At 35.9% G+C, this 72,089-nt stretch overlaps 1 protein-coding gene across 1 annotated transcript; it reads right to left on the bottom strand.

Annotated features, from left to right (window-relative positions):
• Positions 1–1,753: 1,753 nt before the first annotated feature.
• Positions 1,754–29,785, bottom strand: VGLL3 (vestigial like family member 3). The gene is made up of 3 exons (XM_044669252.1): positions 29,660–29,785; positions 17,219–17,519; positions 1,754–2,493 (listed from the first exon to the last, which is right to left on the bottom strand). Exons 1-3 carry the CDS (start codon positions 29,783–29,785, stop codon positions 1,754–1,756), a joined length of 1,167 nt encoding a protein of 388 aa, XP_044525187.1.
• Between the last annotated feature and the right edge of the window lie 42,304 nt (positions 29,786–72,089).

A 72,089-nucleotide genomic window follows, 5' to 3' on the forward strand; every position in this document is an offset into this window, starting at 1 on the left:
TTTATTTTTTTCTTGTATCATGCAACACAGGGAAAAGGGAATTTTTCATGTTTAATTTTACTTGAGATTTTACCTAAACCTAGATGTACTGAGAGATTTCTTTCTTTGATTCAAGTCAAACAACCACTGGGAAAGGATATCTCAGCAAACTGATAAGAAAGAGGGATGTTTGTGATGTTTACAGGCACAATTCAGAGAATTCAGCCAGATCTGAGCCTTATGATTCTGACCATAAGGATCAATAAAAGTGGCAGTCACTTCACAAACTCATGCTAATCATTTTTAACCCTCCTCCAGTCCTACTCTTATTCTCCTCAGCATTGATAATCTCTCCAAGTCATATTTGTCTTGGAAAAGCTTTGTGAAAGTCACAAAGTAGATAGGAACTGAAACCTGCACAGCGTGGTACAGAGCAATACATTATAGACTAGAGTGATGAGATTAACGAATGCACATTTAATGATGAAAACAATTTGTCAGGGAACATACAATCGGAGAACAAGTGCTGGGTTTGATGAACTGTCTGTCCAAGTTACAGAAAATTTAAGAGGAGTAGAGGGATAATTTAAAAATAGGAAAGCTTCCTTATATTCTGAAAATTAATTTCTAATGCATCAGAAACTATTATGTCTAGTATCAAATATAAAAATGTAATTTTATTTTTAAGCACTTTACAAACTGGTCCATGCCTACCTTTCTAGTCTTCTTTAATCTTTAATCTTCTTTAATCCCCATTTCCACATACTCTAGTATCAAGTAGGACCATGAACCTCTTTGCTATCTCTTGTACAAAACATTCCATTTCCTGATTCCAAACATTTTCATTAGCTATCTTTCATACTTGGAATGTTTTCCCATTTTACCTCTGCCTCATGATTTCTTCAAGTCTCAGTGAAAATCTGATCTTCTGCTAAAAACTTTTCCTGTGTGAGTATATGTTTGTGCGTACACATATGTCCACATCTTTTAATTGTGTATGTTCACAGTTATTTGCATATTGTCCTCTTTATTATAATGTGAGACCCTAGAGAAGGGACCGCTTTTGATATTTTGTTTTAATTCTCAGGGCTTAGAACAGTACTTGGCATATAGTAGGCATTTAATAAATGCTTGCTGACTGTGGACTTACAGAAAAAGTAACCTTAAAAAAACACTAGAATGTAGACTCAGAGGAAAGCCTGATATGTCTTTTCAGTCTCTGCAAGCTATAATTTCAAGGACACAAAATTAAGTATTAATATTAGGTGAAGAAGTATTTGTTCCTTTTAGTTTTTTTCTAAATGTTGATTACAAAGTACCCTTGTAGGGTTAGAAAAGAGAGGGGAAAGAAAGGGAAAGTGGAGAAGATAAAAAGAAAAAGATGGGAAGAAACTGCGAGGTGAAGAATTGCAGAGAAAATGGGAGAAAATAAATTCATCCCTTCTCAAATACCTCTTTTAAGAAAAGTAGACTGTCACCCAAACATTGTGATTATTTCTAACGATTAAGGTCTTCACATACTAAAATGATTGCAGAACTCACAAGAAAAGAAGAATCACTGGCATCTAACAATTTTTGAATGTTCAACATTTTGTCCATTATTACCTCTAAATAACTTATGCAATTATAAAAAGTATCAAGTACAGAATCATGTGAAAATAGAAAGGTTTTCAATACTCTATAAATGTAATGTATCTAGAAATTCCAGCACAGCACTAGAGATCAGAAAAGTCAAAAGAATGGCAGCAAAGTTATATTACTTTTTTATTATTATTCATATCACCACAAGCTCAATCGCCATGCAAATTCCTTGAGGAATATAAGAGTTCTTTGTGGGAGGGTGGGTGGGGTAGATATTTAAAATGACATGGGTATAATTCAATACATACATATGGCGCATATGACGAGAGAGAAGTACTTCAGAGTATTCTTTTAAGTTGTTGTTTTTTTTTTCCCTTACAGATTTCCTGGCAAGAAGGAAGAAAACTGTCTTACCTGAATCAAACCCAAAACTTGGCACAATGTCCACTGTTCCATGAAAGGCTCCAGCCCATGCTGAGGTAGCAGTGGTGACAGTAGTAGGATCTGTCTTTGTGATGTCACACTGGGGAGCAGGAATCCTGGCCGTACGAACTGAAGGCATGAGCAAAGAGCCATACCTTGGATCCAAGTGGGAGCTGGCAGAAGGGTGATGGTGATGGCGGTGGTGCACATGTGGATGGGGGTGGTGGTGATGCATGTACACATCATGCATGTGTGTGTATGACGACGGGCTCACCTGAGATGTCAGTGGATAGTGCCAGGACTCTGACACCTGTGGGGGTGGGGGAGGGGCAGTCTGATGTAGGTTGTGTCCTGGCCAGGGACCAGGATCAGCTGCTGCAAAGGTGCCTGGTGTAGTGACTGAGAAATCAGGATGAACTCCACTTAAACAGGCCCGAGGTGGGGGCTGGTAAGAGCTGGTCCAAAATGAAGTTGGGAAACTGCTCCTCTGGCTTGAAAGAGTTGAGCTATCTGAGAAGGAAGAAAAAAAAGTTTACATTAAGTTTCAGTTCTTGGATAAACCTGCCTTTTCTTGTCAATAATATTTTTTTAAATATGTTATTTATTTAATTTAAAATGTTAACACTCTTCCAATAATATTTTATAAGTATATATTATAATGCACAGGAGTGTGTACTCAAGGGTGGAATCACATTAAACACATTTCAAAGGTCCAAAGTCATTTCTATTTACAGGTCGGAGACCTGTGCTGATTTTTCCTTCTCTGGACTATTTGCTGTTATATTATACAATAATATGTATAAGACTTGCACTTGATATATTATTTATAACCTCTCAGATACTCTCTGCTGTCACCAGGTGAGCTATGGTTCCTGAAACATTGCTTGGGCTTTGAATAGTCTTTAATTTAAAAAACCGAAAACAAAAGATAAATATTCAAATAGCTAAACATTTTTCTTTAAACTGGGACAACGCATAGAAAGAGAAATTGAACAAACCCTCAAAGAATTCCCTAAGAAAAGAGACACCAGGGAAAGATGCCTAACTCTAATATTACATAAATTGTAGCAACAGAAAGTGGTAATTTAAAAATTCCATTAAAAATAACTGTAGAAAATATAAATTAGCCTGGGGTATACCTATTAAAACAAATCCACCAACTATGTAAATACAATTACAAAACACTTTTCGTGCAAATAAAGTCAAATCAAAACAACTGGAAAAAGATTAATTGCTCATGGATAAATTGAGCCACTAAAATTCTGATTGCAGATCAAAGCATTCCATCTTCTACTTTTAATTCCTTCATGAATTTTTTGTTGAATGTGGGATAATGTCTTTTCTTTCAAGGCATGAGGAACATGGAAGTATGCATTGCATGCATATCAGCCTCAGGGAGGCGGGAAAGAAGGGATAAAATTTGAATCACAAAATGTCAGAAAATAATTGTCAAAAATTGTTTCTATATGTAATTGAAAAAAACAAAAAAAACAAAAAATAAAGGGGACTGTGATTTTAACAATGCATGAAGTTTCCAGTTGGGGCTAGATTTCTCAAAGAAGATAAGGACCTTTTTAGCCTTAGAACAGTGGTTTTCAGTTTTGTCTATAGTAATAGAATCCATTCAAATAACAATTTGATAGGATTCTTGTAATAAAATTCTCTAAAATACTTATTTTAATTCCTATGTATAAACAACATGGTTCACTAAAAAATAAAATTAGAATTTGGAGCACTTAAGTTTGTTTGAGGAAACCCTCATCTTAAGAATGTTGTCTGAGGATACTAAGAAGTTTAAGACTTACCTAGAGTCACAGAGCCAGTATGTTTCAGAGGAAGAACTTGAACCCCAAGATTCCTAATCCATAGCCCAGTTCTATCCACTACACCATGCTATCTCTCAAACTTTAATGTGGTAGGTTGAATGATTATGTAAAATTGATGGATTATACTAATTTTTAAACAATAAGATTATAGTAGATACAAGGATTAATTTGCAAGAGTAATATTTTTCTCCATCAGGAAGATTTTTTTTTTAAATAGAGAAAAGAGAACTGGACTGTAGTCCAGGAAAGGGTTATCTTGACTTCCCTGAGTCATTTCCTTCATCTGTAAAATAAGAAGGTAGGATTGAACTAGACATTCTTTAAGAACCTCTCTAGTTTTAATATATTTTTGTAATCTAAATGAATTAGTGGCTAAGGTATTTCTATGTGTGGATAATAACAATTTTCAAGATAATCATCTTCAATAGAACAGTAAAAAAATGTTCTCACACTTTAGTGTCCCCACCAAAAGTACTGAACTACATCTTCATATTGGGCAAGAAAGAACTATCTGAAATAGAATCATTTGAACCTCTACTATTTCCACATTCTCAGACCTTGAATTTCTAGTGGATGTAAGTTTTTGGCCTCAAGGAAATTTATGCAACTGAGACCATTAATCACACACATCAGATATGTTATTTTGCTAAAAGATTTAGGCTGGGACAATAGTTCTCAAATTTTTTGTGTCCTAACTTCCCTAAGGGTTTCTGTGCTTTTCTACCCAATTCTCCCAAATTTAGACCTACACCTTAAAAAGAAAAAAAAAAACGTTCTTGCCATTCATCACATAGAAAGACAAATGTGCATCACTCCACAGGTCTAGTTTCCTCTCTCAAAATTACTATACATAGGGGCAGCTGGGTAGCTCAGTGGAGTGAGAGTCAGGCCTAGAGACAGGAGGTCCTAGGTTCAAACCCGGCCTCAGCCACTACCCAGCTGTGTGACCCTGGGCAAGTCACTTGACCCCCATTGCCCACCCTTACCAATCTTCCACCTATGAGACAATACACCGAAGTACAAGGGTTTAAAAAAATTTAAAAAAAATTACTATACATATTTTAATATGTACTTAGATTTGAAAGGTTTCATGAAACAGAAGAAATTACTTCTGTTTATGTGTAGAATCTTCAGAATCAATAGACAACATTAAATTACTACTACCAATTCATTAATTAATGTCTTTATTTACCAGACATTATGCTAGGTGATGGACATACAAATAAAATTCATAAGGTGCTCATATTCTAATGGGAGACACTAAGGATATATAAATAGATGTGTTAAAGGGATTTTCTAAATCTCTCCCTCTATCTCTTTAAGAGGCAAGAAAGAGAGCAGAAGGATTTCTAAGTAGAAGAGTATTGACAGGCTTCTTTGAGAGTTAGCCAGAGCTAAAGATTCTGTTACCTAGGAGACGAGATATAGAAGAAAGGATTCAGTTGGCAGTTGAGGGGCTTTTACCTCTAGACCTGGAGGTAGCAGGAGTTTGGTCTGGGTCTCTCAGTCAAGAGCCACTACTGGCAGTTTTTACACTGACCATAGGAATAGAGAAACGGATTTAAGGAGTTCATAGGTGAAGAATGTTTATTTATTAGTATAGGTAGGTAGTTAGTGAATCAAATTTAGATAGAGAAGATAGTTTAGGCCTGTTCTGCCCAGGTAGAAGAACCTGTCCTCGAAGACATTTAGAGTAGGGTTTTTTAGAAATTTTACTTAGGATTAGGAATTTAGGTATAGTCATAAGATATTAGAATATCTCTTTACTCCTTTCTATTTTCTATCTGTACTTCTCAAATTAAACTAAGTGTTTTATCAAACTTCTCTCCTCATTTCTGTCAAACTCCTACCAATTAACCCTTACAGATGATATAGATATGAGTATGTACAAAATAAATATAAAGAGAATAAATTATTGGAAAAGTTAAGTTCAAGGTATTTTGAAAGCGAGGATAGTAGTAGGAAAGACTTGAGGAACTTCATGTTAAAATAGGGGAGATATTCCCTGGATCAGAGGTGAGAAGGTAGTAGAATTCCAGATATGAGGTATAGGCAATGTAAAAGGCCAGGAATTGATTACAAAGATAGTAGAACTGCATTCAATAAAATCTAAGTTCAAATTCTCTCTCTGACATTTACTAGCTATATGACCATAAATGCAGGTTAATTTAATTTTTGTGCCTCAGCTTATTCATCTGTAAATTGGAATAATTCTGGTTTTTGTGCCTATTCAGAGTTGTTGAGAGATCATATTTATGCCAAGTCTTTTGCAAAGATTCAAATGCTACATCAATGCTCATTTTATAACCATTATGTGTAAAATACTATTCTAGGAACTGGGGGAAAGATAAACATAAATCAAACATGCCCTCCAAGAGCTGGTGGATTGTGGGTAAGAATTTTTCCTGAATGCTTTGAGCTAGTTACCCAACAGTTTTTGGATCACTCTTGGCTTCAATCCTGTCATGAGAGTCTATCTCTGAAATTTCGTTTAAAAAAGCCTTAACTTACATCTTACCTATGTATTTATCCATAATTTATGCTATATAACTATTTCTTAATATCCTCTTACTTAATTACCTAATTACCAAATATCTTACTACATTGTCTAGTCTTTGTATTCCATATTTAGCACAGAGCCTGGAAAATAGTAAGATATTAATAAATGCTAGTTGACTTGACTTGAAGAGCCTACTCTGTGACCTGAATAGGAAGATGAAAGTTATTCTAGCTATAGAATTCTCCTTAATGCTTGTGTCTTCTCTTTGTTAATTATCTCTAATTTATCACATATATATATAGATATAGATACATAGATGATAGATGTTCATACATAGTTGTTTGTATATTATCTCTTAAGAAGTGAGCACTTTGAGAGTAGGGACTATTTGGGGCAGCTTTTGTATGTCTAGCACTTAGTACAATGCTTGGCATAGAGTAGGCACTTAATACACCTCTGTTGACTGAAACTTGCTTCTAAATGCTATTTACAGATTGCTTCTGGTATACCACTAGGATGCTATAAAGTATCTAATCTATCTATCTATCTGTCTGTCTGTCTATCTATCTATCTACCTACATACCTACCTAACAGATGGAGTACTTTGTTTCTTGCCTGGGAATCAGTGTGCTTATTTCATATGTATGTAAATATTTTTATTACATGCATTTTACTTATATGCTCTTAATTACAGCCATATTTTTGGATGAAAAATCTTACCGCAAAAGGGCATAAAATATGTTATTTCTGTACAAAATTACTTTCCATTTTAGAGATGGCAAGGCCTGCTAATATGGTCACTCCACAAAGGCGTTGGTCTTAATGTTACTCAAATATTTAGAAACCTTTAAAAATCCGTAATCTCATATTGAATGTCATATTTTTGTTTGGTTTGCATTTGGACAAAAGACCATTGTTGGTTCTTCATGACTATCTGTATAACCTTACGTAAGTTACTTAAGCTTTCTGGAGCTTTCAGTTTTCTAATCTTCCAAATGAAAGAGTGGTGCAGATAATAACTTGGTCCACTATGGTCCTTAATAAATTTTAAAATGTTGTTTGATACCAACCACCATCATTACAAAATCCATCTAGTCATTACAGTGTCATATTTATTATAGAAATCCATCTGAGCTAAGACAGGCAGCTGACAAGGACACAATTTCTTAGCTGCTGAGAGACTTCTTAGCTTAACTCTTAATACCTCATTTTTAAAAAAGGCCAAATTTACTACATGTAGTAATGGCAATTTTTGAAAGCAGATGTTTTAATAGAAGAAACAGCTCTAAAAACATAAAGTTCCCATTAGTTACGAAATCTGCCCCAAAGAATAGATTGGATCCTGAACACTCCTTATCCAAAGTTCCTACTATAAATATAATTCTTAAGAACCTCAGAAATATTGTCCATTATTTTGAAGGGTCTATATTCTCATTGCTATGCTTTTCACTGATGCATATTTCAACAACTCCCAGCATTTATAGCCTAGCTGATTCTTATCTAAGTATGTCTCAGTATCTACTACAAAGGACCTGCCCAATACCCTGAAGGCATTCCTCAAGTTCTTTTAGTATTTTATGGGAACCAGTGAATAGAATTTTGGTGGTTTTTGTACCTTACTTAATCTGACAAAGACTGATGTACCCTAATTTCCTATCTAGAATATATTTAATAATGTTTTTGTTTTTGGCTATTCCTGGCAAGACATTAATTTTAATATGCTGTAAGCTTCTGGTGCACCATGAATTTATCTGCATTTGCAATTCCAGTTCTTCAGAGATCATGGCATTCCACAATTTAAAGTCACACTGCATCAGTGTGAAAATACTTGTGTTTGTCAGAAAAGTTTTTGCTGTACTTAGTAGCTTCGAATTACTGGAAACACTGGGTAGTTCCTCAGATGAGATGGAACCTGGTTTCCTCCTTCCAGTAAGTCCTAGACCCTAATTGGGCTGCCTATTCAACTACTTACCAAAATCTAGGCAGTATGCATTGTTTAATCCAACTTGTTTTCTAAAGTGTATTTTTAGGCTGATTTCAGGACTCATCCATACTTTTATTTGGAAACTGTAAGACATGTTCCATGATACTGATGAAAATCTTATGTTTTTTGCTTTCCTTCATATTAATATTGAGTGAATCTATTGACCAAAGAATCTTGTATGATTTTAACATGTACATTTTAAACACCTTGCCGGAGGAGAGCTTTTTACCTCATTCAAATCTTTTAGTAAAGTTCTTTCTAATGTCCAAAGTAAGTTTGTCAACAATGCAATTTAATCCTATGACTTCATGGTTGGTCTCCAGCAAAATTATTTTCTAGACTAGAGACAAAATCATTTGTACTTTAGCCTTCTCTGGCATTCAGACTTCTTTAGAATTATTACACATTAAGGTCTCTTTTCCATTACTGCATATTAAGGGTTTTAAACATTCAAAAGGTAACCCCTAAAAGAGGATTGCAAGTAAGGGGGTGATAATTGATGCCTTTACTCCTTAGATTCACTAAAAGGAGAGTCAGGTCTAACCTGTATTCAAATGTTCCTGGGTAAATCTTTTCTTGCTGTGAACATCTCCAGCTCCTCCCTCAGAGAAAAAAGCTTCAGGGTAACTGCCTCTTTTCACATATACTCAGCAATTTGTATCACTTTTTCTGCAACCTGCTGAATCTCAGCAACTTTCTTTTCCTCCTTTATTAGAATTAAGATATGCATTTATTTTCAAAGGAAAGGACTTCGAATGAACACCAGTGAATAGGAGGGAATAAAATGCTTTCTGAAGAGAATTTGAATTGCCCCAACTAAGACACATAGTGAATCATTTAACAAATATTTATTAAATGCTTATTATGAGCTACATGTAAGAATTAACACAAATATTCAATTCAATTCAGAATCTTCTAAGAGGACACCATATTATGTAGCAGAGAGAGGCAAGGGGGATAGGAAGACAAAAAAGAAAAAAGGAAATAGCTCCTCTCCTCTTAGTATTTACTTTCAAATAGGGATGAATCTTGGAATCCAACATGTGCATAGGCATATAAATACAAAAAATGTTTTTGGTGAAGTTCATCAGTTTAGGGAACTCTTAGAGTCAAAAGTATTTCCACAGATGGAGACTGGCAACTTGTTTAGAACTTAAAGAGTCTTAGATAATTTCATGGGTTTATTGAGAAGTCAACTTACTGTTGTCAGAAGGCTACTATATATTAGAGGCAGGCCATAAGCAAATCTTGATTTCAAAGTCAGCAAAATCAAAGTGATGTTAGGGAAAGCACTAGCCATTGTGGAGCTGTGATGGATCAGGAAAGGCCTGGTGTAGAAGTTTCCACCTATGCTGAACCTTGAAAGATATTAAGAGATTCTAGAAGGTAGAGGTGAGCAGAGGGCATTCTGGGCATGAGAAAGACCCTAGGAAAAGCCACAAAGGCAGGAGATGGAATGTTATGCTTGTAGAATAGCAAATATGCTGATTCACTTGAACAGCCTAGGACCTCTGATTTTATTGTTACAGGGAACTTCCTGTGAGAAAACTGTCTCTCAGTACCAACTGGTAGTTTCTCTGCTATTTGTAATCCTAGAAAGTAGTCTAGAGCCCTGAGAAATCAAGCAATTTGCATGGATCTGAGTACCTTTCTGATATATACAGGTAAGAAATGTGAAACATCTAGAAAAGCAGGCTGAAGCTGGTATGGGCATTTTGCCCCCAAACTTAGAAGTGTTTCAGGCATACTGTAAGCAGGGAAATGCTTTGCTCCCTTACATTCTTGTGACTACTAACCCGAAACATCTGATAACTCCTATAAGACCCTGAAAGAATTATCCTCCTTGGATCGTCCTTTAGATTAACAGAAAGATACACCTCCTTGATATCAAGTTGTATCTCAGACATCCATCTGTCCTCTAAACTATGAGGGTTACCCCCTATTTTTTCAGGTAAACCTCCCCCCTGCACATGCCTCAGTGCATACCACTCTAGAGTCATGTCTCCACTGTTGTAAAGAATATAAAGACCCCAGAACTGATGTTATTGGGGTACAGCTTTCAATCTATGCTGTTTCCCCTAGGAGGCAGTCTTCCTGGCCAGATTTAACATTACCTTGTAAATGAATAGATTTCTCTTTTTATTTTTAAGCTAAATTCCGGAGTCTTGCATCCTTGAAAAAAGTACCCTTCCTGAACCTTGGGGGTTCACTTCAAGCCCCTCACAACAAAACTAGATTGTGTGGGGCATCAAATGCCCAATTCAGTAATTTTAAATTTTATTCTTGTGGAAAGTTAAAATTAATCTGTACTCTTTTTTGGCTCTCAAGTTAACCTTTTGATTTTAAAGCAAAATAATTTCAAGGCTGAAGCTCTGAACTGTATCTCCCTGAGGCCATGGATAGAGTTCTCCCTCCTTTTGTCTACCATGCTTGGAGATGATGTACATACAATGTGCAGTCATTCTAAACTTCCAAAAAGCCTGTCTCCTGCCCAGACTTGGGTCTGGGTCCAGCAATCAGAGACACTCAGGAAAAGAACATCATGAAGAGCATAAATTGTCAGAGGGAACAGGAAATTGCTCTCTTCCATTGGAACCAGTCTTAGAAGGGTGCATGATCTGGCTCAGTGCTGGATCAGCTGAATCACAGAGAAGTAGATAAGAGAGCTAGACAGCTATAAGTGGCTCATGTTTCTTTCTTTCTATCTTTCTTTCTTCCTTCCTTCCTTCCTTCCTTTCATTCTTTCTTTCTTTTTTTCTTTTTTTCTTTCTCTGGCCTGTTTTTTGCTATTTAATACATAATTATAAAATTAGTATGTAGTTTAATTGTAGCATCCTAGAGGTTAGAGAATGCCATCAAAGAGAAAAAAGCAATGCATGGTCAAATATATGCTTCAGGAATATTATTTTGGCAAATGAATGAATGAATGATAAAAGAAAGTTGAAATTACAACTAAGGAGTCCATTCAGAAGGCTATCACATTACTGTTTTTATAATAAATCAGCATACTTCTCATATTATCTCCATTTAATTCAGCAACTACTCTCAGCAATGTCTTTGGGTTTCAAAATCAATTGATTATTCACAACAATTTATCTGGTACCCTCCCTATTGCTGACCTATTTTTTCCTTCATCTCAGAGGACTAGCTGACTGAGTATAAACAAGAGCTGAGGTTGTAGATAGGAACAAGAAGAAAAAATTTTGGTAAAATAAAAATAAGCCTAAGATTACTATTCCATGGCTACATTGATGTGATTATTTTTTAAAAAATAATTAATTCATTAAGAGAGTGGTCATTAGTTTCCTAAGAATATGGTTCAACTCAAAGTATTTAAAAAACTATTAGTATTAGAGATAAGAAAATTCCAAAAGATTCAAAACTTTTCTATTATAAATTAATGAAATATATGACTGCAACCCAAAGAGGCCAACAAATCTTGACTGGTATTAAGGTAGATCAGCTCTCAGAATATCCTCATTATAGAAGACTCTATCCCATATTTGAAAATTCTACAACCCAACTCAACAGTTGGTCAGTATCTTCTTTATAGTATATTATAGACTTCATTATTATCAACAGACATCTATTAAGCATTTTGAATTGTAATTCATTTTACAATTTGACAAATGTGTATTAAGGGACTACTAGGTGCTAGGCCCTGTGCTAAGAGTTTTGAAGAATACAAAGATGATTAAGACATCACAACCCTGGCCCTCAAGGAACCTACTACTTTAAAATAGGGACAACAAAGAACTATGCTGGTTGTGCTACATAAGGCAGCACATTTACTTGTTAAGAGGCTGCAGAAAAGAATTCACGAAGATGATGTCATATGGTATAGTGGGAGGAGCCCAGAGTCCAGATTAAGCAAACCTGAGTGAAAACTCTGCACTTGCAAAGTTCATTGGCTGCAAGACATTGGGCAAGTCTCTTACTTTTTGAGTGTCAGTTTCCTCACTTGTAAAATAAAGAAGTTGGTCTAGATAATCTTAAGGGAACCTTCCAGCTCTAAATATGTACATTTATGTAAGAGTACATGTACCCCTATGAGATGGGGTGACAGTGGAAGGAGAGAAGATGGAAAGAAAGAACAAAAATTTATTAAGTTCATACTATGTGCCAGGTACTTTACAAATTATTGTCTCATTTAAGCCTTATAACAACCTTGTGAAATAGGTGCTACTATTATCCCTATTTTGTTGTTGAGGATACTGAGGAAGATAAAGATCAAATGATTTGTACAGAGCTAATAAGTATCCAAGGCAGGATTTGAACTCTGGTCTTCTTGATTCCAGGTCTAATATTCTTATCTACCTTGCCTAGTAAGACTAGAAATTTAGATAGGATTTCAAGAGACAGAGCTGTAAAGAGCAAAGGAAATTGAAGGAAGTATTAAGTCACAGTAAGAAGTTTCATATCTGCTCAAATTTAGCACAGAGAGAAGAAAGATAAATCTTAAAGAATAGGCTAAATAAATTGCAACCTAACAATGTAATGGAATAGTACTGCACTGCAAAAACTAGGACTATGAAGATTAAGAAAGGCATAAAAAAGATTTAAATAAACTGACACAAAATGAAATAAAGAGAACCAGGGAATTAATATGTGCAGTAATGACAACAATCTAAATGGAAAGAACAACTCAAAGAGCCACAACTGAATACAACCTGGTTATAAAGATCATGTTTCCTTAAAGAGAAAATATACTTCTTTTTTTTCTTTGCTCACATTGAGTACTCACTTTGCTGAACTTTTTAAAACTTTTTTTTATTCTTTTTTTAATCAATCAGTCAAAAAATGGTTATTAAGTGCCTACTAGGTGTCAGGCACTATGCTAAGCACTGGGGATACCAAAAAAATGGCAAAAGACTGTCCTTGCCCTCAAGGGAAAGAAAGGAAAGGAAAGGATGTATTTCAGAATAATGGTGATAAGAAAAGAAACGTTATCAATAAATTTTTTGTTCTTTTCTAAATACTCAAAATACTTGTTAACAAGGTATTTTTAAATTTTCAATAAGGCAGGCTGGTTTCTTATTAAGGAGAGCCTTAAATATCAAATGAGGAATCTGGAATTTCAGTAGGCAATAGGGAATTTCTGGAGGTTCTTTAAGCAAAGAAGTAATATAATCATAACTGTTTTAGAAAGATGAATGTAGCAATGTTGTGTAGAAGGAGAGAGTAATGATGGAATATCAGAATCAGAATGCCACTGCAAAAATATAGGCAAGAAGTAAGGCTTAGGACTTTGGCAGAAGGAGTGAAAGGATCAAGGGCACCCTGGACTAAAAATTGAAAGGATTTTACACTGTACTGTGTGGTCATTTTGGAAAACAGAGGGATTAAAGGTGATGACTAGAGTAATTTAATTTTGTGAAATAGAGGCCTTAGCAAGAATATAAGAAGGTAGGGGAAGGAAAGTTGAGGAGCTTGTTTATGGAGGTAGGGGAGGGGAGAATAAGCATTTCTAAAGTGCCTGCTCTATGCTAAGCCCTTTACAACCTTATGAAGTAGGTGCTATTATATTCTCCATTTTATAATTAGGAAAATTAAGGCAAATAAAGTAAATAAAGGGTCACAAAACTCGTATTTGACTCCAGGTCCAGTGTTCTTTCCACTGTGTCACCTAACTGACTTAAGATGAGTGATGATTTAATTTTATGTACTGATTAGAGGGACAACAGAAAGGTTTCTAACAAACTGGACCTAGATTTGAATCCTGGTTCCTTGTTACCTCTTTGCTTAGGCAAATCATTTTAAATCTTTGGGCCTTAGTTTCCTCATTTGTAAAATTAAGATGTTGGCTAAAATGGGCATTATCTAACAGGTTCTAAATCTTATGATTTGTCAATTCTATTATTGGTCATCTTTAAGAATACTATTTCAAGAGTACAGGAGTTTTTGGCATGAAAACTCTGAGTGTCAATGATGCCTGTCAGTTTCCCCTTCTTTCTTTCCCCCTGGGAAAACTACTCTTCCAGGAGGCAGTAATCCCCCCCTTTCATAGAAAGGCACTTATCTCTTTATTGGCTACCAGTGAAAGTAACCAGATGTGTAGAAATTTGAATGTCTTACTTATTGCTTTCACTTGCAATTTTAAAATATACCTGTCATAAAATGTGGTGATCTGTGATTTTGACACTTTTCAATTACTTATAAGCCCAGAAAGGTGGTGATAATTACTTAGGTGCTATCAACTCAATTCAGAGTTTGACTGGAGATTCAGAATGACATACTTAATAGAAATAAGAGTTCATTAGGTTGTTTTAATGACAGAGAGGGAGGAAGAGATGGAAGGAAGCAAGGAAAGAAGGAAGGAAGGAAGGAATCTATTTCTGGGAAATTTCACTTAATAAATGTGATCTGGTACAGCAGCATAGTCAGAAAGGGAAAGTGAAGTGATCAGTCATTGTTCTGCCCTTGAAAGGTAGTGCATGTCTGAGTGTATAAGGAAAGGCAGAACTCTAGATGGGGAGTAAGTTTCCATGAAGGATTTCAGGGACTGAAGAGTATGGGAAAATGTCAACAGAATAGACAAATGATATTTAAGTTGACCATTCACTAGTACACCCCACAAAATTATCTTTATGCTCCAAGATCTTGTTTTGCATTACTTTAATTATCTTTGGGCTCTTCTGAAAATTGTATGAAGATTTTTTAAAGTCTCTTAAGCAGGAAAATGTATCCCTGAGTACAATGCTTTAATAAGAATCAAAATACTGAAAAAAGAAAAAAAGAAAAGATTGATTTTTGTTTCATGTTATACTCTTATTCACACACCCCTGTAGGGTGCTTGCTATTTAAGAACACTATAGAGTGATGTGTGTTCTGTTTGTTATTGACTGCATCTTACCCCAAGATCTTTCATTGCCCCTTCTTATCATGGATCTTATCAAGGAACACACACACACACACACACACACACACACACACACACACACACACACACACATTCACATCCCTCTTGGCAGAAATGTGATGGGACTTGAAATACATAATAAAACTATACATTTTTCAAAGTTGGTCATGTTGATTTGTTTTGCTGGGCTACACTTAAGTGTTACAAGAGGTGGCTTGTCTTTCAGGGGAGAAAGAGTTAATGGGCAGTGATAGTGATTTAAAGAAAAAGGGAAAAAAAAGACAAAATGCATCAATGAAGCACCAAAACTGCCCAGAAGAAAGCAAAAGGAAATTCAGAAGAGGACATAGGTAAGAATGGTGGTAATGTTACTATTTTAAATTGAATATAATTTTAAGAAAGTCTCTGTAATAGAAGTTAACACCAACATATACATTCTTCTGTTTTGTTCTTATTCACAAATTAAGATGTTCATTAATGTTTCTTTATTTCATAATTTAAAAAAGAATTTTATCTTAAAGCACTGGGTGTCAGAAGACCTGGGATCCAGGCCCAGTTATTATCCTAATTAGCTGCTTAATTTTTGGGCAAGCCACTTCAACCTTCTGAGTTTTAGATATTCCTTATCTATTTGACAAGAGAACTAACATTAGATTCTGATTTCTAACATTCAATAATTTGATGAGTCAGGCACTCACTTTGTAGTCTATTTTGCCTTGCCTTTTCTTCTTTTCACATTTCACTTCCTTTCTTCCACTTCTAACCTGTCCTTGATGGTTGCTGATATCCCCACTCTACAAGATTACTTTGAATTCTGATCCTATTCTAAATGGTACTAGGGTTATCAACTTTTTAGTTTGGTTTGGTGTATCAGTTCATCCAACAAATAGTTATTTAGTGCCGGCTATGTGGATATCATTATCCTAAGTATCAAGAGATGGTGAGAGTCAAGTAGGAGAGAGAAATTTAGAAAGAACGACTAGTGAAATAGGGGATGGATGATTTGTGTTGAGAAGGGCTCAAGGAGCCACAGATCTCCTTATGCTAGTTGTTGAAAAGAAATTATTCTCCCCACCCTAATACCCAATTGTTAAAATCTATACTAGTGTGTCTTTAAAATTATTGTAAGCCCTTTTTAAATGACAACTAGTATGCTTTCTGTCCCCAGAATATAAAAGTCCACATTTCTGAATGTTAGTAGAAATTCCATACTTAAAAAAACCTAACATACAAATGCAAAGGATTTCACATCCTTTGTACTATCCTATCTTCTTCTATTCTAAATAGATTTTCTCTCTTGTTCTCTTTTTAGTAAATCAACAAGCAATAGTTTGTTCTGGTGTCCTATATACTCAGTTTTTATGAAGAGGAAAATGAACATTCCAGACATAGCTTTGGACTGCTGTAAGAGGAATCAATGTGGTAACTTGCCTTCCCCTCAATGGCTTAATACTTTGCTCACATCGTGAGTAGGATTTCTTATCATGTACAAATTTTTGCTGTTAGTACCTAAGAAATATCTGTGTGATGGGCTCTGAAATCAAATTAAAAATGAATGCCAGGTCCACCAATTCACAAGCAGATAAAGCATGGACAAGAGACAGAAAGCCATTTTGAGAAGACAAAAATTTTTTAAATGTCTGCCCTGAGAAGCCCAGACGTAGATCTCAGTTATGTCACCACAGTAACACCTAGTAGAATGAGCAATAGCTAATTTCTTAAAAGCTGATTTAGGCACGCCTATTATTAAGAGATCCAAATTGGGCCATCGGGGCTTCAGGAATGGTGCTTTGCAGCCCTATCCTGCCACTATAAACTCACACCAGTTGCATCATTACTTTCCATAAAGAATTTAAGGGGTGTGACTGCATCCTTTCCAACCCTGCATTCCACATGTGACAAAACTGATCCAGCTGTTTGTCTGAAAGAAATTCCTTGCTGTCCTTAAAAATTAAAAAGCAAGTGGATATTTGTCCTCCAAAGGCACGTTTCCAGCTGGATTCTGGTCAGGGCTATTGCGAAACAAATACAGTGAGCTGGAGAGCATATGATTTTTTAATTCTTACCTCTCCATAGGGGGGTTAGCCCCATCTTGCTTTTTGAAATGGCAGATTCTGTATGGAAGCTGCTAGCTTGGCCCAAAGCTCTCGAGAAGTGTTCATCCACTACTGAACCAATGTCTCCCTGGAAATAAGTGAAAAGGACACATCGAGAGTTAAGGTACTCCATCTCGGCAGGCTGGTCTTTCTCCTCCTCCTCCTCCTCCTCATCCTCCTCCTCCTCCTCCTCCTCCTCCTCCTCCTCTTGTTTGCTGGGAAGGGTCATTTCCAGAGACTCCTGCATCTTGCTGTATACCGCTAACTTCTTCTGGTATGGAATAAACAAAACACAGTATCAAAGGCAGTTTATAAAAAAGCATTAACTAGAGTAAAAATAAATAAATAAAAGTAGCTTCACAGCATGGAATGAATGTTCTTCTCTTGCCTTGCTTCTTGCTCATCCACCCCCCAAAATTTCTATTTTTATTCATCTTTAAATGCTAAAATTCATCTTTAAATGTTAAAATAATTAGGATTAAATGATCATTTAATTTATATATGTCACAGTATAACAAGAAGAAATAAGAGAACACAATTTTCCTTTTGTTCACCTTAAAATCAGCCCTTCCCCTTCTCTTTTTTTTCTGTATTTTTTAAAGATGGAATAATGCAACCTTACAATTATGAGTTGCAGAACCCAGGAGAGTCGGTGTGGATGGGAGAAGAAAAGGAATGTATTGTTAAAACACAAGGAATCTAACATCTTATAAAAAGATTTGGCAGATTACTTGGACTCCTTTCTTTAAAATCAAATTAAAATGTCGGAATGTATATGTGTGAAGATCTATTTTATAAGGAACATATTTTTCAGATGTTCCTCATACCACTGTTATCATAAATAAAAAAGTTACCACTAAGGGTAGATCAAAATGATGCTTACTGCCAGTGGGGTCAGGGTGGGGTGTGCATATGTCTATGTGTAATTCTTTTGCCAATAAAGGCAGGAAAATTTGGATCATTTAAAATATCATGAAACTTGTATGTCTAATGAACAATTGTATTTTTAATTAATTCATAATAAATGAAATGATCCTACCAATTGTTTTCTTTATTTCAGTATTTAAAAAATCAGTATTTTGTATATAGTTAATATATATAAAACATATAATATATATACATGTAGACATTTATGTGAACATATATATACATGCAGATTTTGCCAAAATAAACTGAAAACTAAGATTTTAATGGTCATGAGCAACAGAACTTATAACTTTAAAAACTATTGCAACAATAACATGAATAGTTTCATTTTTGCATAGACAGTAAATATGGCCTGTACTCATGCTTTACTTGAATCATTACAAATTAAAGAAAGATGACTTATTTGTAGTCAGAGGGCCTACATTCAAATCCTTACTCAGCTAGTTACTACCACTGTAACCTTGGACAAGTCATTTCAAAGAAATGTATCATTGATTTAAAGCTGTAAAAGGGAACATAAAAGATCTTTCATCCTAAAGCAGGTTATCCTAGGGAAAACCTGTTGGCTGTTCTGACTAACTTCACCCACCTTAATTTACAGATGAGAAAAATGGGAACAAGAGGTACTAGCAGTAGAGGTGGGCTCCATATCCAGATCATTCATCCCTCCCCCATGGACTCCTGAAATCCAGTCACTTCCCACTCTACCACATTCTTTGGGTGTCATTTTCCTCATCTATGAAGTGAAAGAATTAAACTACATTATTTCTAAGATACTTCTAATTTTTAAAATTCTAGAATTCTAAATAATATAACATATTACTATTGTAGTATCTAGTCAAACATACTACAATAAATACATTTTGATGCTGCTTTTCCCTTTGAAATAAGTTTCTTATTGCTGACATTAATTCCTATAGCATTCTACATTTAAATAAGCACACAAAGTATATAAAGAATCCTGCACACACATACACTAGCATATTAGATAGTATTGAATTGACCAGGAGAGACAGAGGAGAGAAAGGAAAGAGAGGGAAGAGAGAGAGAGAGAGAGAGAGAGAGAGAGAGAGAGAGAGAGAGAGAGAGAGAGGATCAGAATACAGGAAATTAAAACTGATCTCCAGAATTGTTTCTCTGTACAGGAATGTTCCTTCCAGTATATGAAATTGATTCCTTTCTTAATTTTATTTTTTTCTTAGTATTAATTTGAGAAAATGGTCACTTATCACTATAGGTTTTTTTTTTCTTTTCTTTTAATTTTAAGCTGTTATCCTATATTGGCATCCTTTATTAAAATAATGTATGCAGTATTAATTACTAAAATGCATTTTCTAGTATATATCTCTTTTTTTAGCTTAAATGGAAGGTATCTCAAAAAAGATAGAGGCTTCACATATATGTTGTCAGAGTTCTTATAATTTTGTGGTAGCTGATTTTTAAAAATTAGTCATAACTAAGTAAAAAGAAATGTATCTTAAATGGTTGAAGATTTTCAATATGTAATAAAGAACTTATGTCTGAATGCAAAAAGATTTCTGCTCTTTACAATTCTTATAGATCACTTTCCTGACAATTTAAAGTAATGATCTGTTGCATTTTTAATGTAATTTGTTACTTGTGGTGTCACACCCTCATTCTGACTATAAAAAGACATATGTCTTAACTCTAATATTTAAGGATTTAAAAAATGTTAAAAACAGTTTCTTTTCCCTCCATTGCTAGTCAAGATCTACTTCAACTAACCTTTTACTGACTCCTCCAACAAAAGGTGCTTGTAATATAAATCAGCTCTTTGGAAGAGAAAATACACACACATACACATACACACATACAAATACACACACAAACTCAGTATTCACTTTTAAGTTTAATTTGTATTATTTACATTTTCTCTATCACTTTCTCAAATCTAGACAGTCACTAATACAACATAAATCAAGATCCAATTCCAGTTTATGCTCTTTCACAGATGTAATGCTCACACAAAAAATTTAATTCTTGATGCCCTTGAGCTGGGCTCCAGTACACCCCTGACTCCAACGTAGAGAAGTGTCTAAAGTTTGCCAAGATTCCAAGAGAAACAAAGAATAATCAGTAGAAATAACTGTCCCAGGGCAATAGGAAAAACATGATAGCTGAACTGATAGTGATAACTGATGAGATAGGTTTTGTTATTTAAAATGTGAGGTGTGTGTATTTGTCTACTTGACAGAAAGGGTAGACAGTTTGGATCCATTGAGATAAATTAAATGATATTATGAAAGAACAACTTAAACAGCTATAGACTATATACTATTATTTGTCTGATTTATTGTTGCTACACAACTTCTTTGACTACATAATTTCACCTTAAAGTGTTAAAATCAAAACCAAAATGAAATGCTAGGCCTTGATCCTGATTCTTCCACTTAAATGTTCCTTATTGAAATTAGATTATTTGACTTAAATTCTAATGCACTCATATCAACCATATTTCTTATACTTTCTTCCCAACTTACCATGAGCCCCAACTATTTCCTGAATTCTGTGCTTTAAGATTATAGTCCAATTTCTTGCTTAATTTTTTTGATGTAAGTTTAGTTTCTGTTTACTTTTGACATTCCACATACTTGATTTTTCTTTAAAAAGACAAAAGCAAATAAAGGTAACGTGAAGCTTGAAATATTGAGGTCAAAGCTTAAATTGTCTTATCTAAATCTTTTTGCCCTTAATAAGGTTTAATGTTTTATCAAATTAGCAATTTTATCAAGTTATCGCTACAACATGTTTTCAAATGGAAGCTTTAAATGGACCTTATGCTCAGAAGTGTCTCTTAGTTTTCTTATTAGAAATACAATTGTAAGCACAGAAATCAAGAAGTCAACAACCCAAAAAACTTAACAAACATTTTCTAGTTCTTATAATAGTGCCGAATTATCTTCCAGTAAAATGATTTAGTTATGTGAAAAGAATTACTGATTAATGGCTACAAGGTTGGCTCACATGCTTCTCCCTCCTCCCTTCTCCCCCTGCCCTATGCCCTCCACCAGGTTGTGCAATTACAATCATCAGAACCAGAATATGGTCTGTACTGAGTATTCACATTTAGGAAAAGTCATCATTTCAGACAACTGGAAACAAAGCTTACAACATTTCTATAAACAAGAGAATGTCTTCTCAGTTAGAAGCCAAATACCCTTGCCTCCCCAAAGACCAGGGTGACAAATACCAAATGATTATCATACATATGTTGAAACTTTTCCCTGAAGTTAAAAATATATCTTAAATGAATCATTTGATACTGTTGCCTAAATTGTCATCTTTAGTGAATATTCTTTATTTTTCAATATAACAATGCTTTTATTTTAAGAAACAAGACTGGACTATTGTGAGTCCTGAGAAGGAAAAGACTTTAAGAATATATATTTCCTAAACTATTGCCAGAATTCTGCTGCTATGTCACATTATTCTTCATTTATCTGCTTCTCGGGTTTGCCAAAAGTGAAAAAACACAAAAGCATCGACATTGTATAGTACTGTTGTTTAATAAGGGAGGATTAAATTTATTTGTTTTTGAAAAACTGAACCCTCCTTGAGACCATGCAAAATGTTTTATTCTAGGTCAAGGTCTGTTTAGCAAATGTTTATTAACTAGATAAACCTAGATCATCATGACCATTTCATAATTCACTTTAAAAAATTGAGACTTTTTTTGAGAAAGTCAGAAAATAAGAGTATAAATAGGTGAATATGACTATAAGATACTACAGTTGGAATCATTGTTAAACCCATAAAAATATAGCTACAAATAACTTTTGTCATTGGTAGTAGTCATTTATGAAAACTATATTTATTCCAGTGAAGCTAGTAATAAACAATATTCTGCTTTGGGAATTATCTTCAGAACTACTTTTTCAGATCATACAACTGAATATCTCTTCTTCATATTTATTATGTACACTAAGGGTTTTTTAATTCAATAAACAGTACAAACTAGTTTGATTGCCCATATTATTCAACCTACTTGTCTCAGAAGGACTTTTTTCTGCTTCCAGAAAACAGATTCTCCCTCAGAGGACAATGATTTGCCATCACTGTGAATATTTTAAACAATATAGATATCTCAAGCTTTGAAAGCAATTCTTTTTTTTTTTTAACCCTTGTACTTCGGTATATTGACTCATAGGTGGAAGATTGGTAAGGGTGGGCAATGGGGGTCAAGTGACTTGTCCAGGGTCACACAGCTGGGAAGTGGCTGAGGCCAGGTTTGAACCTAGGACCTCCTGTCTCTAGGCCTGACTCTCACTCCACTGAGCTGCCCAGCTGCCCCCGTAGGCAATTCTTAAAGAATTCTAAACATCATCCTTGGAATTTGTTTACCCCCTCCCCCAAGCTGATCAAATGGTTTGAAAAGAACTTATATATCCAAATGGTTTGGATATATAAGTTCTGTTCTTCTTAAATTAGTCACATTGATATAAAATATGCTCTTCTATTTAAAGCAATGAAACAATAAAAATATGACTTTGAAGAGTAAGTTATAAAAGTTGGGAAAGTAAGTATTTGATTAACTTTGCTACTTTCTCTACATAGCCAATATTCATACCAACTGGGTGGTGTTAAGGATAGATACTAGTAAGGAAGATATGAGTGTGAATGCTGCCTCAGGCACTTTAGTCATTTAACTGCTATTTGATCCAGTTATCTGTTAAATAGAGATAGTAGTGGAAGCTACATTCTAGAGTTGTCATGAAGATCAAATGACTTAAAAGTTATAAAGTACTTTGCAAACTTTAAAGCAAAGCACCATGTCAATGTTTATTATTATTATGCAGAATGAGAAGGAAATTTGTGATAAATAGTATAATTATAGGTGTGATTTCTTGTTTCTAAGGGTGCCAGAATTAAAAGAAGAGAACATTTTCTGATTCTGGGAAAAAAAATACGAACAATCTTTAGAGACTTATCAGGGTCCTTATTTCCATCTTGAATTCATAGGATGGGATAAATTATCTCCTAAAGTTATGTAGCCTTACTCTGTGTTTCAATTTACTGATCTGTTAAATGATGAGTTAGACTAGACCTGAGGAACATAAAATTTTGAAAAAGTCTTCACTGATGGAAGAAGTTAGTTCCTTCATTTGGCAGATGAGGAACAGAAGTCTTTTCCAGAATTAAAATTCTATGATCCTAAATTACAGATTTTTGGCAGAAACAGGACACAACATGTTTTTAAAGAAGTTATCTGCTTAGCTTAGTTATTCATTTTCATTTTTTTCCCTTTTAGACAAAGGAACAGTTCAACAAAAGTTTTACTCATCTAATACTTGCTAGGATCATCAAGAATTTGTGTATCATGGTATGTAGCTAGATGGCACAATGAATAGAATGCAAGATCTGAAGTCAGGAAGACTCCTCTTATTTAGTTCAAATTTGGCCTCAGACACTGACTAGCTATGTGACTGAGCAAATCACCTAACACTCTTGGCCTCAGTTCCTCATCTATAAAATGAGCTAGAGAAGAAAATGGCAAACCACTCCAGTATCTTGGCCAAAGAAAACTCCAAATGGGGTCACAACGAGTTGTACATAAAAGTCAGGAAAAGTGAGTTCAATCAACTCTGCTCCTAATCAGCTATGTTACCTTGAAAATTCACTTGATTCTCTGATATTTAGATTTCTCACCTCTCAAATAAGAGGTATGGGTAAAATGATCTCTAAATTCTCATCTAGGCTTAAAATTCAATAATTTATTCTTTCAAATTATTTTTAAGTGAATATACTGCCAAATAGATAGGAGAATGAAAAGGGTTAATTATAAGCAGGCAAAGTAGAAAACAACTTTAATGGGATATTCTGAGGCAGCCCCCATTATCTCTCCCATTCCTATCACTGTGCCTGGAATTCTGTTACAGATTTATTCCTTTCAGTCTTGGTGACCATCCATCTTCAAAAGCCTCCTAACAATAGGCAAAAACTTCTGGCACAGTTAACACCTTGAGCTATAATCAGATAACTATAAGAATTAGTGAAAAGCTAGTAAAGGAAACAAATATATTTCCTGTCATCGACTGGTAAGATTAGTTGTATTCCCAGTTTTTCTCAAACTTTTATAAGTTGTATAACCTTTGAAAATGTTCAAACTACTCAGGAACTGATTTGTATTTCTTTCTCATACCACCTCTTATAAAAAATATAAATAATATAAATAAATAAATAATAGATAATAAATTTAGTAGTGCAATAGTAGTGTAGTTTACAAGGTTGCTGGACCTGAAGTCAGAAGATAAGGGTTCAAATTCCACTTATCTACTAACTTAATCTAATATGAACCTGTGTAAGTCTTTTTAAAGTTTATATTCCTCATTTGCAAAATAGGAAAATTTGTCCTAATTGTAAAGAAAGTCAAGGCTCTTTTCAATCTCATAAGTCTATGCATATGTAAATTTATTGAGTTCCATAAGTTGATAAGGCATTTATTTGATGAAAAACTACTTTGGGTACTTGTCATAAACTCATCTCATTCAAGTTTCATAAGGTGCACCCTTGTTAAAGGGTTTTCAGAATCTGGTGAACACATTTCAGTTTATCCATACTGTGTATAGGATTTTATAGAATTTGATCGTGTCCCCGTCATTTTATGGTATAGGTCATTCTGGTTTGCTGCCAGAAACAATTTCATTTGGTTACTTCAAGGTTTAATTTTTGTTCAGGTTTGGATTCTCTGGCTGGAAAGTTATTGGGTGCACAAAACTATGAAAATTCTTTAAGCTCCTAAGTCTCTGTCTCAACTTAATTTGTGCAGAACAGAATTACAGGGGCTGCTCTTTCTCAAAGTGGGCCTGCTTGAATTCCTACAAATCTACTTAAGTCCTTGCTTACAGTTGCAAGAAGATTAGATCCTCTGGTTGGGCTCAGTCTACTTAGTATATAATTCTATTCTTCCCACCCACCCCAATGATTTAAAAAAGTATGCTCGACTCAGTGATATAGGGGAGACTTAATAGGTTTTGTTAATATTGCTTCCCAGATCTTCAGGAAAATATAAATGACTGTTCCTCTGCTAAGTGGATTTAGTGTGTTGCCTCCCCCCAAAATAAAACCAGATGAAATATTGATAGGAAAAGTCAGAGAAGTTTTTTCCTTGCAAAAGTTTTTTAAAAGAATACTACCAAGGACTTCTGAAGAATCGTAAACTTTGTCAAAGAGCATACTACAATATTAGTTTTTTTATCAAAAGATCTATTTGAGGTGCTCCACATTCACATATGTACACAATTCTTGTACAATGTCAATGGAAAGTTTAAATTTGAATTCTTTCAGATTTATTGCTGAGCTTCTATCAGCAAAAGAATCAGTTATCTTAAATGAATGTTTGAAGACACATTAAATCAGTCATCTCCAATAAAGGGCAGTCAGAATCAATATCTATAGACTTTTATCAAGATCACAGTATGACCATATTACAAATACTTATTCTAGAAATTACAAAACCCCAGTGGCACAACTTTAGAAAATTTCCTGTATAATTCTATCATTTCAAATAAAGAGGAATTTTGAAAATGAGCCAGCTTCCTTTAGAAGGGAAGTTCATTAAATGAAAATGGAGTTCCTGATCCCATGATTTAAGTTTTGAAGTTCTTCTCTCTGCCTATTTAAAATGTTATATTGATTCTTGAAGTTATTGCAGTAACTTGTTGTCTTGTCTTTCCTTTTCTTTCTTTTTTTGAGGTCGTGGTGAGAGGGTGGTTAGGTGGTAGTGAGAGAAAGGTGGTGAGAAATGAGTCTTACAGTAGGTAAATGGGTATGGTAGTGGAAAATGAAAGCAATAAGAAAAGTGGTAGGAAATCTATCAGGAAAGTCCCAGACCTTCCTACAGGGAAGAGAAAAACTTCCATGCAGTTATGGAGATTTTCTGAGGACTTGCACGAAAGCGTAACAATTATTATTCACATACATTTACAGAACTAATGAATTCTTTCCAGATTATAACCTTGGTTGTGCTTGAGAAGCACAGCAGATCTAACATGAATAGTCTCCCTCATTGTACGTTTGAGACACCTTTGTGACATTTACAGCTTAGAGTAATGTTTATAGACTGAACATTTTAACTCAAGCATCCTTTAAGAGAGGATACATTTAGTTGTGGGAGGGGGGGTTAAGAAGCTGACTGTGGACAGGAACAATTGCTTTAGAATTTTATTAAAGCACTCCAATTTTTTTAATGCATTTTTTGCTATAAGGCACTATGGAGACAGTGCAAGGAGTCACTATTTGTGGTATATTCTACTACAAATGTGAATGGAAATATGTCTCTTAGTCTCAGTTTTTTCATCTATAAAATGTGGAAGTTGTACTAAATATAAGGTCCCTTCCAGTTTTATGACTATTTTGCCATATGTCTGAAGACACATCTAAAATAGAATCTATTTATCCACCCACCCATCTACTGTCTTTAATGTATTACCATAATAAAGAAAAGGAAAACTTCATTTTTAAACTTAGACTTTACTTCTTTGAGGAATAGAAGAAGGTAAAGTAATCTGCTATATTTTAATCATTTTTAAAAGTTACCTGAATTCCCACTAAAAGAAAAAGTAAATATTTAAACAGAAAATACAGAATAGTATTCAATGTTAGTCTGCTGGTTTTTAAAGATAGTTCAGTATAGGTGTTAGGGGGAAAATCAATTTAGGGGATCATATTACTGCCTCTAAAAAACATGGCAATCATACCAAACTTGGTTCCTCTTTTCTATCATTGCATCATATGGATTAATATTAATGAATGGTCTCTCTGCCTCTAGTAGTCTGTCACTTTCTCTGCTTTCTTTCCTCTCTGGTTCTTCCACAAATGACCTTTTGAAATATAGTAGGAATTTGAGAGTTGCAGCTCTCTTTTTTTGTCTCCCTGTCGTCAAGATGCTACTAGGGGTCACTTCCCATGTACAGAGAAAACAATCTTCATGGATAATAATGATAAAACCTTATGGAATGCAACAACAACAAAAAATGTATTCTCAGATGACTACATTAGGGCCAAGTCAATATTAGTCCCACTTCACCCACGCACCACATAGTCTAAAAATGTTGTAAGTCTGATAAGAATTTCCTGATTTGCCTTCTTTTTGCATTAAAAAATATAGGTCATCAAACTAAAGTATAAAACTCTTACTAGCTGATATTGCAAAGGAACATCAGTCATTGTATTTAAAGAATTTCTTCATTTCAACTAGATAGTGATGAATAATTACTATACTTGAAAACATGGTCATCCTACAACATTTGGGGAAACAAAATTAGAATTTCAAAGCTCAGTTATACACAAAAAATCTCTAGCAAATCAATCAGCTAAGCACTAACAAGATTACATGAGCACAAAGTAAAAGAGGAAGTAGTTAATTGAGCTGCTTTTGTAAGTAACTTTAAGACATGGAAAATACAGAGGCCAAATACAGGAATTCAGCTTGATTTTTTTGTTTTTGTTGCAGTAGCCATTATTTGGGTAGTTTAGGCACAAACTAATATTTTTGGTATGTTTTTCTGGGCATAAAGATACAATAATGTAGACCCAGCTTTCAGGTCATTTCTGATTATATTTTAAATCTGATAATTTACAATTCTAGTTCTAAACTTCATCTTCTAAATATAAAATTATTAGTTAAAATTACTAGTTAATATTACAAAAATGTATTTTCAACATACCAAAGATAATTCCCTTAATTCCTAAAAGGAAATTATCGATAGTTTTACAATACTAAGAAAAGGAAAAGATGCCAACTTTTTGTACTATTCTATATTTATTTTTGAGGGGGAGAGGATGAGAATACCTAAGTATTTACTCATTTCTGATGTTGTTCTTTGTTTTCACTATAAACAATTTATTGCAAATGCAGTGTCTAGTCTGGTAGGGGGGAAAAATCTGTCTATCTCTTGATAAAGGGTCCTGATGTGAAACATAGAACTCATGGTAAACATCCCTTTCCCATGCTTCCTCTACCCTGCTTCAGGGGTACCTACAAATACTCCTGAAATCTCTTATGATCTGAAAGCAAGAAACAAACAAACAAACAAATAAAAGAATCAAAATCCCTTAGCCTTTGTCCAAAAATCAAGATCCCCCCCTTTTAATAGGTAAGTAATTTAGCCTTAACAGATTCAGAAATGATGGTAAGAAGCAACAGAATATAAGTGGAGATCCTTCCTTTTTCACCCTAACAAGGCTTTGGCCAGCCTCATACTAGTCATTAGATGAAATACAAATCTTAATCCTCTCCTGCCAATCAGTTAAATTCAGCAATTCCTACCAAATCCCTAAACAGGCTTTAGCCTTCCTTTCCAAAGATTAGGACTCACATATGTCTACCAAAGAAATAGTACAGAAAAGCATAAAAGTTTAAAAAAAAAAAAAGCTTGATAAAAAGTAGAGGTACAACTTACTCTTGATCACTGAAGTATAAGTATTTTGGGGATGAGAATTCCTTAAGCCCTTCTCATCTTGGTAGAGTTCACTGCATAAAATATGCTTATTCGGGCCCTCCAAATAACCACCCTGACCCCCCAAAGCTAAATATATAATCACTGTTTTGTTGTAACCTCTTGCAACATATTCCTTTTCTATGTGATACCTAGGTTATGAAATATACACACCCAGTGGTTGCATAGGAGGAGGGTAGCCAATGCCATTTAAGCAGAGTGCATTCCCTCAAAATGTACTCCATTCCATTCCCTTAATCTTGCAGTTCTTTCTGCTGGCTCTGTACTCTTTGATCTATGCTCTGCTATACCTGTGATCTGGGATTCTATGAACATTCTCTGGAGCTGAATGAACATCTTAGTCTACACTATGTGGCCATTCCTTGAAATAACTTGCCCACTATTCACCCTGGACCTCTTCTGCCCAGCTTTAATATCCCATATCAAAGGGATGTGGAGACCAGGCCCTGAAACCCAGATAAAGCCCAGGGGCCCATTTTTACTTTCACCTCACTGTTTTACTAATCCTTAGATTTCCTGACAACCGAATTTGACAATATATCCTTATAATAACTAGATGCTTGAACCCCCTTTCCCTTCTGAAGGAAACGAAGTATAAGGTTTAAAAGAAGTTCTTTTTATTCGTCTTTTTAAAAAATTGACTCTAAAAAGATTCAACACCTGCTGAGCTTCAAAAATATGCAAGATAAGATCTAAAGGATATTTCTGAAGTGGTCTGCAGTTCCCGGGACAATTTAAAGCAGATTCCAGGCAGATAATCTCCAACAATATACCTGAGGTGCTTTTCCATTCTCTCAAAATGTCTCAGCTCTCTTCTTCCTCCCACCTGTTCCCTTTCTCCCTGAACTGGTTGCTACCATGAAGCCCACAGTATCCTGGGCAGTCTCCACCATCTCCCCTATCTCCGGGCTAACTGTCCCGAGAGTGCGACCAGTACTCCCCTAGATCAGAGAAGATCGCAGACTCCAGACTCCCTACTCCAGTTACCCCCGGGACAATGACTCACCTGCTGGCCAGATTGGGGAGCGGTATGGCAATAAACTGTGGGGCAGGATGCTGCTGCCACCGAGTTGGGCAAATACTGGGTTGCTCCATATGGCTGAGGGTGATACATCACCTCCGCACAACTCATGGCAACTGTGGCAGCAGCGGCCACAGAGCTAGTGCTACTGTTACTGTTGGCGCCGCCGCTGCAGCTGCTGCTGCCGCAGCCACAGCTGCTTCCTCTGTGGCTGCTACCGGGGCTACTAAAACGGGCGCTTCACAGCTTCTGGCTCCGCACTGGACTTCGGCTTGCACTGGTTTGGCAATCAGTGGTGGGCCATGCATGGACACCTTCATCTTCAACCCCCTTCCGGGTCTTCCTCTCTCATACTTATATAGCACTCTCGAGGGTCAGCTGCCACCGCATGACAGCACCAAGCTCCCCAGCAACTGCAGGAGCAGAGGCAGCAGTGGTGGCAGAGGCAGCAGAGGCGGCAACAGCAGCCCGGGTCCAGGCTGCGCCCGGAAAGAAGCTCTCATTTGCATATACACAATGAGTGCCCAGCGCTCGGCCTATCACTAGTTCCTGGGGCTGGGCAAGAACTGGGGAATGCCTAGGGGCGGGGAGAGAAAGACGGTGTGGAGTGGGGACGCATTGGAGTGGGGTATGTTCTCCTCCAGTTAGGGAGGGGAGTAGTCGAAAAGTTTCTCTAGCTGCCTCCAGGATGGCTGCATATCATCCAGCAGGGGGACCCCAGAGGAGGGGCTACTGCTCTGATTGGAGCAAAGTTGGAAAGCTCCATCCTCTTTTTCCCTGGGGGAAAAGTCCGAGTGGGAGGAGGGGAGGGAAAAAATTGGGTGAGAGGTAGGATGAATGAGAGTCTGTGTACCTTCTTGCGTTCTCTGGTTTTCTCTGCCTAGCGGAAGCTTCACCTGGCGGTCAGGTTTGGGGATCGCCTTCTTTCACCTGATTGAGTTCACAGTGAATTAACCCAGAGGAGAGGGCCAAACAGACGAAAAGATTTCCAGAGGTAAGTTAGAGGAGGTTCGCTATAAACAAGGATTAAGTCCCACACTCAATACCCCAAAGTGAAAGTTAACATGATTTCAAGTATGAACAAGTCCAGAATGCTATGTACTATTCTGTGCGCAATTTCCATTTTAATTTTACAACCTCACGGTCTGGCATGCTTGTGGGAAATCAACTTTTCTGGCTTTTCAAGCAATGCACTATAGACCAATAGAGCAGGAACAGTTGATTAAAACCACTTTACAAGTTAATATGCTCCCTATTTCCAAGGAGCTCAAAACCCTTTAAATGACGTTGGAAGGTGAGGAGAATCTCATTCGGGCAGCATTATTGTGTTATGCTCGAATACTAAAGTGGATCTGTGATCTCATTTATTTGGTAGTTCACTCCAACGGTACAGACTGCAATCCTTCCATGCCTTCCCAGCCTGCTCTTTTCCTCCTCAAAGCTGGCCACATACGGTCCATTCAACTTCCTAGAACTTTCCTCACCTTCACTCCAATTGTCCACCTGCTATATCTTTTTCTTGCCAAGTGACCAGTCCATCTTATTTCTTATTGTGACCCTTAGCTCAAGGGACCAATTGCATGGAACTCATCATATCTTGTACTCCTGTTCTTTGGAGTTCCTTACTGGCTAAATGATGCTGTTTGCTCTCTTTCACTGGCTGTTCTCATATTGCCCTGTGGTGATATTCATTTTTGGTTCTTCAGAAGTGATTGTATTCCATGTCTCACTTCCAGGATAGCAAAACTAGTAGAATGTTAATATCGAAAAGATAGGCCTCTGCTTTAATGGGAAACTTGGGGGTCAGAAAAGGAGCTTAGCCATACCCAACCCATTTTCCTTCTAGCTCAACTCAGTGTCCAACTCATTGTTCGGCTATAACTGACTGTCCTGGTATACATATTATTGGACAAACTGTATAAATTATCCATCTAAATTCATGCTGAAATCTGGATAACACACTTTCGTTATTCACTTAGTCTTTCTTGCATAGGTGGGCAAGACAAACTATTTCCAGTAATTACAGAGCTCTTTCAGGGGCTCGGAAAGTTCTAGGACTTAATGAAGTCAGCACAATGCCATTCACTAACAGGAGTGTCTGGAAGTTGACACCATCTACAGGGAATCTCTGTTAGAAATCGTACTGATTTTCTGCATCACAGTGGTAAATACTTTTGGTAAGAATATATCTCCCCTTTTTTTTTAATATCTCATTTTGTGTTTAACATGAAGGTCATCAAATAGGATTATTTCTATTATTGTCCTGAGACTCTTAAATCATTTTGATATATGAACCAGAAACACTTTGTTTTAAAAGAAACTAAAGTAAAATTTTGTTCTGGAGAATCAAGTTGTTTTTCATAGTCGACAAATGTTACTTAACAAATAACAAGAATTCTTTCTTATTTTATAAATGAGCTAGCTCTGACTTTTGCCAAATTTCCCCATATGAAATTTCAAGAGAAATAGGATTTGACTCTTATATCTGCTATTGCCATGTATTGCATGATTTCATTTTTAATGTTTTCCTCAATGTCTTTTCACCCCATTATCTTTCCCTTTTACCCACAAAGGGCTATCCCATATAACTTTAGTATATTTGAGAGAAAAAAATGTAAAAGAGGAAAAGTCAGCATGACTAATAAATACCTTGAAAGTCTGAAATGTGTACAATGTGTAAAATTTGTAGGGTTGAATATCATCTTTTGAGTCATGATTGTTCTTTATGATTTTGCAGCAACATTCATTCTTTGTGCCTATGTGATTGTTCTTTCCACTTATGTTACTGTAGTCATTGTGTATAGGGTTTTCGTGAGCTTGCTTATTTCATTCTTGATCAGTTCATGAGATCTTGAACATGGAGAAATAGGTAGATGCTTCTTTGGATTGATCATCATGACAGATCATCATGCACCATAATTTGCTTAACCATTTTCCAGTTGACAGGCATTTACTTTTTTTCTGATTCTTTACTAGCACAAAAAATGCTACTACAAATATTTTCTTGTATAAGGGTACTGTCTTCCCATCAATCACCACTTTAAAGTATAAGTCCAGTAATGGAATCTCTGAGTAAAAGAGTATGGATTTTTTAGTCACTTTATAACCATAATTGCAAATGCTTTCTAAAATGTTAAAACTAATTCACAGCTTACTGTCAATGCATTTATAATCTTATCTTCCCACAATCCATCCAGTCTTGCCTAGTACTATCTTTTGTCACCTTTATGAATTTTCAAGGTATAAGGTATTCTTAATAATTTGGAGCATGTTTTCAAATGGTTACATAGTTTATAGTTTTTCTTTTGAGAAATGTTTGTTCATATTCTATGACCACTTTTCTATTGAGAAAATTTTATTATATATTTACATATACACATATGTTATATTTTGCATACATGAATAAATTGTTTCTATCTTGCATACCAAATCCTTAAAAAAATTGATATATAATTTTTACTGAACAGAAAATATTGATGATTTAATGGACTTTTTGAAAAATAGTTATTATACCCCTGATATCTCTGTCCTTCACTTTCTAAGTGGCATTATGAAATTCTGGGACTTTCCATTAGGGATAGAGAATAGTTTACCCTTTCCTCCACGCCAGCCACTATGAGGCATTGAAAATATTGCAGCATTAACATGTTCTCCTTAGGCAAGTATAAAACTGTATCTAAAAGCCCTTACTGCTTCTTTTATGTTTTTTACTCTCTCTTCTCCCTCCCTCAACCCCCCTACTGAGTACAGATGCTAGAACATTGACCTTGATTTTTATATGCCCAGGCTTGAAGTTAACCTTGTAAGTTGGAGAGCTGTTAGAGCTCACTGGTGGGCAGGAGAGTTTATGCATTAGAGAACCATCACAAAGAGAAGGATCTCAAGCCCTTGCCTACTTAGCCAGAAAACTCTTGTCATCTGTTTACATTAAAAGGACAGGGAAAAGCTGAGAAAGGTTGTAAATCCTATTCATTACTTCTCTTCTAGAGATCCCCCCAACTCCAGCTTTCTTATATTTCTCTTTGGGGGGAATTTATTTTTTTCAAAAATTAAAGATAGCTTTTAGTCAAAAATATTCATTCTCTGCTATAGTGGAGTAGAATTGTCAAAATAATAGAAACTTCTTTTGTACAAACCTAATCCATATGTGATTGGTATATTCATATAGGAAAATGTGGAGCTAAGGAGAATAATGATCATGGGGAGTTTGTGGTTCTTGTGAAGCTGGCTTTTTGGAGAGTTTCCTTTTCAAAGAAGAAAGACATCCCTTCTGAAAGGTGTCCAGGGAACTCTTTTGTTATGTGCATTGAGAGGCTGGCAAAGAGAATACCCCTCTATACTCTTCATTGATTTGCTTTATGGGTCAATTTTATAAAAACATCCTATTTAGTTTTCCTGGCATTAGAAGGATGTGGAGAGACACAATCTGGGGTACCTGGAATTTTTCCAAATTGAATGTCTTCATTTAAAAGTTGACAGTTAGGATCCAGCTGATCTTTCCAGTATGAGGACACTTTAATACTCTCATGCATGTGTACATATCCACCCCACCCTCCCACCCTTACACACACACATACACACACAACCCACATAGTATAACATAGCACCATTCAAATATCAATCTAAGTGCCAGTTCCTTCAAGTTTCTATGGTTTACATCAAATATAAATTTTTTCATTTTACTTTTAAAGCCTTTCACAACTTACCTTTTCTTATCTTTCTAGTCTTCTTATATTTTACTCTCCTCTATAATATAGTGACCTTGGAATACATACCACTCCTCTAACAAAACTCCTCTTCCAACTCAATACCTTTGTATTATCTGTGGTCTCATAAGGTAAAAATAAAAATATTTTACTAAAGTATTCTGTGAACGTATATATTTTAAAAAGTATGTGGCAATCTTTTTCTTCCTTTTTTGTTTTTTGTTTTTCTTTGGTAGGGTAGAGTTGAGATTATCTGGACTTAGCATTTCCTCAGTTGAGGCAACTCCTATTATAGAAACTCTTTCTGCCAGTGCAAGTCAGCAACTGAACTATCTGTAATTTATAGTCTTGGAAAGTTGCCTGAGATTCTAAGAGGTTATGTGATTGGCTTATAGTCATACTATGTCAGACATCAGTCTATATCAAAGGCAGAACCTGAACCCACATCTTCCTTACTTCAAAGATGGCCCTCTATTGACTACATTAAAGCTGCTTCTCATTTCCTTTCTCATAACTTTTAAAATATTTTTACTATTTCACTAAGCTTATATAGGAATATTGATTTTAACTAAAGCTTAGGGGTAGAAAGATGAATGAGGAAATGAATCTGGGTGATGAAGGGAGAAAAGATGGATTAGAGGGTATAGAGATGGGTCCTGTTGACAATGATGTCAAGCTGCTAGCAATAGCAAGGGGGAGGGGAGTGAGTGGTTAGACTTCTTTCTCCTCCCCCTCCTGAGGCAGTTGTTTGCCCAGAATAATAGTTATAACTGAAACCCTTGTAGACCAAGAATGGAGGTTATATAACTTGGGTATCTCAGGGCTAAATTGGCTGACAAATAGGGAATTATCCCACAGAAATTAGCAGCTTCCACTGTAGGAAGATTATTCCCAAAGCCTCTGGTAGCTAAAGTGCTCAGGATGACTTCAAACAGCTGCCTTGCTCTCAGGATCACAGCTATGCTCAGATCTTGCCTGTCTAAAGATTTGCTTTGGTAATGTATGGATGGAGTTGGTAAAGCCTATAAATATTAACTTCATACAACCCACAAACTTAAAAAGGGAAGGGATTTATTAATTCAGGAAAACATGGAAGGAGGAATAATTTCTAGGATGGAGGGTAAGGTAAAACTATCCAGTATCTTCATGATTTTGACAGAAATAGCAATCCCCCAGAGGGGGATGCCTGGAGTAAACTTATTCCCCTAACTACCTCACAAACTAAATTTTCTCTTGAATCTAATGTTAACTAGTTAAGATGGTAAAGGTAAACTTGATTGTAAATCTATATTGTTCAGAGATTAGCTGCAATACTGCATAGGGGTATTTTCACAGTGCTCACAGCCTGGTTTTGTTTGTATGGAGTAAAATAGCAAAGAATCACCCTGCCCCATGAGGTCAGAGTTAAGCTAGCAGAGAATTAAAATCCTACCCTTCTTAAACCACCCAGCTCCCCAAAGAGTATCCTTGCTAAGCTGGGTGTCCTGCTTTTATACCCACATTCTGAACTGCCCCAACTGCCCCTCTCCTGGAGTTCTGGAGGGTACTGTGGAATTCTGTGAAGCAATACACCCCACTTAAGGTCATGCATGTTACAAGGGCCAACTGAGATGTTATTTATTGCAGATTTTTCCTGGTAAAAATATAGAAGTGAGGGTGGGAGGATGGAGAGGAAGGGAATTAGTTGCAAGCAAAATAATTAACCTGATCCTTAAGAGGTGATTAGAAGGGATAAAAACAGAAAAGAACTAGAATCTAACAGGAAAAGAACTAGAATCTAAAAGGATGTCCATAAGTTAGGAAAGGGCTAAGCAAACTGTGGTATAGAATGTAAAATGGAGAGGGATATACTGTGGATCAATCAAATGTAATGAACTTCTCTACTAGCAGCAATGCAAAGATCCAGGACAATTCTGAGGGACCTATGAGAAAGAACACTATCAACATCCAGAGAAAGAACTGTGGGAGTAGAAACACAGAAGAAAAACAATGCTTGATCACATGGGTTGATGGGGATATGATTTGGTATGTAGACTCTAAACACTCAACCTAGTACAAATATTAATAATATAGAAATGGGTCTTGATCAATGACACATGTAAAACCCAGTGGAATTGCTCGTTGGCTATAGGAGAAGGGTGGGAGGAGGAGAGGGAAAGAACATGATCTATGTAACCATTAAAAAGTATTCTAAATTAATTAATTAAATAAACTTAAATTCTTAGAATGTAAAATGGGAGTTTAGGAAATGTGCAGAGTATTTCTAATGATATTCCCAAGTGGAAGATGCTACCTGGGAATTGGCTATAAGAAACCTGGAGTTATGATCCAGGACATGTTTCATGACAAGCACTGCATGGATGATCTGAGAAACAATCTTTGATAGTGACATGTAGAGAGACTCTAGCTCTGCAAAAGAATTGTCTATCAGTTTTTGGCACATCTAGAAATAAACTTGGGGACAATGTCATGTAGGAACCAAGCTAAGTTTTGAACTTATTCCCTTAAGAGATAGCAGTGGTATAGAGAAGTCTGGGCCCTTTGGGAAAGTGTATTTTTTTTCCTTGTTATATGTATGAAGTAAATTTCTCTTGGTAAAAGCTACTTGGTATTAAATGTTTAAATGGAACTGGATTATAATCATTGGGCTCCTTAAAATGGGAGGACCACAGCTATTGAGGGCTCAAACCAATGGCAAAGAATACAACACTCTCTCTTAATCTCTCTCTCTCTCTCTCTCTCTCTCTCTCCCCCCTAAAAGTGTTCTACAATACTGAACTGAGGAATAATAGTCCTGGCACTTAGAGTGAAAACCAGAATATGCATTTTACAAAGGTAATGGACTGTTATTGAACTGTCAGAAATAACAAAAAAAAATTTTTTTCAGAGTATCCTAGGTATGCAGAATAAAGTGAGCATAATCCAAACAATATGTACAAAGAAAACAAAATTATAAAGAAAAATAACTTTGAAAAATTTAAGAACTCAAATCAAACCATGTCTTCAGTGATATGTGGTGAAACAGATTGACCACATTCTGAGAGAGATTTGTACTCAAGGTGCATAAAAATAGATATGTTTGTGAACATTAGTACTGTATGTATTAATTTTACTTGATTGTGCTTATTTCTTACATATATACTATATATATATATATATTATAAAAGGAATTAGAAATAATGACAAAGAAAAAGGGACATTGAAACAGTTTTTTAAAGGCACCAAAGGGAACAGAAATTCAGAAGGAAGCACCATAAAGCAATTCGGTTTTGAAGGAAATATAAGAGATTTATTTCCTGTTACACACACACACACACACACACACACACACACACACAGAACACATAGATATTTTAAGGCAAGTAATGTGAAATGCAGACTCATAATTTTCTATATAATCCTCTGGTATGTTGCTGCATGTATGAAAAAGCTTTTCTTGATATTTGATTTCAGAATTTTTGAGAAGGTAATAAAAAGTATAGAAAATGAATTTTCTGAATCCATTTTCTGAATAAGGCTTTTCCTAATTTCCTCAATTTTCCTAATTTCCTCAATTATTAGTTCTCTCTTTCTCCATGTACATGATATTTAACTATAGACATTAGATATTAATTTGCATGTATATGTTAACTTTAAACTTATACTACATAAAATTTTTATGTCTTTGTTGTCTTCCCCATTAGGATGCAAATTCTATGGGGAAGAGAGGGAGGGAAGGATGAAGGGAGAGAACATGGATTGTATGTCAGAAAACAAAAAGTCATATCTACAAAATAAAAGAATGAAAAGTCATTGAAAGTAAGAATCCTTTCATTCTATGTCATTTGTATTTCGGTGTTTTCCTGGCACATAGTGTTTTATAAATACTAAAAAAAAATTTTCCAGATTACAGATAGATACAATTTTAGTAGGTTTTCTGATATTTCATAATCCCATGTTGTCTCCCATCCTTCTTTCCTCCCCAGAGTGGCAGGTAATATAATGTAAGTTATATACATGTTATCATGTAATACATATTTCCATGTTCGTATTGTGAAATACACATATCCCTAATACTACAGAAGAATTCTTGAAGGAAATAAAATGAAGACAAGTGTGCTTTCAAAATGCATTCAAAGTCTATCAGTTCCTTCTATTGCACTGGAAAGCCTTTTTCATCATGAGTCCCTTGCAGTTGTCTTGAATCCTTGTATTGTTGATAATAGTTGTCATTTACAGTTGATTATCATACTTTTTTACTCTTACTACATACAGCACTCTTCTGGTTCTGCTCACTTCATTTTGTATCACTTCATACAAATCTTTACAAGGTTTTTCTTTATGATTATCCTTTTTTCATTTCTAATTTCACAATTGTATTCCTTTACAACGGCGTACTACAACTTGTTCAACTGTTCCCCAATTGATGGACATTGCTTCAGTGTCTAGTCCTTTGTCACCACAAAAAGAACTGCTCTAAATATTTTGCACAGATTGTTAATAGAGGTATTGCTGGGTCAAAGGGTGTGCATAGTTTGATGGTCCTTTGAGCATGGTTACAGATTGCTCTCCAGAATGGTTGTATCATTTTGCTGCTTCACCAGCAGTGTATCAGCATACAAATTTTTCAAATTCCCTCCAACATTTATCATTTTTCTTTTTTGCCATGTTACCTGCTCACTAAAATTGATGATGTATTTTTTTACAAATTCCCTTGTTATTTTTGGCCTTTTGTTCTTTCAAATGAATTTCATTACTTTTTCTAGCTCTATGAAATCATTTTGGGTAGTTTGATTGGTATGGCACTGAATAGTTAACTTAGGTAGAATTGTTATTTTAATTACATTGGCTCAGTCTATCCACGAGCAATTAATGTTTTTTTCCCAATTGTTTAGATTTTATTTGTGTGAAAAATGTTTTATAGTTGTGTTCATAATACTTGTTTTTTTGATGATTGATTGAGTGGACTGCTAGGTATCTAATTAGGACAAAATTACATGTTGAGCACTAGAATGAATCTTTGGTGATAATGATGCCATAACATAAATTATTTTTAGCTGTTAATTAGAAAGCAATTGGCATAAATACTGAAAAGTTTTGTTTTATTTATTGCTAGTAGTTGTAATAGGGAATTTTAAGATGTAATAAGGGAATCTGCTGGATGTAATATGGGAATGAAGCTAGGGTAATAGCTGGTAGGAATAGGGAATAAGGCAAGGTAAGGGACCCAAGGCTGAAGGTAATCAAGGGAATATTGCAGGGAGATAATAAGGGCTTAGGCTATAGGTAGTAGCTGGTTGGAATAGAGGATAGGCATTATGGATAGGGTTTGTGAGTCCCTAAGGCAATATAGTGGATGAGGAAGGTACAATGATGACGTTGGTAGTTGAGGTGGTAGGAGAAATAAGGGAATGTCTGAGTTTAGGGAATATAACACTGAGGTACCAAGGGTTGCAAGGGTGAGGATGAGTTAATCTAAGGCAGGCAACAGCATCAGGGAAATACAGACTGGGATCCAGGTTAGAGACAAACACTGAAGGGAAATAGACTGAGCCCTTCAAGTAAAAGGACACTTTACAGAGCCAGGTTAGAGCCAGCCAAGAACAGCTTGAAACTGACTTGAAGTTTTTGTTCAGTTTCACAGGAAAGGACTAGAAGGAAGTATTGAAGTTACACTTCCTTCAAAATGGATACCCTCAGCTTCCCTCAAACTCCAGAGAGTATGTTATTCCTCTCTCTCCTCCTCCCTCTCTTATTAATCAACTAATGAAGTAGCCAAAAGGTCTTGATTAAATACAAATGGGGTTTATTGTCTTCTAGGATAGATTGGCAGGGTAGAGGAATACAAGGTAGCCCTAACAGCCCCTTAGAGAAAGCTTCAGGTGGGGGAAGGGAGGCAGGAACATGAGACTGAGAAAGGACCCGCCTTAACTCAGGTCTCAGGTGGTTTTGTAATCAATGGGGTTAGGAAAGTTGGATACAATGATTCAATAGATAATTTGTTGCAAGGGTAAACCCTATTAGATTATTTAAAATACCAAGTATAAACTAACACTCCAAACTACCCTCCTTTCAAACCCTCACAGAAATTCAAGCAGGGAAGGTAGGTTAGGGAGATTCAAAGGAAATAACTAAGCTAACAAATTTTTTAGAGAAAAGCTGCAAAATATAGGCCAGGTTTCAATCTAAAGAAGGAGCTCAGATGGACCCTGGTTCTTTCCACGAGTTCCCAGGACCAACTGTCCTTTCCCAAGATTCTAAAACCTCCTTGACTGACAGAAGAATTCTGCAAAGCAGTTATGCCCCCTCTCTGCACCAGATAGTTGTTGTTCCCTTATGTTTTACTGATAAATAGTTCAGCCCTCTTTTCTGAGATTTCACTTATTCAAGGACCAGAGGTCAGCTTCCAGAGCATTAGAGGTCCATACCAGGTAGCAGTCTGCCCCAAGGAACAGTCTCTTCGGCTTTCACTTTCACTTTTAAGAGGGTTTCTTTTGGTAGTGGTGGGGTGTAGAGCACAGAGTAGTGGGGTTAGGATGGGGGAATGATTGGGAGGAGAGTACATATATTTGAGGTTAACATATATTCACTTATATACAAGTATTCAACCAGTTGTAGTAAGTCTTGGAATGCTTCTAGGGATTAAGGTGCCCTATTGTATATCCAATCCAATCTAATAAATGTTTCTTAAGCACCCCTTATGTACCAAGGATGCAAATTGCCAGAGATACAATTAAAAGAAACACAGTCACTATCTTCAATAAGTTTGGGGGAGGAGGATTTAAACCACAGAAATTAAACCAGGTAGAAGAGAAGATGTAAAGAGTGGAGTGAAACAAAAGATCCAATTTCTACCCTCTATAGAGGAAGGCAGTAGGAGGAGTTTGATATGCCACCTAGTCCTCCAATCAGAGGGATGAGGAAAGTGAGAGATAGTTAAGACTTAAGTTAGAACTACATGATAATAAGATTAGGGGTAATAAATATCCTGGGAGAGGCATCACTAGAGTAGAGACTAGGTAATGCAGTAGATGAGAAATGTATGCAAATCAGTTACATAGACCTGATAATACATTGCAATCTGAAGGATCCACAAATATGCCAACGTTATAAGAAGTTGGGATATATATCTTGTGTTTTTTTCTTTTAATAATTTGGGCACAAGGATATGAAGCAGCTTACTACTTACCAGAGACATTCTAAAGTCTTACTGCAATGCTTAATGATGTGAAGAAACTTGGATTCCTGAAAGTCAATTACTGAAGTGCAGAACATTAAATGTTCTATCAATTTGGAAGGGCAATGAACTGTGAGTTGTGTTGTCAGAAGTCCAATCTTAGTCAGAGAGGTTCCTCACTAAAATAATTGGATATTAGGTAATGAAAATGAGAAGCCCATTTCATGATGATTATTCACCAAGGTATGGGGGAAATCTAATTTGTCAATTGACTATATACCCACACCAAGGAAAGGTTCAAAATTTGGAAATATTGATGAACACTTTTATTTGAAGTTGATTCCAAGCCGAAATATTCAAAACAGTTTGTTGTCATTCCTGACAATCACAAATCTGTCTCAAACTTGCCTATTTATGTCAATAGCATCATCATCTTTTGGTCACCCGGAACCACAACCTCAATAATATCTGTCACTCAATCTCTCTCATCCAATATTTCTTTTTTTTTCATGACTTTGAATTTTTATTTTTTAGAAAAATTTTCCATGGTTACAGGATTCATGTTTTTACTCTCACTTCCATCCCCTCAGCCCCCCCCGCCCCACATAGCCTACACACATTCCCACTGGTTTTAATATGCATCATCGATCAAGACCTATTTTCAAATTATTGATAGTTGCACTGGGGTGGTTGTTTAGAGTCTACATCCTCAATCATGTCCACATCAACCCATGTGTTCAAGCAGTTGTTTTTCTTCTGTGTTTCCACTCCCACAGTTCTTCCTCTGAATGTGGATAAGGTTCTTTTCCAAAAGTCCCTCAGAATATCCTGGATCATTGCATTGCTGCTAGTATAGAAGTCCATTACTTTCGATTTTAGCACAGTGTTTCAGTCTCTGTGTACAATGTTCTTCTGGCTCTGCTCCTTTCACTCTGCATCAATTCCTGGAGGTCATTCCAATTCACATGGAATTCCTCCAATTTATTATTCCTTTGAGCACAGTAGTATTCCATCACTAGCATATACCACAATTTGTTCAGCCATTCCCCAATTAAAGGGCATACCCTCGTTTTCCAGTTTTTTGCCACCACAGAGAGCTCAGCTATAAATATTTTTGTAAAAGTCTTTTCCCCTATGATTTCTTTGGGGTACAAACCCAGCAATGGTATGGCTGGATCAAAGGGCAGGCAGTATTTTAGTGCTCTTTGGGCATAGTTCCAAATTGCCATCCAGAATGGTTAGATCAGTTCACAACTCCCCCAGCAATGTATTAATGTCCTAATTTTGCCACATCCCCTCCAACATTTAATACTCTCCCCTGCTGTCATTTTAGCCAATCTGCTAGGTGTAAGGTTGTTTTGATTTGTATTCCTCTAATTACTAGAGATTTAGAATGTTTTCTCATGTGCTTATTGATAGTTTTGATTTCTTTGTCTGAAAATTGCCTGTTCATGTCCCTGCCCATTTACCAATTGGGGAATGGCTTGATTTGTAATATAATTAATTTATCTCCTTGTATATTTGAGTAATTAGACCCCTGTCAGAGTTTTTTGTTATGAAGATTTTTTCCCCAGTTTGTTGTTTCCCTTCTGATTTTGGTTGCATTGTTTTTGTTTGTACAAAACCTTTTTAATTTAATGTAATCAAAATTATTTATTTTATATTTTGTAATTTTTTCTAACTCTTGCTTGGTTTTAAAATCTTTCCTTTCCCAGAGATCTGACAATTATAATATTCTGTGTTCACCTAATTTACTTATAGTTTCCTTCTTTATATTCAAGTCATTCACCCATTCTGAATGTTGATGTAAATCTAATCTCTCCCATATTGTTTTCCAATTTTCCCAACAGTTTTTGTCAAATAGTGGATTTTTGTCCCAAAAGTTGGGCTCTTTGGATTTATCATAGACTGTCTTGCTGGTATCATTTACCCCAAGTCTATACAATTGATCCTCCCTTTTGTCTCTTAGCCAGCACCATATTGTTTTAATGATCACTGCTTTATATTATAGTTTAATATCTGGTACTGCTAGGCCACCTTCCTTCACATTTTTTTTCATTATTTCCCTTGATATTCTTGATCTTTTGTTCTTCCAAATGAACTTTGTTATAGTTTTTTCTCATTCAGTAAAAATGTTTCTTGGTAGTTTGATAGATATGGCACTAAATAAGTAAATTAATTTGGGTAGAATGGTCATTTTAATTATGTTAGCTCATCCTAACCATGAATAATCAATGTTTTTCCAGTTGTTTAGATCTAGTTTTAATCGTGTGGACAATGTTTTGTAGTTGTGTTCATATAATTCCTATGTTTGTTTTGGTAGATAGATTCCCAAATATTTTATATTGTTTTATATTGTGTAGGGTGATTTTAAATGGTATTTCTCTTTCTAACTTTTGCTGCTGAGATGTGTTGGAAATATGTAGAAATGCTGATGGTTTATGTGCATTTATTTTGTATCCTGCAACTTTGCTAAAGTGGTTGATTATTTCCACTAGCTTTTTAGTTGATTCTCTGGAATTTTTTAAGTAGACCATCATATCATCTGCAAAGATCTGGGTGATATGGATGAATATTTACAAAAATATAAATTGCCTAGATCAGTGGTTCCCAAACTTTTTTGGCCTACCACCCCCTTTCCAGAAAATATATTACTTAGCCTGGAAATTAATTATTTTAAATTTTAATAGCAATTAATAGGAAAGATAAATGCACCTGTGGCCATCACCATTCCCCTGGATTGCTGTAGCACCCACCAGGGGGTGGTAGCACCCACTTTGGGAATCACTGGCCTTGATTGTTGTATTTATTGCCACATAATTGGGCAAAATAGTTTTTGATGATTGCCTTAATTTCCTCTTCATTAGTGGTGAGGTCTCCCTTTTCATCTTTGATACTGCTAATTTTGTTTTCTTCTTTCCTTTTTTTTAAAATTAGATTTACCAGTACTTTGTCTTTTATCTATTTTTTCAAAGTACCAACTTCTAGTTTTATTTATTAATTCAATAGTTCTTTTACTTTCGATTTTATTAATATCTCCTTTGATTTTTAGTATTCCTAATTTAGTTTTCATCTGGGGATTTTTAACTTGTTCAGTTTCTAGTTTTTTAAGTTGCATGTCCAATTTATTGACCTCTGTCCCCCCTCACTCAATGATATAAATTTCCCCCTTAGTACTGCTTTGACTACATCCCATACGTTTTGGTAAGAATTCTCATTGTTGTCATTCTCTTCAATGAAATTATTAATTGTTTTTATGATTTGTTCTTTCATTAACTTATTTTGGAGAATCATATTATTTAATTGCCAATTGGTTTTTGGTTTGCCTCTCCATGTATTCTTTTTTTTTAAAACCCTTAACTTCTGTGTATTGACTTATAGGTGGAAGAGTGGTAAGGGTAGGCAATGGGGGTCAAGTGACTTGCCCAGGGTCACACAGCTGGGAAGTGTCTGAGGCCGGATTTGAACCTAGGACCTCCCGTCTCTAGGCCTGGCTCTCAATCCACTGAGCTACCCAGCTGCCCCCTCCATGTATTCTTAATAATAACTATTTTTATTGCATTATGATCTGATAAGGTTGCATTTATTATTTCTGCTTTTTTGCATTTGTTTGCCATGTTTCTATGCCCTAGTGCATGATCAGTCTTTGTGAATGTTCCACGTGCTGCTGAAAAGAAGGTGTATTCCTTTTTGTCCCTATTTATTTTTCTCCATATATTTATAAACTCTAATTTTTCTAAAATTTCATTTACCTCTCTTATCTCTTTCCTATTTACTTTTTTATTTGATTTATCTAGATCTGATAGGGGAAAGTTCATGTCTCCTACTCATATAGTTTTATTGTCTTTTTCCTCCTTGAGCTCTGCCAGTTTCTCCTTTAGAAATTTAGATGCTATGCCAGTTGGTGCATACATGTTTAGCACTGCTATTACTTCATTTTTTATACTGCCTTTGTTGGTTGTATTTGAAGGTTGTAATTACCTTCCCTATCTCTTTTAACCAGATTTATTTTTACTTTGGCTTTGTCAGAAATCATGATTGCAACTCCTGTCTTCTTTTTTCTCAGTTTAAGCCCAAAAGATTTTGCTCCAGCCTTTTATTTTTACTTTATGTATGTCTACCTTTCTCATGTGTGTTTCTTGTAGACAGCATATGGTAGGATTTTGGTTTCTAATCCACTCTGCTATTTGCTTCCCCATCATTCAGAGTTATCATTATCAACTGTGTATTCCCAGACATTTTGATTCTCTCTTCTTGTCCTGACCTTTCTTCTTTCACTATTTCCTTCTATACCAGTGTTTTGTTTTAAATCAGTAACTCTAATCCTCTCCCTTATTGTACTTCCCTTTCTCCCCCTCCCTTCTTATTCCACTCTTACTGTTCTTTAGGGTTTTTTTAAGCTATGCCCCACCCTCTTCTGCCCTTTTCCTCCCTAGTATTGCTTCTCTCCCCACCAGTCTGTTTGTTACCCTTCTACTTTTCTATAGGGCAGGAATCAATTCTCTGCCCCAATGGATCTGATTGTTTTTCCCTCTTTAAGTTAATTTCAATGCACTTACAAATTAGTATTTCCTTTCTCCAACCTCTTTACACTTCCATTATATTGGTCTTCTTACCTGTTCATCCCATGCGCTTCTTTATGAAATATAACTTTACTCCATTTTGTCTGTTTTCCCATTTCTCTTAATAATATCTCCTTTTTTACCTCTAATTTTATATATATTTATACGTTTATATATACATATATCTTGACATTTCATCCTATACAGTTTGTCCCTGTTCCCACTAAGTATAGTCCTTTTAGCTACTTTGTTGATAATAATTTTTAAGAGTTACCAATATCTTCTTTTCTTATAGGGATATAAGTCAATTGAACTTATTGGGTTCCTTAAAGAAAAGGTTTTTTGTTTTTGTTTTTCCCACTCTCTTAATTATCTTGTGGTGCTTCTCTTGAGTTCTGTGTTTGAGTAACAAACTCTCTGTTCAAATCTGCTTTTTTTCATTATGAATGCTTGGAAGTCTTCAATTTTGTTGAATGACCATACTTTCCACTGCCAGAATATAATCAGTTTTGCTGGATAGTTAATTCTTGGTTGTAGACCTAGATCTCTTGCTTTCCAGAATATTATATCCCATGCCTTCAGGTCCTTCAATGTAGATGCAGTCAGATCCTGTGTTATTCTAACTCTGGTTCCCTGGTATATGATTTCTTCTTAGCAGCTTGTAATATTTTTTCCTTGGCTAGGTACTTTTTGAATATTCCTGAAAGTTGTCAGTTGTGGATTAAAGGTAGGAGGTGATCTGTGGATTCTTTCAATTTCCACTTTTCCCCCTTGTTCAAGAATGTCAGGACAGTTTCCTTGTATAATTTCCTGTATAATGTCCGACTTTTTCTTTTGACACAATGTTCCAGTAGACCAATAATTCTTAAATTGTCTCTTTGAGATCTGTTTTTTAGATCTGTGGTTGTGTAAATGAGGTGTTTCCTATTTTCCTCAATTTTTTCATTTTTTAAAATTTTGTTTTATACATTCTTGCTGCCTTGTGAGGTCATTTTCTTCTAGTTGTTAGATTCTAATTTTTAAAGACTGAATTTCATCCCTGGCTTTTTGGTCGTCCTTCTCCTTCTGGTCTGATTTTCTTTGTAGATCATCTTTTACCTTCTTTGCTTCATTTTTCTGCTGGTCAATTTCTTTTTTCTTGGTCTTCTTTTATTTTCTTCTGATCCATTTGATCTTTGTTCACTTTCTGCATAGAAGCTGTTGATTGTGGTTTCTTTTTTCTTTTTCTGTTGTTTACTCATATTTTTCCTTCTTTCTGATCATTTTTTTTATTTGTGGGTTTGGGCTATTCAGTCCTGGGAGGGCTTCTTCTCTGTTTGTTAATTAATTAGGTTAGTGGAGTGTGAGGCCAGATTTTCCCCAGCTGGTGGTAAAAGCTAAAGAAGTAAATTTGGCTACTTTGATTGTAGTCTGTGGGGAAGGGATATTGGAGCTTCCCTACCCTCTGAAGACTTCTTATCTGCTGTGTTGATAGGATTAAGGCAGGTGGGGTTGATCTGCTTGGCTCCAAGTGCCCTAAGGTCAAAACCTGGAGAGAAAGGTAGATGCAGCACAAGATGGAGTGTATGTTCACCCTCTCTGGGTTTCTCCCCCAGCAGCCTCCCTGCTGTCTGTGATATGAGCCTTGAGTTTGGCATAGTTGTGCCAGCAAGGCACTTCCTCGGACTAGCAACCCAGCCCACCCAGAGATTCCAGGATCCACTAGAGACTCAGCACATTAGGTGGAGGAGAGGATCTGGGATCTTCCTCCTTTCCCCTCCCACTGGACAGTTTCAAGAATTCAGGCTTTTGTTTCTCTTTTTTCCCCCATACCTTTTAAGTTGGGTTCAGCTGGAGGATCCCCCAGCTCTGTTCTGTGGTCATATTTGATTTTCTATTCTGTTGGAGCCCTTTGTCCTTGATTGGTGGTGCAGGGGTTTACGGAGATCTGGTGCCTTGTTGCTTCTATGCTGCCATCTTCTCAGAATTCCTCATCCAATATTTCTAATCAACACACAAATCTTGTACTTTCTTCTCCTTTTTTTATAGCCATTTCCTTCTCTCTAAGAAGACATGTAATCACATTTAGCCTCAGCCATTTATTAGTTGTATGACTCTGAGCAAGTTACTTAATTTCTGCTTGCCTCAGTTTTCTCATCTATAAAATGGAGGTAATAATAGTACCTACCTTCCTATATCATTGAAATAATATAATAATTGTAAAGTCCATAGCAACAGTGCCTGGCACATAATAAGCACTATATAAATGTTAGTTATGATCATTATTACTTACACATCACCATCCTTGTTTAGGCCCTTATTTTATCTCACCTTTACTATAGCAATAGTCTTCTAATTGTTGTCCCTGCTATAGGAATCTCCCCACTCCAAACCATTGTCCATACAGTTGCAAAAGGGATTCTCTCAAATCCCAGATTTGACTTTGTTACTTCTCTACCCAATAAAATCAGATGGCTCTCTATTGCCTTTAGGATCTATTAGGGATTCCTCTGAGTGTCTAGCCTTCCAGAACTACTCTCTCAAGTTAATCTACCCCTACCCTATGGATTCTAGGATACTCTAGGACAGCGATGGTGAACCTATGGAATGAATGTGAAAGATGGCATGCAGAGCACTCTCTGTGGGCACTCAGCCACCCTTCCACCCCCAAGACCACACCCCCCAGTTCATTACTAGAAAGGTGGAGGGACTCAGTTGGAGCAGCTCCCCCCACTCTCTGCCGTGCATGCCTGCTGACATTTTTTTCACATCATCTGTCCAGCAATCCAGTGAAAGCACATTGGTGGTAAAGCTAGAGGGGAGCAGAATGCTAGGCCCAGTCTCCTCCCACTCTCTACACTTGCTGAGAACATTTCTCATTCACCTGCCCCTCCATCCATCAGGGAGCACTTTCTCCCTACCCTGTGTGGGGTAATGGAGGAATTGAGAGGACTCTAGGGGTTTGAGATCATCTCTTTTGTGTTTCATCTACTGTTAGGTGCTAATAAGTAGCACCCTAGTTCCACTTAACCACAATGTAAATTAGTTTTTTTACAAAGATATAAGGTATTGAGAAACTCTGTGTAATGTTAATCATCAATATCTTAAAACTACATGAAGACTTTTGAGAGAATGCATACTTCAAAATTTTAGGAAGAGGAAACATAAAAGTAGTTCCCTAAAATTCTTGGGGCCATGCTTTTAGTTCAGTTCCTAGATAACATTGATCCCTCCAAGTTTATGTCCAGATAGCTGATTTAGTCTTTATTTCAGTTACCGCTGGCCTGAGGTCCTGAGAATCATCTCTGAAATCCACTCTTTGCTCTTCTGGGCACTGACTAAATTTCTTGTACATTTGGACTCTGGAACACCTGAAGCAACTTTCTGACCTTTTGAAACTCCCAAGATCATAGGCTCTGGTCTCTTCACATACAAGAAGGAAGTGTTATAGGGGACTTGGAAGATGTAATATGGGGATTAGGTAGGATATGATAGGGAGGTGCAGGATATAATATGAGGCTGAAGCTAGGGTTATAACTGGTAGGATCAGGGAATAAGACAAGGCAAGGGACACAACACTGGAGGTAATCAAGGGAATAGACTAGGTACTAGGGAAGTTAAGGCAATATATTGGATGAGGAAGGTTCAGTGATGAAGGATGGTAGTTGAGGTGGCAGGAGAAATAAGGTAATGTCTGAGTTCAGGGAGTATAACACTGAGGTAACAATGGTTTGAAGGGAGAGGATAAATTAATCTAAACAGACAAACAGCAGCAGGGAAATACAGACTGGGACTTAGGTTAAAGACAAAATACTGAAGGGAAATAGACTGATCCCTTCAAGTAAAGGACACTATACAGCCAAGTTAGAATCAGCCGAGACAGATTGAAATTGACTACAGGCTTTAGTCAGTATCACAGGAAAGGACTTGTTTTGAAGTTACACTTCCTTCAAAATGGATACCCTCGGCTTCCCTCAAACCCAGAGAGTATGTTTTTTCTCTTTTCCTCTTCCTCCTGCTCTTACTAATCAACTAATGAAATAACAAAAGGTCTTGTTTAAACACAAAAGGGGTTTATTGTCTTCTTAGGATAGATTATCTGGGTAAAAGTATCAAGGAAGCCCTAACAGCCATTCAGAGAAACCTCAGGTGGGGGAAAGGAAGCAGGAATGTGAGACTGAGAAAGGACCTGCCTTTACTCAGCTCTCAAGGTGATTTTGAAATCAAAAGGGGTTTGGAAGTTGGATATAAAGACTCAATAAATAATTTGTTGCCAGAGTAGGACTAAACTCTCACAGATTTAAACTAACTCTCTGATTCACTCTCCTATTCACTCTTCTCAGATATTCAGGTAAGGGAAATGAAGGTAGGAAATAAGGTAGGGTAGGGAGATTCAAAGGATTTAGCTAAATTAAGAAATCTCAAAAGAAAACTCAAAATTTAGGCTAGGTTTCAATCTCAAGAAGGAGCTCGGCTGGACCCTGGTTCCCTCCACGAGTTCCCAGGTCTAACTGAAATTTTCCCAAGATTCTAAAACCTTAACTGACAGTAGAAATTCTGCAAAAGCAGTTATGCCCCCCTCTCTACACTACAGAAGGTGAGGGAACAAATCCAGAAGCCAAAGATTAAGTTCCTTTCATGTTATGGTAATATGGCCTCTGAGGGGAGAAGACCTCAAGACCTCTCCTTTTGTAGCGCTGTTTCTCAGCAGCTGCTATAAGCAGGCATTGAGATCCCCTCTCACAAAATTGACTCAGCATTTTTGAAGGTATTTCTAGTTAAGGCATGGCAGTCAGTTGGTAAAAGGTTCCTCTTAAGTACATTTGGTTAGTAAAATAGAAACAATTATAAAATGCTCCACATGCTCCATAATCTTCCAAGCATTCCTTATTCCCTATTGTCTCGTCTCTTCTAGAAATAGGATCCTCAGCTTCTATGATATGGGGAGATGTATGTCAGATCCCTCACCTTCTGTTTTAGAATTAGTAAAAGCTCTGGTTCCAAGGCAGAAGAGTAGTAAGGGCTAGGAAATTGGGGTCTAAGTGACTTGCCCAGGGTCACACAGCTAGGAAGAGTCTGAGGTCAGATTTGAACCCAGGACCTCCTATCTCTGGGCCTTGCTCTCAATCCACTGAGCAACCTTGATGCTCCCCACCACCATATATTTTTAAAGTTTTAAAGCCTTTCATAACCCAATTCCATTTCAGACTTCTTATAATTGACTCCTCTCCACATACTCTAAGATCCAGTAACACTGGTCTCCTGACTATTCCTCACACAAAGCATCTCCTCTCCCAATTCTGGGATTTTTCCATCTCTTCTCCTTGGCTTAGCTGGCTTTCTTCTAGTTTCAACTAAAATCCTACCTCCAACAAGGAAGGTCCCTGCTCTGGTCCTTCCTTCCTCTGTCTTCCCTCTGAGATTGCCTCTAATTTATTCTATATACATCTTGTTTGTACACAGTTATTTGCATGTGTCCTTACTCATAAAACTGTGAACTCCTTGAAAGTAGGCCAGTCTTTGTAATCCTAGCACTTGACACAGAGTAAATTCCTAGTAAATACTATTTGACTTGAATCGCAAGGTCTGCTACAGAGATTAGATTGAAGATGAGGTTTGAATGGATCCAAAGAAGCTAAAAAGATAAGGAGATAAAAAATATTCCAGTAATATAATTCTCCAAAGGAGAACTGTCTTGCCTTTGTTAATTATCTCCAAGTTATTTGTATATAGTTGCTGGTATGTTTTATTGCTCAGACTGAGTTCCTTGAGGGCAAGAACTATTTTTTGCTTTCCTTTGATCTTTTGAGCTAAACATAGTGCCTGGCACATAGTAAGTACTTAATAAATGTTTGTTCTCAGGCAGAAGAATTGCGTGTCATGGATAAGACAATACAAAAATGGAATGCTGATGATGGAGAATAGATCATCTTTACTGATAAAACTCACTTTTTAAAACCGTGTCAAAACAGTTGTAAGAAGAGTTCCAAATAAGCCTGTGTGATCTAAGCATCTTTAATCAGACTGCAAAGCATCTACCCTTGAAATATATTTGGGAAGGGATGTTTTTTCTTTTAAATTTACAATTGGTCTGGAAGTTTTGCCCCCTTTGAGATAATGATGAACTATGAAAATATATTGATATATTGAGAAGCAAAATAATTCTGGAATTACAGATATTTACAAATTGAAACTTTATATTATGCCACCTACTACAAGGGGTTAAAATGCATGTACTACATCTTGCTAAACATGTTTCAGAAGTCTGAAATTCCTCATTGAAAACTATAATTGAGTCTAAAATTCAAAAAGAAAAAAAGACTCCAGCTTGATAAAAGTTTGGTTTTATGATGATGAATTAAAGAATATATTCATAAATTTTGTGGACTCATTGCCAAATCGTGTTAAAAAAAGTGACTGTAATGAAAGGAAGACAAATTGCATGCTGAAAAACTGAACCATGTAAAAGTGAAGTTTATTCTATGTCAGAGATTTTAATTATTTTTCTTTGTCCCAGTTAAATTGTACACCAATACAACATTTAAAAGTTTCCAGTATACTTTATATTCATTACTTCATTTGAGCCTAGCAATGATTCTCTGAGGTGGGTTACATAAGTATCATTTTGTCCATTTTACAAATGAAGAAACTGAGGAACAAAAAAGTTAAACAATCTACTCAGAATCACACAACTAATAAAAGTGAGAGGTGGAGTCTCTGACATTAAGTTTAGTATCCTGGCCTCTATTTCATGATGCCACTCTAAAACAAAGATTATTAATATGTTACACTTTGTTTGCATGTATGTGCATACATTTTCTAGTTAAAGAGTCATTTGTTTGTGTAAACCCTTTTTCTCCACTACCAAAATTGCAGTACACCAAGCTAGAGATTCTGTGAAATTCTTCAGCTTATTAAATTATTGAGAATCTACACAAAACAGAAAAGGAAAAAGAAAGTAAGAATCAATAGAGAGTGAAAATGTTCTTTCAGTGCATGGATTCTATTAGGGTTGAGGGATTCTAATATGCAGTATTGGCATCATGGGGGAGCAAGGAGGAAAAACACTCACTCAGCTCCACATGAGTGAAGAACTTGTCTGAGTCAGGCTCCCTCATCATTTTTAAAGTATTTCTGTCTCTTCTGGGTCAACCAGAGGTATTTAAAATCTTACTCATCACTTTAAAAAAAAAAGAAAGAAAGAAAAAACAGAACCTCAGTGGTAATTGTCAACAGCTTGAGCCGTAGTCTGTGAGTCTACACGCGAGCAATCCTGCTATGTTTTGCTTTGTGAAAAGCACTGTGGTATCTAACTAAGGAATCATGCAAACAATACAATAACAGTGAGTAAAAATGCCAGCCAAGGGGCCACTTATTCAACCCTGTGTAGGAGAAAGAAAAGAAGAATATGGCATCCAGAGACACTAAATATGTCAAATTTCTAGTGGGAGCTCTAAAAAATTCATCCATAAATGAACTTTGAAATTATTGAGATAACATGCATAAAGAATTTGTAAACCTTTATATATAAAAATGGGTTTTGTTTTGCCTATTGTTATTATTTATATTTTTAGAGTAGTAGTAGTTGTAGTAGTAGTAGAAATAGTAGTAGTAGTAGTAGTAGTAGTAGTAGTAGTAGTAGTAGTAGTAGTAGTAGTAGTAGTAATAGTTGTTGTTATTGCTGTTGTTGCTGTTGTTGCTGTTGTTGGTGGGGTGGTGATTGTGGTGGTGGTGGTGTTGGAAACATAGCCAGAAAGGATTTGACTTTAAATGCCAAATGAAAGAACTTTTATTTAGTCCCAGAGTAATAGTGAACCACTGGAATTTTTTTCAGCTGGGAAATGAAATGATCAAGTTGGTGCTTTTGAAAATTCACTTTGGCAGCTATAAAAGGAGAAAACATATGAGGCAGGCAGGAAAACCAATTAAAAGAGTGTTGTAATCACCTAGTTAAGAGATGAGGAGGAGGATGTAGGAAGGACTTCCAGTTAAGATGGCGACAGAGTAGGGAGCAGCTGCTTGATCTCACCTAACTGAAGCATACAGGACTCCTCAAGGGGACATAAAAACAAATCCAGACAAATGAAGGGACCTCACAACAGGGCGCAGCATTGAAGGTACATGGAATCAGGGCATTTCCACACTATAAAGGGGTGAAACAGCTCTCACTAAAATTCGAGAGGAAGAAGCCCCTCCCCCACTCCCCACACCATGTACAGCACCAAGGCCAGCACATAAGAGTTAAAGCAGGTTTGGGGCACCCATTAAGTCATTGGCAGCTCCAGGGCTTGTTCCTGAGAGCAGCAAGACTTAGGATCCCAAGAGACGAAAGAATGTGCGCGGAATTTGAGCACAGACACCGAGCACAGGCGCGGGTGGAGGCATTGCCCTAGGCGCGGACAAGGATCTTGAGAGCAGGCTTGGACTTCTAGTGGGAACCCTGTGCAGATGGGAGCACCACTGTGGAAGCAATACCCCAAGACTGCTGAAGGAGCCTCGGGCAGAGGGGCAGAACAGGGATGACCAGTAAGCTTGACCCTGAGAACAACAAGACTTGAGACCTTGGGAGCCTAGACAGACCCTGAGTGTAAGGATAAAGCTGAGAAGAGGCTGGACTAACAACAATGGCAAACCAAAATCGGGAACCCCAGAAGAGAAAGATTATCAAGAAGAACTCTGTAACACTCAACAACTTTTACACAGATAAAATCCAGACAACAGAAGAGAACAAACAAGTAATCATATCCAAAACCTCCCAAAATAATGAAAACTGGTCACAAGCTATTAAAGAGTTCAAATCTGAGATGATGAGAAAGCTGGAAGAGATCTGCCAAGAAAATAACAGTTTAAAAGGCAGAATTTTGCAATTGGAAAGTGAGGCTCAGAAATCAAATGACCTGATAAACAAATTGAAAACCAGAAATGATCAGATTGAAAAGGAAAACCAAAAGATCATAGCTAAAAACCAAAAGATTAAAGCCGAAAACCAGTCCCTAAAGGCTAGAATTCAGCAATTAGAAGCTAATGATCTCTCAAGACAGCAAGAACAAATAAAACAAAGTCAAAAGACTGATAAAATAGAAGGAAACATGAAATATCTCAATGAGAAAGTGACAGGCCAAGAAAACCAGTCGAGAAGAGACAATTTGAGAATCATTGGTCTTCCTGAAAAAGTAGAAACTAATACAAATTTGGACTCCATACTAAAAGAAATTATTAAGCAAAATTGTCCTGAAGTTCTACAACAAGAGGGCAATATAGACATTGAAAGGATCCATAGATCACCCTCTACACTAGACCCAGAAAAGACAACCCCCAGGAATATAATAGCCAAATTCAAGAGCTTCCAAGTAAAAGAAAAAATCTTACAAGAAGCCAGAAAGAGACAATTCAAATATCAAGGAGCACCAATCAGGATCACACAAGATCTGGCAGCCTCCACACTAAAAGACCACAAGGCTTGGAATGTGATTTTCAGAAAGGCAAGAGAGCTGGGCCTTCAACCACAGATCAACTACCCATCAAAATTGACTATATACTTCCAGGGGAAAGTATGGGCATTCAACAAAATTGAAGATTTCCAAGTATTTGCATAGAAAAGACCAGGACTAAATGGAAAATTTGATATCCAACCACAAAAATCGAGAGAAACATGAAAAGGTAAATAAGAAATAGAGGGGAAAGAAAGAAAACTTATAATTTTTAAATTTGACTCTTTAAGGGCTTCAATAAGATCTAATTATCTGTATTCCTATGTGGAGAAATGCTATGTATAATTCTCTGTAGTGAACTCTATTCACTATTATAGAATTCACTATTATAGCAATCAGAAGAATAATTCATAGACCATACTAAATGGTCTAAGATGACATGGGGGGTGGGAAAGAGGGGGGTGAATAGTAGGGGACACCAAGAAAAACTTGAGTGAATGAGAAAAATAGGATATTCTATTAAACACAAAGAGGGCATGGGAAGGGGAGGGGACAAATACTATTATAAGAAGGAGAGGAAGAGAGCATTAAGAGGTAATATTTAAACCTTACTCTCAGTGTAATCAACCCAGAGAGGGAAGAGTAGCTATATTATCCATTGGGATATTAAACTCTATCTAACCCTACTGAGAAACTCAGAAGGGATAAGCCAAGGGGAGCAGGGGAGTGGGGAGGTCAAAAAAGGGAAGGGAGAAGAAGGGGGAGGGAATTAATTAGGCCTTTAAAAATAAAAAGAGGGGAATAATAAGGGAGGGAGTAGAAAGGGAAGTTAATCAAGGAAGGGGATAAAGGATACCGGCTCAAAGCAAACCACTGGTTTAAAAGGAAATAGTGTAAGAAGAAGAGGTAGGACTAGGGGAGGATACAAAAATGTCAGCAAATGCACAACTGATGATTATAACGCTGAAAGTGAATGGGATGAATTTGCTCATAAAATGGAAGCAAATAGCAGAGTGGATTAGAAACCAAAATCCTACCATATGTTATCTACAAGAAACACATATGAGGCAGGTGGACATACACAAGGTTAAGGTTCAGGGCTTGAGCAAAACCTTTTGGGCATCAAATGAGAAAAAGAAGGCAGGAGTGGCTATTAAGATTTCTGACAAAGCCAAAGTAAAACTAGATATGATCAATAAAGACAGGGAAGGTCATTACATCCTGATTAAAGGCAGTATAAACAATGAGGAAATAACACTGCTCAATATCTACGCAACAAGTGGAATAGCATCCAAATTCATAAAGGAGAAACTGGCAGAGCTCAAGAAGGAAATAGATAGTAAAACCATAATAGGGGGAGATCTAAATATTCCTCTTTCAGATCTAGATAAATCAAACCAAAAAATAAATAAGATAGAGGTAAGAGAGGTGAATGAAGTCCTAGAAAAACTAGATTTAATTGACATGTGGAGAAAAATAAATAGGGACAAAAAGGAATACACATTCTTTTCAGCTGCACATTGTACATTCACAAAGATTGACCATGTTATAGGGCACAGAATCATTGCAAACAAATGAAAAAGAGAAGAAATAATAAATGTAACCTTCTCAGATCATAATGCAATAAAAATAATAATTAGTAAGGGCACCTGGACAGTTGAATCAAAAACTAATTGGAAATTAAATAATATGATTCTCCAAAACCAATTTTTCAAAGAGGAAATCATAGAAACAATCAACAATTTCATTGAAGAGAATGAAAATGATGAGACATCCTACTAAACTCTGTGGGATGCAGCCAAAGCAGTACTCAGGGGGAAATTTGTATCCTTGAGTGCATATATTAACAAATTAAGGAGGACAGAGATTAATGAATTGCGCATGCAACTCAAAAGATTAGAAAGCGAGCAAATTAAAAATCCCCAGATGATAACTAAATTAGAAATACTAAAAATCAAGGGAGAAATTAATAAAATTGAAAGTAAAAGAACTATTGAATTAATAAATAAGACTAGAAGCTGGTATTTTGAAAAAACAGATAAAATAGACAAAGTACTGGTCAATCTAATAAAAAAAGGAAAGAAGCAAACCAAAATGACAATATCAAAGATGAAAAGGGAGACCTCACCTCTAATGAAGGGGAAATTAAGGCAATCATTAAAAACTATTTTGCCCAATTATATGGCAGTAAATATAACAATTTAGGAGATACAGATGAATATTTACAGAAATATAAATTGCCTAGATTAACAGCAGAAGAAATAGAATACCTAAATAATCCCATATCAGAAAAAAAAATTGCACAAGCCATCAAAGAACTACCTAAGAAAAAATCGCCAGGGCCTGATGGATTCACAAGTGAATTCTATCAGACATTCAAAGAGCAACTAATCCCAATACTATACAAATTATTCGATATAATAAGCAAAGAAGGAGTCCTACCAAATTCCTTTTATGACACAAATATGGTACTGATTCCAAAGCCAGGTAGATCAAAAACAGAGAAAGAAAACTACAGACCAATCTCCCTAATGAACATAGATGCAAAAATCTTAAAAAGAATACTAGCAAAGAATCTCCAGCAAGTGATCAAGAGGATCATCCACCATGATCAGGTGGGAATTATACCAGGAATGCAAGGATGGTTCAACATTAGGAAAACCATCCACATTATTGACCATATCAACAATCTAACAAACAAAAATTATATGATTATCTTAGATGCTGAAAAAGCCTTTGACAAAATACAGCATCCATTCCTATTGAAAACACTGAAAAGTATAGGAATAGAAGGACCTTTCCTAAAAATAATAAGCAGTATATACCTAAAACCATCAACAAGTATTATATGCAATGGGGATAAATTAGAAGCATTCCACTAAGATCAGGAGTGAAACAAGGATGCCCATTATCACCTCTATTATTCAACATAGTACTAGAAACACTAGCAGTAGCAACTAGAAAAGAAAAAGAAATTGAAGGTATCAAAATATTCAATGAGGAGACTAAGCTATCACTCTTTGCAGATGATATGATGGTCTACTTAAAAATCCTAGAGAGGGGCAGCTGGGTAGCCCAGTGGATTGAGAGCCAGGCCTAGAGACTGGAGGTCCTAGGTTCAAATCCGGCCTCAGACAGTTCCCAGCTGTGTGACCCTGGGCAAGTCACTTGACCCCCATTGCCTACCCTTACCACTCTTCCACCTATGAGTCAATACACGGAAGTTAAGGGTTTAAAATAAAATTAAAAAAAAATAATAAAAAAAATCCTAGAGAATCAACTAAGAAGCTGGTAGAAATAATCAACAACTTTAGCAAGTTGCAGGATACAAAATAAATGCACATAAATCATCAGCATTTCTATATATTTCCAACACATCACAGCAGCAAGAGGTAGAAAGAGAAACATCATTTGAAATCACCCTAGACAATATAAAATACTTAGGAATCTATCTACCAAAACAAACACAGCAATTATATGAAAACAACTACTAAACACTTTCCAAACAAATAAAACTAGATCTCAACAATTGGAAAGCCATTAATTTCTCATGGGTAGAATGAGCTAACATAATAAAAATGACCATTCTACCCAAATTAATGTACCTATTTAGCGCCATACCTATTAAACTACCAAAAAACTTCTTTACTGAATTAGGAAAAAGTATAAGAAATTTCATTTGGAATAAGAAAAGGTCAAGAATATCAAGGGAAATAATGAAAAAAAATGTGAAGGAAGGGGGACCAGCAGTACCAGATATTAAACTATACTAAAAAGCAGCAATCATCCAAACAAGATGGTACTGGCTAAGAGACAAAAGGGAGGATCAGTGGAATAGACTTGGCGTTAATGACATCAGCAAGACAGTGTATGATAAAGCCAAAGAGCCCAACTTTTGTGACATGAATCCACTATTTGACAAAAACTGCTGGGAAATTTGGAAAACAATATGGGAGAGATTAGAATTAGATCAATATCTCACACCCTACACCAACATAAATTCAGAATGGGTGAACGACTTGAATATAAAGAGGGATACTATAAATAAGTTAAGTGAATACAGAATATTATAATTGTCAGATCTCTGGGAAAGGAATGATTTTAAAACCAAGCAAGAGTTAGAGAAAATTACAAAATGTAAATTAAATGGTTTTGATTATATTAAACTAAAAAGCTTTTGTACAAACAAAAACAATGTAGTCAAAATCAGAAGGGAAACAACAAATTGGGAAAAAATCTTTATAACAAAAAACTCTGACAGGGGTCTAATCACTCAAATATACAAGGAGTTAAATCAATTGTATAAAAATCAAGTCATTCCCCAATTGATAAATGGGCAAGAGACATGAATAGGCAATTTTCAGGAAAAGAAATCAAAAGTATCAATAAGCACATGAGAAAGTGTTCTAAATCTCTAATAATTAGAGAAATGCAAATCAGAACATCTCTAGGTATCACCTCACACCTAGCAGATTGGCTAAAATGAAAGAAGGGGAGAGTAATGAATGGTGGAGGGGATGTGGCAAAATTGGGACATTAATGCATTGCTGGTGGAGTTGTGAACTGATCCAACCATTCTGGATGGCAATTTGGAGCTATGCTCAAAGGGCTATAAAAGAATGCCTGCCCTTTGATCCAGCCATATCATTGTTGGGTTTGTACCAGAAAGAGATCTTAAATAAACAGACTTGTATGAAAATATTTATAGCTGCACTTTTTGTGGTGGCAAAGAACTGGAAAATGAGGGTATGTCCTTCAATTGGGAAATGGCTGAACAAATTGTGGTATATGCTGGTGATTGAATACTACTATGCTAAAAGGAATAATAAGCTGGAGTAATTCAATGTGAACTGGAAAGACCTCCAGGAACTGATGCAGAGTGAAAGGAACAGAGCCAGAAGAACATTGTACGTAGAGACTGATATACTATGGTAAAATGTAATGTAATGGACTTCTGTACCAGCAGCAATGCAATGACACAGGACAACTCTGAGGGATTTATGGTAAAGAACGCTACCCACATTCAAAGGAAGGACTGCAGGAGAAGAAACATATAAGAAAAACAACTGCTTGAATGCATGAGTTGAGGTGGACATGATTGGGGAGGTAGACTTGAAACTATCACACCAATGCAACTATCAGCAATTTGGAAATAGGTCTTGATCAATGACACATGTTAAAACCAGTGGAAATGTGCATCGGGCCTGGGTGGGGTGAGATCGGGGGGTGAAGGGGAAAGTAGGAGCATGAATCATATAACCATGTTAAAAATGAATATTAATGAATGTTTAAAAAAAAGAGAGAGATGATGTGGCCAGAAATAATGTAGTGACTGCATGAACATGAATAGAGAAAAGGGGGAAGGAGTGAGATGAATAAACAATGATAGACAGACATATATTGATTTAGATAGATAGATAGATAGATAGATAGATAGATAGAAACACTTTTATTAATTTCTGGTTATATACCAAATACTGTGCTGGGATTACAAATTAAGATAGCAAATCACCTTCCCCTCAAATTTATATTCTAATTGGAGTAGACAAACAAAGGTAGAAGGATAAAAAAGGTGAGGGTTAGAATTATTAATTACAGTATGGAGTGGAGATGGCCAGGAAGTGGTGCAGAGGCATGGTCTTCGGTAAAAAATGAAGTAAAATTCACCTATGAAAGCCAAAGGAATCAGGGATAGAGTTCCAAGGTTCTGGAGGTGGGAAAATGAGGCTATTGTGAGATATGTCCTATTGATTGAAACAATATTATTTGACAACTGTTTTTATGTATATATATCTATATACATACATAATGAGGGAGAGTGAAGAGTTGAAGATAATGTCTAATACTAAGATTGTGAACCTCAAGGTTATTCAAAAAATGGTGATAATGTTCTAAATGAAGTTCAAAAGAAGAGAGCATTTGACTAAAAAGATTTTAGGCATGTTGACGTCAAATAAAAATAAATTTCTGCACTTCTAAAAGACCATAACTTCTTTGGTGAGAATCTTCAGTGACCTATTAGATTCCTTCCCCTTCCCACAAACCTTAGTAAACAGGCTTTTATGAGTTGAGCCTACCAAATTTACTCTTTGGTAGCCATGCTTGGGAGATGAACTAAATAATTAGACTAGACTTTGGTGCCATATTTGAATTCTTTCCAGTTTGGTAGGACTTTCAATATTCACACTTCAGTGATAAAGCATTTAGGAATCCTTCCTAATCTCTTCCACACTATGATGAAGCCATTTGGTTCAGTGGATAGAGCTCTGGGGCAAGAATCGGAAAAATCTGAGTTCAAATCAGAACTCAGATACTTACTAGCTGTGTGTTCTTGGGCAAGTCCCTTCAGCTCTGTTTGCTTTAGTATCCTCCATTGTGGGAATCCTCAAATGAAAATAATAACAGGGTTGTTGTGAAGACCAAATAAGATAATAATTGTAAGGCACTCAGGACTGTGCTTGGCACATAGCAAGCACTACATAAATGTTAGCTATTATTATTATTATTATTATTATTATTATTATTATTATTATTATTAAGCATTGGAGTAAGAATTTTGTAAAGAAGTACATATCTCTGGTAAACAGTTAAATATATAGATATATAAACTTTGAATCCAAATTATTTTTACAACTAAGCAAGATTCAGAAACATTTTGATAATGTGTTTTCCTCCTGAATATTATGTTTCATTTGCTTTCTAGATAAGAAGTTCTCAAAATAAATGTTAGAAGACATTGGAAGTATTCAAGGGCTTTCCCGTGTGCCCTCTAAAGAAATGCTTTCCCAAGTTCAATGTGCTCTGTAAGCTGACATCCACCCATATCTGTAGCTCCTGATTATTCAAATGTGTTAACTTTTACTAATTAGTTAGAAGTCTCGATTAGTTCAAAGCAAAGGCATTTAATAAAGTAGCAGAGGAAGAAAAATTGGAAAACAGCATTTCTTTCATAAATCTAGTCTATATATACTCCCCTAAATTCACATACCACCAGAATATGAACAAACTGGGAACATATATAGAGGAAGTGGCCAACATGCATGAAAAATATGATCAGAATTTGGCCACATGGAGGAACACAACCATAGATGTATGCCCAGGGTATATACAAAGAGAATTCTACGGGGCCTTAGATCTTTTGGTGTTACCAAATAGGCTCCTTCAGCCTATTCCTTGATGAATTTTGTTCAGTTTTGTTTTTGTTCAGTCCTATACAAGTCTTTGTGACCCCATTTGGAGTTTTCTTGACAAAGAAAACTGGAATACTTTGCAATTTTCTTCTCCAGTTCATTTTACAGATGAGGAAACTGAGGCAAACAGGTTTAAGTAACTGACTGACCCAGGGCCATATAGTCAGTAAGTGTTTGAGGCTGGATTTGAACTCAGAAAGATGAACCTTTCTGATTTCAGGCCTGGCACTCCCACCTTGTTGTCCCATTGCCTCTCTTTCTCTGTTGGACTTTACTTACTGTGCTGCCTACTAGGATTCATCTAGAATTCTTACCTGAAGCAGCATTTTTAGGGTCACTTAATGACTGTTTCTGCTTTTATTTTTCTAATTACAGTAAGTAGAGGCAGCTAGGGAGCACAGACAATAGAGTGCCAGACCAAGAAGACTTTAGTTCAAATCAGATACACTGGGCAAGTCACTTAACCCTGTTGGCCTCAGTTTCCTCAACTATAAAATGAGCTAAAGAAGGAAATGACAAACTATTCTAATATCTTTGTCAAATTAACCTCAAAGGAGGTCATGAAGACAGTCAGATTTCTTAGAATCAATACTATGTATTGGTTCCAAGGCAGAAAAGCAGTAAGTGGTAGGCAATGGGGGTTAAATGATTTGCCCAGTCACATAACTAGAAATGTCTAAGGTAAGATTTGAATCCAGGCCTTCTTGTCTCTAGGCCTGGTTCTCACATAGCTGCCTCTAGCGTACTCTTTATTATTCTAAGAAAGGCATGTATGCCAAAAGCCTGTGTTATATGCCAATGGAGGACTCCTAACAGGTAAGATTTATTAATATCTTATCCTATCCTATCCAATTCATGAATTATAGTTACTAGTTCTGAAACTGGTGTAACTAATAAGCTCAGAAATAATATATGGAGCTCTTTTTCTAGTATGTATGAACCCAGGACCGCTTGTCTCTAGACTTGTCTCTGAAACTACTGAACCACCTAGCTCCCCTCTGCAAATTCTTTAGTAAAAAATAACTGAGCCAGGACAGAGCAGCTCCAAATTTAGGCAGAGTGCTGCCCAGCTAAGATTAACTTTATTATGTACAATCGCTTCCTCAGGCTAGACATTAAAGTTCTCTGAACCAAGCCTATATTGAATTTATGATTAGAAAGTTCTTGTGACTCAAATTTAATTCCCAATTGTGAGCCTACATTCCTCAAGTATTTCAAGGGGCTTTTCAAATGAATTCAGAACAACACTACCTCCCTCCCACAATAAAAGAACATTGTGTAGGTCCAAAACACCAGTTTTCCTCATTTTTCTCCTCTCCTCCCCATCAAATCCCAAGATCCTTTGGGTTTGATCATACAAATTAATCAATAAGAGAGACAAAAAACAAAAATTACTTAGGGGAAACTGAAAGGCAAATTGCTTTGTCCCTTTGTTCTAAATTCCTGACTTTGATGTATATATGTGACTTTAATTTTCCTCATATATGGTTAGCAGAAAGGAGGCCTGGTAATTGAGAATAAATACAAAAGAATAGTGTTTGGAACTTAGAATCAGCTGAGTTATATGATTATAATGTAATACTATTATGCCATAAAAAGTGACAAACAAGATGATCACAAAAAAACTTGGAAAGACTTAAGTGATGAAAAGTGGAATAGAATCTGGAAAATTTGCACATAGTAAGAACAATAACATATGATGATCAACTGTGAATGACTTAACTATTATCAACAAGACAAGAATCAAAAATCTAATACAATTCTAAGGAAATCAGGATGAGGACAATTATCCACTGCCATATTGGGAATAGAGTCTGAATGCAGATTGAAACACACTATTCTTCACTTTATTTCCTCCATGAATTTTCCTCAACTGTAAGCAATATGTCTTATTTTCTCATATGACAAATAAAGAAAATGTATTATATGATAATATACATACATCCTATATCATGTTACTTGCCTTCTTGGAAAGGATGGAAGAGTGGAAAAGAGGGACAGAACATGGATTGCAAAATGTTAGAAAATGAGTATTAAAAATTGTAATGCAATTTATTGACATAATCTGGAAGAACACTTACATTTAAAACTTTATATCTCTTGTCATCTTACTCATATGGGCATGTAAACGTATTTTTTCCTAAAAATAAAAGAATGTTAAGTAAAGAATAGTTAAGGGAATGCTAAAGAAACACTAATAAACTGTTAGTAGAGTGTAAACTTCTTCAATCATTCTGGAGAAAATTTGGAAATACACCCAAAGGGCATATATCCTTTGACCCAGAAATACCACTGCTAGGTCTGTATCTAAGAGATCAGAGAAAAGGGGAAAAGACCAATCTGTACAAAAATATTTTAGCAGCTTTTTTTGTGGTATCAAATTGGAAATTGAACAATATCCATCAATTGGAAAATGGCTGAAAAAGCTGTGATTTATGATTATGATGCAATGTACTTTAATAAATGATGAGTAGGGTTGTTTCATAAAACCTGGGAAGTATATGAATTCATGCAAAGTGAAATGAACAGAACCATGAGAACATCATACACAGAGATGGAAATATTGTAAGGAGAATCAACTATGAAAGACTAGCTACTCTGATCAAGAAAATTTCAAAAGGTTCATAATGGAAAAACTCCATCTGCAGAGGGAGAACTGATGAACTCTGAATACTGATTGAAGCATGAAAAAAAAAAACCTTTCTTATTTTTCTTGTTTGTTTGTGTATGTGTGTGTTTTTTGCAACATAGTTAATATGAAAATGTTTTGCATGACTTCACATGTATAATTGTTATCATATTGCTTGACAGCTCAATGAGTGGGGGAGGTTTCAGAGGGAAGGGGAAAAATTTTAATTCAATTAAAAAAATGGTAGGAGCAGCCTCAGTGGATAGAAAGCCAGGGCTGGAGATGGGAGATCCTGGTTCAAATCTGGCTTCAGATGCATGTCCTAGTTGTGTGACCCTCTATGAATCTCTTAACTCCAGTTGCTTACCCTTTTGGCCTTTTGTTTTAGCATCAATCCTAGTATAGACTCTAAGACATAAGATTGAGTTTTTAAAAATAATAATGAAAGCTTAAAATGATTTTAAGAAAAAAAACAAGAATGCTAAGAAAAACACTAATTTAATAAAGATTTTATTTAAGCCTAGATCATCAATGTGGAAGACACTAGAAACAATTCTAGAAGATGTGAGTACTTTTGGACACTTGCATTATATTACCATTTGTTGGGGGGAAATTCTACTAGCTGTATAATCTAAACTATTGATATTTTTGCAGCTTGAAAAAGTATGGATCTGGGTCTTTGTTTCATTCACACATGAGGAAGAAAGAGACTCCTTCTGGGAGGGATCTGATGGTCATCTCCTTCCCTCCCTCATCCCCAGGCCACAATATCCTAAGTCTTGAATCTTTATTCTTTACATTTATTATTTTCAATTCTAATTATTTTCTGGAGTTTCTGATCTGGACCAAGAGTCACAAGAATTTGGCAAACTAAGAATCCATGTCAGATATTATACCCAGTCTGGCAAAAGAGAACCAAAGATGGCTTTGGATTTAGTGTAGGAGGAAAATATCCCCTCAGAGTTTTGGAAGGAAATATTTTCATATTTGTTCTTGCTCTATCTTGGATATATTCATTTGTAATTCATAACTCAGATGCTAATGAACTGTATAAAATGGGGCAAATCACTTAACCTCTCTTAGTTTCAATTTGTCTTGTCTGTAAAATGGAACAAATGAAAGCACTACCTCATAGGATTGTTGAGAGGATTAAATGAGATTTTCGCAAACCTTAAAGTTCTATAAAAATGTGAACTATTATTATTGTTATGATGAAGTGTAATCAAAGATTACATTTTATTCCTTTATTCCTGATGATGCCATTATCACTTCTTGAGCAGATTAAGATATTGCTTAAGTTCTTCGCACTCACTTCTATTAATAATAAGTTAATGGGGAGCATCTAAATAGCGCAGTAGATAAAACACCAGACCTGGAGTCAGAAGGACCTGAGTTCCAATCTGGTCCCACACAATTCCTCTTTGGTAAATCACTTAACTCCAATTGCTTAGCCCTTGCTGTTCTTCTGTCTTAAAATTAAAACTAAGACAGAAAGTAAGAGTTTTTAAAAAAGAAAAAAATTATGCATACAAACTCTAAAAGTTTTTTAAAAAACAATTGCTGCTTATGTTCTATAGATAAACAATTAATATATCTCACAGTTGTTTCACATTAATCAATCAATAGTAGAATTTATTTCATTCCAGCTCTAGAGTCTTCCCTTGGACTAAACCAACAGTTATTATGCAATGTTTACATAGTCATGCCCTTCATCCTGGGAATTATCATTGTTTCCAGTGCATGGAGCCTATGGAAGGACATATGCATTCATATTGGTATTCCCTTGTAATGAATGCTGAACTCATAGTTGGCCACTGCCACTATCTATCTTTATCTGTCAGCATCCAACTTAATGATTGTCAGAATGGAAGATAATGAATCATTGTCCATACATACTAGGATAGAGTTCCATATTTTTCAGAGCTTATTAGTGACACCAATTCCAAAACCAATAAGTATAATTTATGGATTGGATGGGATAGGATAGCAAAAATCTTATTTGTTAGGAGTCCATCACTAATACATAACAGGCTTTTGGCATACATGCCTTTCTTGGTATAATAAAAAATGCTCTAGGGCCAGCTAGGTGACTCAGTGGATTGAGAACCAGGTTTAGAGACAAGAGGTCCTGGGTTCCAATTGGGCCTCAGACACTTCCTAGCTATATGACATTGGGCAAATTACTTAACCCCCTTTGCCTAGGCCTTACTGTTCTTCTGCCTTGGAACAAAAACACAGTACTGATTCTAAGATGGCAGGTAAGGGGTTAAAAAAAAAAGCTATGAAACCCTCCAATTTGATATTAATGTATAACACAAAGTACTTGCTTGACTCTAAAAAGTCAAAATTGGTGAATGTGTAGGCAGTTTAACTAAGTCCTTAAGTCTTATTGACAGTTCTTATGACAATGATTTCTAAATGGTTCCAGATAATTCACATCAAATTATACATTTTTGCTCTTCTGCTTTTGGTTTTTCTTAACTAGCAATTAGTTGATCAGTTAATAAAGATTTGTTTAACACTTCGGGAAACAAAGACAAAAGAAATAAAAAAATTTCTCTCAATATGCATATATTCTAATAGGAAGACATATCACATGCAAGCATAAAAATAAATTTATTGTTGTTCTCGTTCAGTTGTGTCCAATTTGTCATGACCCCATTTTCTTGGCAAAGATACTAGAATAGCTCAACATTTCCTTCTTCAGTTCATTTTACATATGAGGAAACTGAGGCAAACAGGGTTGGATTTGAACTCAAGACTTCCTGACCCTAGGCCTGGAACTCTACCCCCTATGCCACCTAGTTACATAATAAATACAAAATAGTTAAGTAGAGGGTAGTTAGGAAAGAATTGGAGGGAAGGCACTAAAGTTCATTTAGGTTTTAGATAAGTTTCATGGAGAAGGTGAACTGAACTGAACATGAACTGAAGTTTGAAGAGATACTTTATGAGGCAGCATGAAAAAGAAATGCATTCTAGGTATAGTGGACTGAAAATAAGATAAAAAAATATAGTTCCTTGCATGCTATATATGAGGAATAGAGAGATAGATCAGTTGGCCTGGATCACAGAGTAGAGGAATCAGTAGTAATACATGAAGCTGGAAAGATATGCTCCTTGTGCAGTCATTCCCCAATTAACAAACATACCCTAAATTTCCAATTAACTGCTATAAACATTTTTGTGCATATAGGTCATTTTCTCTTTTCTTTGATCTCTTTGGATACAGATCTAGTAATGATATTGCTGGGTCAAAGGGTATGCAGAATTTAATAGCCATTTAGGCATAGTTTCAAATTGTTCTCCAGAATGATTAGAATGGTTCAATGGTGCATTAATGTATCTGTTTTCCCATATCCTCTCTATTTTTTGTCATTTTTTATTTCTGTCATTAGCCAATCTAATAGATGTGAATTAGTCCCTCTGAGTTGTTTAGATTTTTATTTTTCTAATTACTAGTGATTTAGAGAATTTTTTGTGATTATTGGTAGCTTTGTATTCTTCTGAAAACTGCCTTTTCATATCCTTTGATCATTTATCTATTGGGAATTGCTTCTTTTTTTTGTAAATTTGCCATAGTATCCCTTCTGATACTCTTTCAACCTCTTCACTAAGATGATGATTCAATAGGAATAGGAACAACCATGCCTCCAAGAAATTCAAATCTTTGATCCAAAAAGATAAAATTTCTTGCCCAGTCCCTTAGAGGCACTACTCAAATTGATTGAATTCTATTGGACAATTGAAGGGAGCCTTTTGCTTTTCCTCTGTTTTGAAATATTTGTTGTTATTGTTTACTGAGTGTGTGCAGCATTTTAAAAAAATAACTGCCCTGGAGACTTCCTAGGGCATCATGAGTTTTTGGCATGGTATATTGATCCACTTTAGCCATCTTATGTAAATCTAATACTCTAAATGCATTAAGATCATTAAAATTTCTTCTATATAACCACTAAAGACTGAAGGACTCTGCTGATGCCAATGACTAGCATGCCTTTTAGGTGGTTTCTGAGGTCATTCATTTCTAAAAGGACAATTTTCTGTACCTACTCACAACAAGATCAGTAGTCACTGAGACAGATCTGAATCTCCCCTTAGGCACACCCCACATGCAGTAAAAAACATATAGATTCCTTCTTCAGGTGATCGACATTTTGAAAGTCTCCAAAGTCAATCTACCTGAAGATGAAGTGCTCTTCCATGCTATCTGTGAGCCTTCTTATTCTTGTCTTGCCACAAACTTCCATGCAGGATACATGGATTATCAATGTATTTGGACAAAGTGGAAGGAAGGAAAAAACAATTCAGTAAAAATAAGTCATTGAAAAAGTATGAAAAATTACACCCATATTCAACCAGTTCTACAAAGGGAGAAAGTGCATTCTTATATTTGTTTTCTTTGGTGTTAAATTTGGTCATTAAAATTTTATAGCATTCAGTTTCCTTTTTTTATTGATGTTCTTTCCTTTTTCATTTTTTGAGTCATTTTGTTTATTTTTCCTGATATGTTTATTTCACTTCAAATCAGTTTGTCTAAGTCTTCTCCTATATCCCTATATTTTCCACATTCATTGTTTCTTTAAAATTTTTTTAAACTATTATCTTTTGCTTTAGAATTGGCACATGTATTAGTTCCAAGGCAGAATGGTAAGGATTAAACAGTTAGGATTAAGTGATTTACCCAGAGACATACTGGTAGAAAGTGTGAAATAAGATTTGAATCCAGAGTCCTCTTGACTTCTAGGTACTCTAGCCACCTAACTGCCCCATATTCACTGTTTTTTACAGGACAGTTACATACTTGTATTTTTTATATATAAATGTAACTTATTTATTTATTTTACTGTTATTTCTAGACCTCTGTTACTATAAACAGTGTTGCTACAAATATTTAGTGTGATTGGGACATTTTGTTCTATCTTTGACCTCTTTGAAGGAATTATGCACATTTGAATAATTTTCCTAGTATAATTCCAAATGGCTGTGAAGAGATTATTCAGGGTGAGAAGACACCTGAGGCATGATGATGAGGTCTATAGAATCAAAATCAAAGCAGGGAAAAGAGCAAATTAATTTAGGTATTAAATGTATCATTTTAATTATAGTGTTAAAGCAAAGGACATTATATTTTCAAGGAGCCTATGAGGTTAAAAGTACATTAGTTTCCCTCATTTCTCCACATCAATCCCTTGCCATTCTGGCTTCAGTTTTGTAGCATGTCCTTGATAAGATCTGAAGGGTACATCTTTTGATAACCAATGATATCTCCCTAAAAAATACTGTCATTTTCCACATTGAGGTTTTAGTTAATAGTCACTTCTTCCCCTTTGATGACCAACCTCTGTCACTCTCAACCCTTCCCCTCTATAGGCTTTTGCATTATCCTCAGTCCATACTACTTTCACTGGTTTTAAAATCATTAGACAACTCCTGTTTCAGCAAGAAACAATTTTACATTTCCAAATATCACTATCATCAGTTATCTCATTTGCCTGCCCCATTTTTCTTCATACAGGATTTACCTGGTACTTTACATCCTGCCTCCACTCCTACTCCACCCTGAAAAGGGTATGATGCAAGTGAAAATTCCATACTAATTCAGGTGTGAGAAAAATGTCCATCCTATGCTTAAGTAGTTGGAATAAGGAATAAATAAGTAGTTTCCTCATGTATTTTCAGCTTGTCTTGGTATCTATCATGGAGATCTGCCCATGTGTCTAAAGTCCAGTGCGCCATTAGCTCCAGTTTCAGGATTTGTGAAGTTTGTGACAAACTCTTGGTTTCAGGGATACCAAATAGTGTTCTATACACATTCCCTTTTCCTGCTTTTCACCAGAGTTAAAGTCTATTGCCAATTACAAGTGGCCTTTCCCTCTAAGCTCTTTTTTTGTTTGTTTGTTTGTCTTTTCAGTTTTTAGCTGTTATTTTTACAGGTACTAAAAAGCAAACTCTGGGTTGCTACACCACCATCCTATTCTGTTATAACATCTCTCTTGAATGTTTACTCTCCATGGCACCTCCCTTCCTTCAGTATATCCAGCACCTGAATCTAGGTACAGGCCTCACAGGGTTTTCTATGCAATTGATACTGGATAAGGTGGTGGTGGTGTTATTTTTTTCCATTCAGTTGATTTCAGTCATGTACAACTCTTCTGACCCCATTTGGGGTTTTCTTGGCAAAGACATGATAGTGGTTTACTATTTCATTCTCCAGCTTATTTTATAGATGAGGAAACTGAAGCAACAAGGTTATGTGACTTGCCCACAGTCATATAGCCAGTAAGTATCTGAGACCAGATTTGTAGTCAGGAAAGTCTTCTTGACTCTAGGCCCAGCACTCTATCCACTCTGCCACTTAGTTCCTTAATACTTTAATACTTTTATTAATTTGTAATTTTATTCATTTGGGTACTCTCTATAACTATAGATTTCTCAACCCATCCATGCCTTCTTGTCTTCTGAAATCTCTTCTCTGTTCCTTTCCATAAATATTCCACAGAGGACCCAGAAATATTCTAGGGTCCTTCTTCAAGATCTCTTGACTTTGAATGATGCTGGGAGAAATTTTAAGATCAATACTCTTAATTCATTTGGAATCAGATCCTTGAAAGTCATTGGATATTTTCCAAAAGGAGATTTACTTTGCCTGGACCCATCTAGAATAAGCAACATTGTTACAGTAGCACTTAGTTTTTTTGGATGCAGCCCCCATTTTCCCCACTCTAGCCCTTGTCCCTATATGGAATAGACTATGGTCAT

This window comes from Gracilinanus agilis, chromosome 3 (genome assembly GCF_016433145.1).
Source record: "Gracilinanus agilis isolate LMUSP501 chromosome 3, AgileGrace, whole genome shotgun sequence".
Classification (NCBI taxonomy): Eukaryota; Metazoa; Chordata; class Mammalia; order Didelphimorphia; family Didelphidae; genus Gracilinanus; species Gracilinanus agilis.

Excerpts from the sequence above, each read along its gene's own strand:
- VGLL3 (XM_044669252.1), bottom strand. The coding sequence starts at position 29,785 with ATGAGTTGTGCGGAGGTGATGTATCACCCTCAGCCATATGGAGCAACC. Across the intron at positions 17,520-29,659 it reads CTCCCCAATCTGGCCAGCAG|AAGAAGTTAGCGGTATACAG; the intron begins GTGAGTCATTGT and ends ATTCCATACCAG. Across the intron at positions 2,494-17,218 it reads GCTAACCCCCCTATGGAGAG|ATAGCTCAACTCTTTCAAGC; the intron begins GTAAGAATTAAA and ends CTTCCTTCTCAG.